Raw genomic sequence first — 72,089 nt, 5'->3', positions numbered from 1 at the left:
TTGCAAACAAAATATACATATGAATGTATGTATGTAAAAATTTTTAGACTTTAGATTTTAGACAAAATCTTTACAGTCTTAAAATATATTAAATAAGGTTTTGTGCAATGAAATGGTTTTAAACTATTTATGGTCAATTTTAATTAGCATAATAAAAATTTAACATGTTGTACTCCAGAACTGGTAATTAGCAAACAAACCTGAAATATTATCTGAAGCATTGCTCACGGTTTGAACCTAAAAATTGAGTTACATTGAGTCCTAAGTGCATTGCATCTCTGATCTGTAATTTCAAAGAAATTACTACAAAACTAAAGAACCATATACATATTACGTATATCTATCAGGCCACGAACTATCAAACTGAAATTATTTTTCGAAGAATTCAGAAATCCAAAATAAAAGATTATGGAAAGTAAACTTACTACTTTATATTCGCAAATCTGAAATATTCCGATTAAATTAAATATTTGTTTCTTTAATTTAGTACCCTCCTTAATTTAGTACCCTTGAAAGATAGGAATGGTCTGATGCATGCAAATTTGTAAAATTTTTTCTAAATGCATTTTTTTAATTTGAACGTTCAACAATCAAATAATATGTAGAACCAGTAGAGTTAAAATACTAGGCAATTTTCTTCACACAAATAATACCCCTTGTGATTTTCATGGAAATTTGAAAACTATTTTTGATTTACTCTCTGAGCTTGGTAATCTAATAGATATATTTGGCATTATAAAAAACCATATGAATTTAATTTGAATATTATTTTGGTTCCTTTTTTAGTTCTTTTCCAATATCATAGTTAAATAATTTATTAATATCCTTATTTAGCAAAATCATATTACTTTCAGCATATACACAAACATAAAAAATTAACACTTCCAAATTAATATAAATTGCATTCGTAAATTATATTTGTAAATAATCAATTCAAACAAATAAAATTGAATATTTTTTTAGAAGTATTTTCAAGTACAGAACATTTTATGATTATCTCTTATAATTTTTAATCGTTTATTTGAACCATCAAGAATAACAATACATGGATCAGATTCAACATTAGAAAATTCGAAATTCCAAAGCAAAAAAAATGAAAATTATTGAAGGGGCTCTGAAAGCTGAAAATTATTGAAATTATGAATTTGGGGGCCTCTGCTTAAAATTGCCCTGAAAAATACTTAATGTAACTTACTCGCATTAAGTGCCGTTTGAAAGATGTAAAAGAAATCTTAATCTTTTTTTAAAAAATTTATATTTATCGTATTATTATATATTTAAAATCACATCTATTAGTCGGACAAATAAAATATTTAATAAAGTCCATTTTCTCAAAATATTAACAAAGTTCTATTGAGTGAACAAGAAATCATCATCATCATGTACTTTCTTTTAGTATAGCGACAGTTTTATAATAAAATTCTGTAAATTCAGGATAATATTTTCCAGATTATTATATAGAAAGTATAAAAAGTATAGAAAGTATATAAAAAGTATAAATCATATAACTATGTATTTACTATAAGTTTTTTTAAATTTGTACATAAAAATATTGATAAATTTAGAATTAAATTTGATTGAACCTTAATACAACCTTTAAAATATAAAGTTATAATATGATTATACAACAAGAAGAGGACGAGGTTTTTCATTCTCATTATTTAAGATGTTATAAAGTTATTTATATTAACATATACGAATATGTCAATCTATATATTCTAATAGTTCACAAGTTCAATTGTTACTAAATTTCAGTCAATTTCTTTATCTTCTGCTTTTTTTCATAACATTAACAAAAAAAAAAATCACATTTGAATTCAATGTCCTTATGAAGAAGAATTGATTTTAACCTATAATATATAAAAGTAAATTCCTATATATCCTTAAATATATTTATAACTTATATATAATACACAATGTATAGTGTAGAATTAGTATGATACAAATAACTGCAAAGAAAAGAAAAAAAAAGAGAAAGTATACAATATTTTTCAAATAAAAAACAGTGGCGAGCAATAAAAGTATACGATATTTTATTTCTATGAATATATGAGTTAATGCATACCTAATGTAGAACAATACATAAACATGCACCTATAAAATATACGAGTATAAAGCAAAATTGAACCAAAACTACCATTGATATATTTTAGCTATTAACTTTTTCTTTATATCCATTTTATATCGAAAATATGAGAATAGAAGAAAATCTCCAATATAATTTTTTTTATATAAAATATATTATGAAAAATTTATATTCAAATTTAATTTTTTTATTTAAAGTATTCTTTTATACATACATAATTATACAATATATATATTGCCCTTAACATATAAAATGGTATATTGCGTTATATACTCTTATATACCTTCTCTGTATAATACATGATTATAGGTCCTACTTTATACTTACAATACTCACTCACTATTACCAACTATGTTATTGAATATGCATAATTGTATATACAAAATCTCTTATGTCTACATACCCATATACAAAATACTTTTTTTTATTAGTAAACACTCATATACATGTATGTTTGTATGTATATTTTTATTTATAAATATATTGTAGTATATATACAATTTTATATTGTATGCGCAGCAAGACAAAGTAATGTTCTGCATGCATAATTCATTGTCCTGTCAGTTTGGAAAACCAACCAATTTGCCTGAACCACAATAACCAAGCCAAATGCTGGAACACAGTTTTTTGTTTCGTTCATACCATGTTTTTTTTTTATTATTTTTTTTTTTCATACACAACTTATATTTGTTTCTTATATATGTATGTATAGAACACAATATGCAGCATTGGATTGGCTAAAAACAAAAAAAAAAGAACTAAAATTAGTCAAAAAAAAACTGTTATAATAACAAATCCATAAATATAATTCCTTAACCAGAGTTATCAGCATATTCAAAATGTTTAGAAATTGAAAGTTTTCACAGTAAAATTGGTTAACAAAATGTGGATGATAAAAAAATTAAATGGCGCTGAAAAATTCAATTTGCAGGTATTTTTAAATTTAATATGAAATACGAGTACCATTTTTAAAGTTTTACAAAATGAAAGATTTTTGTAAACTTAACCTTGTAGATCAGACAAAATTTTAGTTTAAGCCAGAATCAAATAATTTTGAAGTTCAACTTCTTGTCTAGTTTATTTCGTAACCCGCAAACAAAATTTTTAAGGTTTTGAAATTATCGTTACGTTTTACTAATTAAGTTTTTTAATAATCTAAGGGTTGTTCAAAATAATTATTGGATATACAACATTATTACAATTCATCGCATATTAAGTATTTTTGGCGAAATATAAAAAATTTCTTTAACGTGGTTTGTCCAAATTTTAACCAACATTATATTGATTTTTTTCGCAAATTTCACCAAAGTAAACGATAGCATTGTTTTTGTTTTTAAGGGAATGTTCTCTACTTTCCTGGATCATGGAAGCATGTTTAACGATGCAAGCAATTAATATTATATACATTAAAAATTTTAAGCACCATTAACATCAAATTTAACAACTCATTTCAAATGATTTTTAGTCGTTAAATTAAAAACTTGATCAAGCTAGAAAAAATAGCTATAATAAGCTATACAGATCATATTAAGACGGCAAGCCATTAAACTCAAATATAATTATGTACGTACTCTCTAAACCAAAATCGACTAGAAAACGGGTTGTCATAACTAGATTGAGTCACTAGATTGGAGTCACTAGGACTCTAGTTGTCAATCTAGTTAGAAAAAAGTAACTAGATTCTAGTAAAATTTTTTTACTAGATTTTCTAGTCATATCCTAGTTAGCTTTACTAGGTAGTCTAGGTATTATTACTAGGAGAATTTTTTACTAGAATAACCATTGCCGTAGATGTTTATTCTAGTCAAAACAACTTGAAAAAACCAGTTCGTCAAACTAGAAAAAACTAGACTTGAGTACTAGAAATTTATCGCTACAACTAGTTGAAATATTGTGGCATAACTAGAATCTAGCGCGGTATTTAACTAGAATTTACAGCTCTTGCAACTGGGATTCGAGTGCAAGAGTGCTAGATGTAGTTAGCTAGTACAACTGGATTTTATTTAGGCATGCTTAGTATTTTTACTTTGAAATGTGGTCATTACAGCTGGAAAGTAGTTCCTGAAAAAAAAACTGATTTTTAGAAAAAATTTCTACTATTTTAAAATATTTTTTAATACTCAAAAATTTTATTTTTATATTATTTATTTATTTATAAAGATGCAAAATGAGGATATAAATCTGACGTTGTTTTCGAGACCATAAACTGCATTCTTTGATCCCGAGTTCTGTCCGTAACTTCAAAAATCTTTTTTTTATTTATTCATTTAGGTTCAAGTTTTCAAATCTGTATCAAAATATAAAATGGAAAAAACTTATTAAAATTTTATCATGAAAATTTGGTGTGAACTTACATTAATTTTTTTTCTTTAAAATTCGGTCTCATTGTCTGCTACTAGATTAGCGGTTGTAAAAAATGTTTTTCTCGTTGCGTAAACTAGGTAAACAGCTAAACTAACTGGAAAAATATTTGCAACAGATGAAAATCTAGTAACCAATACTTGAAACCTAGCTGCTACGTGTTGATTGTTGTTGTGTATTCATGTTGTTGTTTTAATATTCAGTTTATTTCACAACTTCCAATAAAACTATAAAAAGTGGCAATAAAATGTTGCTTACCTTTAAATAAAGTTGCAGATTCTTCATCTACTCCATTTCTTACGAAAAATTGAAATTTCAATAATTTTTTACAACAAAAAAATTTTTTTCACAAAAATGGCACAACTTAAATCAAATGATAATATTATTACGACTGATCAATTATGAAAAATTTTATTCGAAAAAGAAAACGCAAAATGTTTTCTGTAACTCTAACAATAATTCTCTCTTTCTGAGAACTTGGAGAGAAGAAAAAGAGAAGACAACTAGAATACAACAATTTGTATATTTTTATATTAAAAGTTCTACTGGAATTCTAGTTGAATTCTAGTAAAACTAAATTCTAGTTGAATTCTGGTGAAACTAAATTACTTGTATTTCCAGCTTTTTAACTAGAATCTCAGGTATTATGAATGGATTAAAAAAATTTAACTAGATTTTCAGTTATTTCGTACTCTTTTTTTTCGCAATCTAGGTACAACAAATGAAATACTAGCTATCGTAAATAAAATTCCTAGTAAAAAAAGCTTAACTAGGATTTAACTCCGCATTCTAGTCGAATTTGGTTTAGAGAGTAAATTTTAGAAGAATTCGCTATGCGATATATGTTTAAAAAAAATTTGGTAAAGGGAAGAAATTTGATACAATTTTGTTGTTTTATATTTGCTTTCATTTGTCCAGCTAAAATTTCTTTAATATATTATCTACAGATACATGTATATACGATCTACATACATACAAATATTTCTACATTCTAGCTGTTTATTCTATTTAGTTTTTTCTCTATTTGCATATGTATGCATATAAATTATTAAAAAAACTAGCATTTTTTTCTTTTTAGGAAACCGGAACAAAAGGGATCCTAACGAGACTGTATTATGGCACAAAAATTTAAGAAAATAAAACAAATATCGTATATGTGTATATATACATTTATTCCTTTTATTAGAATTTTATGAGCGCCCATACTCATTGGTTGTTATTCAATTATAATATTTATGTGAATGTGTATGTTATATGATATGCAATATAAATTTTTTGTATAGTAATTTTACAGTAAATGTGGAATTCAACAATGATTTTTTACACAAAATTTAAAGTTCATTCATTCAAATTTTAAAACAAATACGTACAAAATGTGAAAAAAAAAACAAAAATATTTATAAGCACATAAGTTTGTAGCTAGTTTTAATAATCTTTGACTATTTTATTTTAAGTAATTTTTATACTTTATTTACCGCCAAATTATTTTGTCACAATCAAAAGAGGTAGTGGTTTCATATTGTGAATGATTATAGTATTGGTTGGATACGCTCATTTTCCGTAGGTTAGAATAGGTTAGGTTAGGATAACGCGGACCTTCAAAAGGTACACATAGGCCATTCAGGTTAGTTGTGTTGCCGCTGGGTCTATCCATTTCCGTCTCACATTCGAACCTGCTCGAGCTCCTCACAAATCGGCTTAAATCCCTAACATCCACTATGTCCGTAGCGTGACGAAAGAAGTAAGACCCAAGAAATCTCTGCCTGAACTTTACCAGTGCCGGTCTTGTGTATAGGAGGTGGGTCACCGTTTTCTTCTCCTCTCCGTCCCAGCAACTTCTACAGATACCGTTACGTTGGCGGGGTGGCCACTCTTCTTTGCATGTTCGCCGATCGCACAATAGCTCAACAAAATCCCTATTACGGCACCGTCGAAAATATCACCATGACCACACCTTCCTCATCGCGCTACATGATGCACAATTAAATTTAGAAAATATAACTGCAAGAAGATTTGTAAAACCAAGAAAGTAAATGCATAAACATTTTCTGATAAAAAATTTATTTTTTATCGAAAAGTGCAAATAGCATTCCACTATTGGAGATTACAAAAGAGAAGAAACGGAAATAAAATCAATGCATTAAATAAAACTAATTTAACGTTCAACTTAAATTAGTTTTATTATAATTTAACTTTAAATTATAAATAAATTAATAAACAAATTATGAATAACAATGAATATGTGTAAGTTTGGCTTACTTTATAAACATAAATTTTCAAAAGAAAAACTATAAAAAATAAATTGTAATTGTAAATACTAATTAAAATTATTTCAGGAAACACCTTTCCAGTTTAATACCTGAAATAATTAAGCATGTGTAATATGAATACAAAAATAACTAAGCGAAATTAAAAACAAATAAAGAAAAAAATTCCCTTAAGGCCATATTCATTATTTTATGCTTCATACAATTATTTCACAGATGTTTCAGATAGAAATTAAATTTGTTTTTTCAAATTCATAACAATCCACGAGTTGATAAACTAATTTCAAATGTATATATCTATCAGACCACCAAGCTCAGAGAGTAAATTAAAATAAATTTTTCAAATTAATTGCAAATTTGAACGCATCCAATTCTTAAAAATTTAAAAAACAAATTCAAAGCTTGGGGGTTTAATGGATATATTCGGCATTAAGATAAATAATTAAAATTCTCGAAAAATAAATTTTAAAAAGTAAAAAAAATTGCATATATTCAGGCGTATCATTGTCATTCACAATAATTATAATCAGATTCGCTTATAAAAGTTATTTCATTAACAATTACAAAATTTTATTTATACACAAAAGAAAGTATTTTTACATATAACAAATAATTCAACCTGTGTAATAAAAATATAATAAATTTCAAAAACCTGTCAAAATTTCATATACAAACATAATATGTATGTATACACGTAAAATTAATTTTTTGGGCAACAAAACGAAAACGAAATTTTTGATAAGGAAGCTTAGAAAAATTTTAAAATTTTGTTACGTTTTTATAGAACCTCATCGACATTTTAAATCGAAAATTGAATTTTAAGTTTAATTCTAAAAGTGTCGACACTTAATAATTTATAAATATGTATACTTAATTATATTAAAACCATAACTTCTATATATTTCAATTCAATTTCTTTCAAATTTCTAAATTCATAATGCTTAATTCCAGTAAATGAACATATAATATGTATATAAATTCTTTCTTGTGTTTTACAAGCAATCTTAAATTTTGCAGCTCTAGTCAACGCACTAGTTCCTATCCACTAATAAGTACATCAAAATAATCTTCCAAAGAATAGCGTATTATCCATTAATATAACTTCAACCTACCTCGTAATGGAATGTAATATATAATTAACATATACATATGTATGTATTTAAAATGTAAATTATGGAATGAGAAATTTAAATAGGTACAAATAGAGTCAAAATATATATATACATTTACATTATATTAATTACATTATTTAAAATCGCAAAAAGCTGTAAGATAATGGAGAAATTAACAATACTTAATTGGAAATCAAAAATTAACTACATTTATGAATTAAACAATGTTAAAAAATTAATATTCAATTTATTCGATTTTCATTAGTTGAATTAAAATTTTCTTAATCTTTCAAAAACAATGCATGAAAGATTAAATCAAATCAATAAAATATTATAATGTGTTTATATGAAGGTTTGTATATACTCGTATATAACATATACTCGTATTTAATATCAAATATACAAAAATATATATATAACATGAACTTACCTATATATATTATATAGAAAAATTATTTATATACAAGTAATCCCTAATTAAGATCAGCAATTTTAACAATTATGTCCATTAAATTTTCAAAATATGTTAATTAAAAATAAATACATATACATATGTATACAAATATTCGAGTATTCTCAGAAGAATCCTTTTGAACAATTTAATAATTTTCGTTTTTGTTTTTTTTACTAAACAGAATAATAGATTTGTAATTGGTTTAGAGAATCTTTTCATATTCGTATATTGCAAAGGTATTTTGCAATTTACAATAAAAAATTCTTATATTTCTTACTTTGATATCTAAAAATTTTAAATTGATATTAAAGTCAAAAAAAAAGGAAACCAAAAAATAAAATAAAAAGGACATCCGAATTTTAAGATGACCTATATTTGGTTTTAAATGTTCATTTTAATTTCAACCACCTGTAGACACATTTCTTCCTCATTTTACTTTATTACATTAGACTGAATTAAAATTCTTAAAAGAATACATTTTAAACAAAGAAAAACTCTATATTTGTGTTATTTAAAGAAAACAAATGAAAAATTTTTTAGAAAATGGAAAATCTCGTATGTTATATTTTTCTGGAAATGAAACAAAAGTTTTATACAACAATCACAGTTTATACAGCTTACATGTAATAGGTTTACCTCTTTTGTATTCCTATAACTTACACTATGCAACTTTATACTTTATGTAAGTTTTTCATTTACTTACACATTGTATTGTATACACGTATAGGCTATATTCTGTCTGTCTATTTATTTTTATAAAGGCGATATTCTAAATTAAAATTCCTCTAAAGCAAAATTGTTTTTACAATTCAATTACGTAATTCGTGAATTTAAGAAACACAGTAATTTGATTTGATTCTTATGTCTTAAAATATCATAGGCAATTAATATCGGAATAATGAATAGATCCTTAAAAACTAACCTTTAATTTAAATCGTCATTTTTATTTTACATTGTTAAGAAATGCCAAGAAATAATCACATTTGTCCCAAATGGATTATTATTTCTTTCAAAACAATTAAATTTAGAAAAACAGGATTAATGTAATATAAATCAATTATATAACAACTTAATCAAATCTTTTTAATACTGCTACTTTCTTAAATTTTCACTTTCAATTTTCTCTTAAGCAATTTGATATTTCAACAGACCGGCGGTTATTCAAGCCGCATTTTTAAAATTCTTTTAACTTTACTTTTGATTTAATTAATTTGTCAAAGAAAAATGTGCTTTTTCAAAAACCGTGCAATCGAATGATACTTTTGATTAACTGCATTTTTAAACACATTTTTATCTCGATCCTTTTAAGAAAAAGTGTGTAATACATAATTAAAACATACACATCCATATGAACAGATTAATTATATAGAAAATAATAATAATTCTCAAGTTGTAGTATTATAACAATTGCGTACTGCAATACTACAATTTACAAAAGCAATTTTTACCATTGTACCAAATAATATATTTTTCTTTTTAAATTAATGTTGACTTTCTGACTTCTATTCAAAATATAAAAATGTATAAAAACTAGACTCTATTGTGAATTTATTTTCCATTGTGAAAAATACCCTTTAAGAAATAAAGAAAAACGACAAGTACCTAACAAAAAAAAATTTGTTTTTAACTAGGTAAAATAGACCATGTGTATACACTTACATTGAATAAAATTTAATACTTTTCTAAAGTTTTTCTATATTGGTTTTTTCTTTAAATTTTCATCATGTAATATTGTTAAGCATAAAATTTATAAAAAGCTTATTTGTTTTGCAACAAACACTGCGTATACTATCACCCAGTATTGAAAATTGTATGTACACACACACACAGTTTCTTAAAATTATTTGAAAAGAAAGCAATAACTGTAAAGGATATTTGAAAAATAGATTTTTTTTATTTTCAATTCAATCATTAGATAAAATGTGTTACAAATTTTAACAAAAGAAACCAAAAATATATATAAAGCATTAATAGGATTTTATTCAATACCATGTATCTGGTTTTACCTTTAGACACAATGAGTTCTTTCAAACTATTAAATGGACTTTGTTCCTTTAGTGTATTGCAAAATTTAAAAATGACACATATTTGAAAGCTTGAAACAAAATTAATTTAAAGTTTTTTTATAAAAATAATTAGTTTTTTAAAAGGGTTTAAAGGAATGCTTCCTTCGTTCCTTCGAAAGTCAAGATTAAAAGCTTTTGATTAAAAGTGAAACGTTTCTATATCATCTTTGATTGAATGAGAAATATAAAAAAGTATCGTGCATATTTTTAGGGATTTTAAGTTATTCCCTTCAATTAATACTCAACTTGTAATAAAAGAAAAAATTAATATTGAAAATTAAAATTGGAATATTCAATGGTCAAAATATTAAACAGTTGTAATGCTATAAGAAGTCAGTTCAAAAATTTTAAATTATGTACATATATCCAATTTCAATTACTGAAATTTTTTTCATGGAAAAGCTTATTCTATAATTAATTCACCGAAAATTAAAGAGAAATCATTATATTCTAAATATTTTAAATTAAAAGTTAGTTCTTAAAATTAATAATATTAGTTCATATTCGTTGAATCATATTACTTTGTTATTTCATTCATTCACATTGATTCCAAAATGTCAACCAAATAATTTCTCACTTTCACAATATAGACAAAACAAAAGAATCGCAGAATAACCGGATTCTATAGAAATCTAGAATTTCATTCAAAGTGGCTCTATCTGTTCTAGTTTAAACACAAATTGCTGCTTCCCTAAATGTTTCAAAACATTGATCGTTCACATTTAAGTAGACTCTATATGCGCTTTTTTTGATAGATGGCAGTAAGTATTTATAGCCGCTAATTATTATGGAAGAGGCGAATAGTCGAGAAAGAAGAGCACCATTCGTTTGTATTTAAAAAATCACATTTTTAATTGAAAAAGATAAAAAATAGAGTTGACCGTGTCAACTCTATTGAAGTTGTATGTATGGCAGCCACCAGAAAGATCCAAGCAATTTCAACAACTTTTATCAAACAGATTTGCCTACTAATATTTACACAGCTTTTATAGTTTCTATGATATAGCCAAATAAATTTGGAAGTTGTATGGCAGCTACCCGAACCAGTACCCTGATCATATCCACTTTAAATAGGGTTCTGGAATTTATTTTCATTATTTCATTTGTGAAAATTTGGTGGACTTAGCTCAATTAGTTTTTGAGTTATCGTTGGTACGGACGGTACAACGGACGGACAGGCGGACGGAAAGCTACGTCAACTCAAAATTCGACGCTGATCAAAAACCTACACTTAACCTAAACCTACACATAGGCTAATTTAGTATACCCTTCGAATATAAGTTTGTGCGGGTGAAATCCCAATTTGAAGGTGAAAAATTTCATTAAGTTCCCCGAAAAATTTAAATTCATATTAGGACTAAAATTATTCAAAGTTATTTGAAGTGTAAATGTTTTGCAATATTTAAAGTATTAAAAATTGTTGAAATATATGTGCACACAGTCAAGCAAATATATGATTTTTACATTTCGATAAAAATGTAGTAATTTAAACAGTTTGAATTCATAATTTCAAAAATCAAGCATACAATATAAAACCATCAAATCAAACAAAACTCTAAATTTATATTATTTAATATAAAAGATTTCAAATAAGAACATTTAAATTAAGCATTATTCTTATGTATATTAAATCATATATATAAGTATATGTACATAACCTGTCGTACATCATATTATCTATAAAGTAGAACTCAAAACATAGTACGATAAAATCTGCGAAATTATTTATTCACTACCCTTTATTTCAATACAACAATTAAATTGTAAAAAGTTAAATACATGCACACTAAAAATATTAACGGAATCTATTTAGCTATATATAAATAAGTCGTGGTATTTTTAAATATACATATATACATATATTTTATACATCCCACAGGAATAATGAACCAACGAAAAATATAAAATTTTACTTAGAATAAATAAATATTAAAAAAACTTCTCTTCTTAACGCACTTTTGTTTTCCGAATTACTTTGAATTTCTTTTACTTTTTCTTATCCTTTTTTAATTCAACAAAAGTATTTTCATTATATGCAAAACTTTTCTTTTAAAAAGAATATTACTAAAAGAGTAAAAAAATATCGAGAGAAAAAAATAGTTACACGGGTGTAAATATCATTCTGTATAAAATTCATTTAATATTAAACACAATAGCGTTTAATAATTGTACCAGTCAGGACAATTAAGAAGAATCTTCTTTCCTTTAAATTTTTTTATAATTTTTTTTAATACATGTACTGTTGTATAGTACAAATTGTAAAGTATATAAAGCTAATGACATCGGAACTCTATTCAAAGTAACAAAAAGGAAAGAATAAAAGTTCAACATGGATTAGACAGGAAATATAAAATTTTTTCTATTTTAATTTTAAAAATTACACATAAAAGAAAAAAGGATATAATTAAAGTGGAAAGTTTTAATATAGAAATGGCATTTTGCGGTTAAATTTTAATGAAAATTAAATTAAAAAAAAACAGAAAAAAATTTAAATGAAAATAAAAAGCTCAAAATCTTGATTATAATTGCATATGGTTCTAATCTTATTATTAATTATTTTAATAAGCGCATGAACATACTACTCAAATATTTGAAAAATGATGTTTAAAAGGAAAAGATTAATGGAAATATGTTCACACATTTTTAAAATTTTTGTAACCATGTTGAACGTGTGTACATCCAAAAAAAAATGTTTAGTTTAACAAAAAATAAACACTACCTAAAGTAACGGTTTTGCAAAAATACGTAAGCTTTTACTTTATATAAAATGTATAAGTATTAGGCTGTTACTTCATCTAATTTTTCAATCTCATATTTTGAGTCATTTAAAATTAATTCCAGAAAATGAAAACGTATAATGCACAATGCATTCTATTTGCTTTCTGTACGTTTAATCAGATTCAAATAACTTAATTAATTGTTATACTTTATACACATTTTATATCCAAGATGACTTCGCAAAGTTGGATGTTATCAGTGAATGTGAACAAGATTTCTAAATGCTTGACCAGCTTAGAAATCTTGTTCACACTCACAGATAACATCCAACTGATAGTACCACATACTAAAAATTTTTGCAAAACGCAATTTAAGTCATTAATAAATTAATGAATTCTTATTTATAATTTAAATAAAAACAATAAAATTTAATTATTACATTTCAATGGTATTAAAAAAAATTTTGTACTATTCTTTTTTTCATTAATAATTTATAATGTCCCAACAATTTTTTTTTAAAACATCTTTGGCCAATAAAACGTTAAAGAACTAAAAAATTATACATAAGAATATTGTGACTGCTGTTTTTGTTGTGCATGACGGGATTACCGCAAATATGAAAAACAAGTGCGATATTAAGCGGCATGTTACTTTTACATAAATCTGCCTTGCTTGTTATAAATGATAATAATTTTTTAAATAAAACATTAGGTTTAATATGTGAGTTTTTTATTATTTAAAATATTTTTTTATATTTTTAAAAATGACAAGAATTTAAAATTTAAACTAAAAAAATATTAAATCTATATTAAATATTCTTTATTTTCTTTTTATTTATTTTTTGTTTCTTTGTTCTTTTTTAATTTATCAATAATTTTGAGAATTAAAAATAGAAAACAATCCAAACATCCTCTTTTTAAAGAGATCACAATAGAGGGGTGATTATTTATTTTATTATTTTTTTTTAATTCTAAATGTAATTTTAAATATAAATGAATCTACATTATGCTACCATATGTGATAAATTAGCAAATGGATAAAACTATCGTAGCCTATATTCAGAACTGATCATATCAATGTGAAAAAGAAAACAGAAATATTTTTTTTTAAATAAATTGCATTTGTACAATTTTATTTAAACTTAATACAATACTTGCTATGTCGTATTTAATACATATACATATGAATTTCAATAGTAATTTTTATTTTCATCTTTAATTCATTTAAAAATTCTGAAGTTTTTAAAATTGTAAATTGAAAAAAATCAAAAACATTTTATCTTCTGTTCGAAATGACTAATTCAAAAAAAAAATTTGATGAAAATGTTATAATATCATCACGATCCAATTTTTGGAAGTGTTACCAAAAATATATTTTATTTACAAAGCAAAAAATCAAAAATTACATAGCGGATTCAAATTTACATCTGTATCACAATTAATTATGATTTTCAAAACTACCATAACGTCGTACCGTACGAATTACAGAGATTCAATTTGCTTCATCAATATCACACACAATATTAAATAATATTTAACATATAGTGGCACTTTGTAAATCCAACTACTTTATGGATTATAATTTTTACAATTTACAATAGTCAAATTAAATATGTATTACAATTTTAAAGTACAACACCTTTATTTTATTTTTTATTTTTTGCTTAGTTCAAAATTAATTATTTAATGTTTTCAAAGTTTTGTTCGCTTTTTAAGTTTTAAGTTTCAATGATTTTTTTTAGCTTTGTAATGGTTTTTTTTCTTTTGTGTATAACATTAATCAACAAATTATAGATAATTTATTTTATATTAAATAGAAAATAAATCTAACATAAATTATATTTATATTATTATGCATATATTATGTATATATTTATATATATGTAAGGTAACGTCTATTCATTCTTTTACATTCATTTCAATTCATATAGTTTGCTTTTTAATTTTAATAATTTATAAGTATGTATGTATATAATTTCACCTATTTGGTCCTAATTTTTTGTTCATTTATTTTTAAAATATGAATAACTTGGTGTATTCAGTGGGACCTTTTTTATATAAGTATGTATTTATATTACAATCAATATATTTTATTTACAATTATCATAACTTTGAAAATTTTTGCTTTTTTTCTTTCGATTTTTAACACTCCTAAATATATTTCTGAAACTATTCCGCACTGATTCAAAATTAACACAGTAAAGATAATTATAATAATAGTATTTTTGTATTTGATAATTATTATTATTTTTATTATGATTGGCCTTATGCTACAATTCGAAGAATTCATCTTGTTCCTTTTCAAGGCGTTGCAATGAATTTTGTACACGTTTACCTTGATTTAAGTTAAGCAAATGTGCAGTATCAGATGTACTTCCAGATGAACTATGTCTAGTATGATGATTTGATGAAGAACAACTTGTTGATGCTGATGATGATTGTTGGTAATGATAACGTTTGGTTCCATTATTAGAATTACCTCCAATATTTCCACCTTGATAATTTGAGGAAAATAAATCATCATCACTCTGACTGGTTATCATGCTAAAAGAAAAATTAAAAGAATATTTCATTAACTTATAACTCCGATATATTTATAATTCATTTTTGATTTATGAACCCTAAAATTTTATATGGAATTTTATTAATAAAGAGACAGTTTTCGTTCAGAATAAGACATTTTTTTCTCTTAAAATGAAATTTTATGAAAGACAAGTATCCCACAAATTATAAGGAAACAACAAAAACTAAAGGAAAATGAGTTAAAATTTTAATGATATCCAATCGTTTCTCTTTTTTAAATATATATATTTTTTACTTACTCATTACTACCATGTTGAGATTTTGCGACATATTTCTTTGATTCAGCTATAGTAGTATCGATTTTACCCAAAAATTCATCTATGGAACGTTTATTTTCTTCTTCTGGACTCATTATTGACTCAATTGACCTACAACTGCTATTCGTACTATTATTGTTGCAATTTATATTTTGATTATTATTATAATTTTGCACTGAGTTTACTGATGATGTGGAGTTTTGTAACTGCACTAAGAGATTTTGATTTGTTGATTCAAATTCAGTTCCAGCCACCGAGAAAGCTCTGACCGGCAGAGATTGTGGCCTATCGTCCTTTGGATAATATGGTGATGACTTTTCAACTGGTATAAGAAGATACTGTCTCAAAAACAAGCTATCAGATGCAAAAAGACGGTTAGCTCGACGGATTTGTTCCATCTAAAAGTAAAACAAAATAAATTTGTCAGAAAAAACGAGAACAATACTTTAAATAAGAATTTAATAGAATGCAATGAATTTTGCTTAGTATAATTTGTTGAATTTCAAACACTGGCAATCTAAAATTGATAAATTATTAATGTGGTTTTAATAATATGTAGTAAGAAAAAGCAATTTTGGAGTCCTAAGTATTAAAGAAATCCAAAACAAAAGTTGAAGAACAATTGAATGGTTTTTTTAAAAGATATCCAACAATTTCAAAGGAAGAGTCTAGAGAAAGGAATACATCTAAATATTTTTAAATAATTTAGATGTCTAGAGCAATTCATCTAAATATTTTTAAATAATTTTCTAATAATTTTTTTATTGAAAAAGGTAATGTTCTAAAAAAATTCAAATATTATAGAAACATACAGAAGCAATATATGTAAAACGTACAAATTTATTTGAAAACATATAGGAAAATTGCTTCATGCAAGCAATCGCACACAACTTTAGTCCTTGAAAATACAAAAGGAAATTAAAATAAGCGAATGAAGCAAAATGAAAATTCATTTTTGTAGACTTGCACTTGAATATGAGTCATAAAATTTTACAAAATTTTATTGATTTAATAAAAGTCTAAAATAAGTAATATTTGATGTGTATTTAAAAAAAAAAATCAATCTAACCCTATGTAAAATAAGTAGCTCTTGCTTGTTTTTAGAATTTCCTTAATCGTTTTGCATCTTTTTGCATTTTTTATTTCCATTTAATTTCATCTGATTCTTGCACATACACCGATACATTAAGTATTACACTAAAACAATAATGAAAATTCTCGAACTTGAATTATTCAACCTCACTTAAGTATAATAACTTAAATAATTATAGAAAATTTTATATTATAATAGATATATTCATATACATATTTACATATGCAGTTAACCTAAAAAAATGGTAAAAGAAAATACGTAAACAGACGTTATTATGTTATTTAAAACCTTTTTTGTATTTCGTGAAATGCAATGGGCACGTTTTCTTTTTTAAATATATATACAGGGTGATCCAGAAAGGTATACAACAACATATATCATTGGTTAGAGGATTGGTTAGCGAAACTTTTGTTCCGGACTCGATGCCAAATCTCAAGTGTTTCCGAGTTCTATGTCATCCTGTTTGATTTTTTAAGATCCCTTCGGAATACCAAGCATTGGAACTTTAGGAAATGTCAAATTTTTCACTTCTTTTATTTTTCAGTTTTTTCTAATTAGTTAATTTTTTGAAACCGTGAAATTTTTTTTTAAAGATTTTTGTCCATCTGTTTGAGTTTTTAATTCAAGTCTTCAAACATTAAAAAAATTTTTATGGTACAGAAGATATAGCACGAAAACCAATTCTATGTCTATTTTTATTGATTTTAAGCGCTGTAATTATCAACAAACTTTACAGCGCTTTACTCGAAAAGACAGTTGACATTTTTAAGAGCCGTTATTTTGATAAAAAATCTAAATTTTAAGGTTTTTACTGAAATGTAACAAATAATAACAAAATTGAAACGAAATTTTATACAAACTTTTTAATTGAAAAACAAAAATTGAATTAAAAAAATTTTAAATTTTTGAAAAGAAAAACTAGAATTTTGTATTACGAAAAACAAAAAAAAATCTAGTAATCAAAAAATTTTTTTCGAAACTTTTCTTGGTAAAGAAAATTGATATGTTTTTTATTTTTGCCAGTTTTTATAAGAAATGGTGCCTATATGGTTTGAAATTTTTAAAGGCATTTTTCTCAGATTGGGTGCAATTTAAAAATTTGAAAAAAATATTTCCGAAACCTAGACACCATTTAGCATCTGAACTTATTAAAATTATCCAGCTGGAGCGAATTTTTAAAGACATGCCATATAAATTTTGACATTTATTTTATTAGAAAAATTTTTTTTAATAGGAAAATTTAATTTTTTCACACAAAATGGAATTTGTAAATGATATCGTATTAACATTATTAAGCTAATAAATATATAATAAATAATTTAAGGGAATTAATAAATTTTCAACAAATTTTTCAAAAACTACAGGTGTTCCAGTAAAGCAATTGATTTAAAATATGCGATTGAATAGACTTGAAATAAGAAAAGCATAAATTTTTGCCGAATGAGGTGAATTTTATGGGAGAATTTGGGTTTCGTTTCGAGAAATTTGTAAATTTTGTGCATAAGGAATTCTTATTTTTCCAAATTTTTTAATAAAGGAATATTAAATTGAATTTAATTTTAGTTTTATCAACATTTGGTTTGATTTTCAATTCAAATTCAATATTTGTGGCTCACAATATTTGTGGTTTTTGTACTATATCTTCTGTAACATATCCTTGAGATTTGGCACCCAGTCCAGAATAAAAGTAATACCCATTTTTGATCCTTTAACCAATGATATGTGTTATTGTATACCTTTCTGTGAATCACTCTGTATACTTATGAAGATATTATTCTGTTAAATTAATTACTATAATTTTTTAATATAGTCATTATGTACTTATTTAAATTAATTCTGTAAACGGAATTTATTATAAACAAGTTTTATTATATCAAAAATTAAAAAGTTTAAATGTTAATTATGGTTTACTTATTGTTTATAACGATAAAAAATCCTGGACGCGATACTTTAAACAATATTTTTTAATTATCTTAATTTGTATAAATTAATGATCCAATTTTGAGCCACTTTTTAGAAAAATTGAAGGCTCATAATCTTTATTACGTATATCTTTAAAATTATTTTATTGAATATGCAGTAATAATTGATACTGCAGCGACTCAACTAGTTGAGGTCTAATTTTCCCTTCTTTCAAATAGACAACGTTAACAAATCATGAAATAATTAACATAATTTGACTATAATATTAACTAAAAAATAAGCGAATTTGTTATGAAATGTAAGAAAATCTGAATAGCTTCAAGAATTTAATGAAAGAAAGCTAAAAAACTTAATATACTTAAAAAAAATTTGGACCAAACTACGGTTTTAAAAATGTATTATTAAAAAACAATCTGCTTTTTAAATGGTTCTTATATTACTTAAATATATCAATATTATTTTGATGGTGAGTTAGGTGAGTTGAAATGAATATAATTATGTTCTTTGTGGCCAAAACATTTACAACTAGCGTTTGTTTTGCTTTTATAGAAATTTTGAAATGCATGAGATGCAAAAATTGAAATTTTACTGATTTCTAGAGGTTACAACAGGAGCGAGGTGAAAAAAAAACTTTTTATAATCAAATAAATCATTTATCAATACCTAAAATCTCCAAAATTTCAAACTTTTACAACTTATCGTCTAAGAAGAGAACGATATCAAATATTTTAAAAGCATTAAACGATAATGTACTCGTATTAAACATTACCTTAAAAAAGACAATTTAATTTTGATAAAAAATTTGCTATGATTAAGAAAATTTTCATATAAGTACATACATATATATTTTCTTAATATAATAAACGCATTTACTAGATAATGTTTTAAAATTAAACATTATTATCTCAAAAGTAATATATGTATATAAGAAAACATATTCAAAAATAATTTCATTAATCATTTCATAAAACTTTGCCTTACTTTTATGTAAGCGAAACATATTAAATAAAATCATATCAACGTTATTAATTCAGTAAATAAGTAAATAATAAAAAATTGATAAACTTTATAAATTTTTAAATCATTAAGGTGAAGAATAATCATCAAATATTTTTGTAAGATTAGAAAAGCAACCGCAAATAGAATTTAATAGTATGTATAATATGGAAATTCGATGAAAATTTATGAACGAGAAAGACTAGTAGCCACTTTATATTGAAAAATTAATTTACGTTATGACAATAAACATACATATGTATTTATTTCATTGAATATTATTCAAAACGACATTACTTAATAATAACAAAAAAATTAATAAAATGAATCGCAATTAAAATTTTATTTCAAATAAAAAAATTAATTATTAACAATTGAATATTGCTAACGTGAACAATAATCTTGGCATAGATATCTATTAAATTTTCTTATTTATAAAATGAGAATGATTTTTAATTTTATTACTTAACAGCTTGGTATATATGTATGTATATATATAAAAGAAAAGATTTTTCTTTAAATGAAGCCATATCATATGCATTTATTCTTCTCGATTTTGATTATCATTATATAAACACGTTAATATATATTTTTCATTGAGCTTTTATCTTTTGAAAAGAGGAACAATACTAACAAGTAATGTATGAATATTAGATATTGTGTTTCAATGATTCATTCATTTACTTAAATGTTAAATTAATATTAATAACTTGGTAATTATACATTTCTATTTAAACAATGGATGTATAAGATATTACTTTGACTATTGCAGCAATAAAACCCTCTGTAGATGTTGCATTATTAAATTATTCTAGCTTTGATTTAGCACTTTTATAAATAAAAGGTTATTACCTACATTACAATTAAACTTATAACTTTCTGAATTAAATCGATATTCCTTATTTTCATACATATGTGTATATATACTTATGCATATATTTAAACTACGTAATCATATTTTCTCGTATTTTCATATTTCGATTTTCTTTATTACAAAAGCAAAATCAGTAAAAACTAAAGAAAAAAATATTTCGGAATAACACCATATTGGTATTATACACATAAAACATGTAAATAAAATTTATTTCCTTTCATTTCAAAAATGTTATGTGTAAAAGAAAAATGCAAATCGACAAAAACTAAAAATTGTTGCTTCCTTATTATAAAATATTTTTTTAATTAATAAATAGTTCTCTGTAATTTTTAATATTATTTTCAACCTAATCAATAGATAACGGAAAAGCAAAATTTATATAAATAATATGTGAGGTCATTAAGAAAAAAAAAATTGTATCTACTTAAGTTTTATAATAGCACGCCCTCATTAAATAAAACAAAAATAATTCATAAGTATTATGTAGCTAGAAAAAATACATTTTTAAGAAATATCTATTTGTCACGGTATATTAAAAGCGTCACAATGGAAAATTATTAAATTTACATTTTATACATATGTGTGTACGGTATTATATTTGGGTAGGTAGGCACCTATATCCTTAAGTATACTAAAATTGCTTATTTATTATAAGTATATACTGAAGTATAGAAACCTATACATGAAGGATTTGAAAATATATAAAAAAATGTATTGTATGATTAAATATATTAAAAACAACTTACAGTGCACCCGTACTTTAATGATATTCCTTGGAGAGTATCTGTTTTTTCAATTTCATGTCTAATTAATACTTCACTACTGCTATTTCTGATATGATTACAGGTACTTCCATACTTTTTTAATGATCTAGCTGAATCACGTATTGATTGTTTTTCATTGAACATATCCATGTCATCCATATCTGGTATAATTTCTGTAAACTGATGAAGAAAATTTGAGTTGATTTACTTAAATTTTGTTTTAATTTCTTAAAAACAGAAGACAATAAAATTCGAAGTTTTGGTTAAAGAGTTGAAGTCGCAGACAATTTTATTTAAAAAATTATATAAGTTAATCTTCTTTGGAACTGTTATAATATTATATGGAATACAAGAGTTGAAATTTTATAGTGTACTCCGAAAAATTTTCTTATTTTTATATTGTTAGCTTATATTAAATTTTTATTAATTTCTTTTACTTTAAATGTATTTAAATCTCAGATATTTGTTAACATTGTTGTAAACAATATTTATGGTGATTTGAAACTTCTTTTAAACTTTAAAATTAAATATGAAAGGATAGTAAGTGAAATTCGCTAAAGGAACTTAATACTTCTTTTAGAAAAATAATAACTTTCTTTTCATTATATTTAATCTGACAATTTCGCGTGACTAAAATAACTTTTTTTTTTTAATTTCCAATTAAAAAGAAAATGACATTACCAAATGTCATAATAATGTCATATGAAAGTATTGCCATTTATTGCAAATAAATTACATTTTAAAAATTGTTATCAATAATGTTTTTGTTGCCATAACACTTAATGCCATAGACTGAGAAAATTCAAAAAGCTCCTTGGTGTATTTTTCTTTCTCTATTTAATTGAATTTAATAGTGCGTAGTTCACATTTGCATACCTATTTAAAAAAAAGCTTTAACCTTTTAGAACTCACATGGTTTTGACAATTCATTATTTTAGCAAAATAAGTGTAAGAGATTATAATTTTTTAATTCACTTGATTTTATTAGTAACTTAAAAAATGTCAACGATATGTGAAACTGAAAACCTCCAAAACTAGTCCTTTTTCATGAAAATTTGAAGAGAAATATTTTATTTTCAGAAACAAATTATTTATCTGATTACTAAAATATAGAATTTTCACATTTTCTATTCATCATAACAACAAAAAAAATGTTTTAGTGAGAAAATTTTCTCTTAGAGATGAAGTAATCCAAGATAATCTTAAAATAGAAAATCATCTGTCTTTTAGTTTTAGGTCTTCTATTTATTTGTTTATATTTCATATTATATTTTTGCTTTTCTGTATAACTAAAAAATATTTTGTTTAAGTTTGATACGTATTTTAAAATTTGACATTTTACAAAGTTCTCAAAAGGTTTATTTTTTTTTAAAGCGACAATTTTTTTTCTTTCTAAAATAAGTGGCGCCACAATTTTCTCATTTTAAAGTTTTTTGAAGTTTTATACCAGACAAACACAATATTTGCTTATAATGTCGTATATATATCTATCAGGCCATCAATCTCAGACAGCAAAACAATAATAAATTGCAAGTTTATATGGAGTTTAAATGGAAGGAGTATGGGAATTTTTTTTGTGAAGGAAATTGATTAATATTTTTGGCTCTACAGATTCGACATATTTTTTTAAATTTAAAATTTAAATTTTAGAAAAAATCGATTGGCGAATTCCATCTGAAAAATGCTTTAAAAAAAAATGCTATTAAAAATAGCGCAGACAACCTTTCTTGTCTTCCAAATGGAAAGGTACAAAATTACATAGTAAATTTTTGAATAAAAAATATAATTTAAATATAAATTGAAAAAAAAAGCAAAAAAATAAAAATTATAATCTAGATTGCTTTTAAAACTATACCAAATAAAATGAATATCACAAAGAAAATAATAAAGAATACTGAAAAATTTCACAAAAGAAAATAAAAAAAATATTTCAATCGGCATACTTCGACAACATAAAACATTAAAATTTGTTATTGTATTTTTTTTTGTATTATCTATAATTTTCCAATTCAAAATTTCAGAAAATAATTTTAGCTTGGAGGCCAGATAGATATTAGCATTATTTGCTTATATGTGCGTACAAGTTCACAAATAATATGTAGTTGTTGATATCCATCTACAGGAAATTTTTTAAATAAATTTATAAAAAATAAAACTTACATTTTGTACCGTAATGGTTGATGTCTAAGATATATTAATTTCGAGATGGCGCTCAAAACGATAACTATAATAAATTGCTTTGAATAGTGGAAAGAAAAATCTTTTTGTATATTTACCGACCACATTGCACACAATAAGGGAGGCGCTGTGATGGCAACAAATTTGCATATCGAGTTTTCGGTGTGAACATATTAGGGAAGCGCAAATAAACTATTTCTAGGAAGATGTCGGTGTGTCGGTCTGTCTGTCTCTGTGTCTGCACGCGTGTATCCTATGTTTGGCTGAATTAATTGCAATGAAATTTTATATGTATGTTTTGGCTATGTCACGGATAAATTAACTTTTGGGATATATCAGGCCTTGAGAACCGCACTTTTTTGCGGGTCAATTTTAGGTTTTTGTCTATATAAAGAGAAATAATCAACCACTTTTCTTAAAATTTAATATTTAAATTTGGAGTGTTAAAACAATGAACACATAATTTTTTTGGAACGATCGGGGCTCGGAAACCAAACTAGGGACCGATTTTACATTTTTCACCACATCTACGGAACGGATTGATAGAATTATTTGAAATTTGATATTTGAGCTCTGGTGGTTTCCGAAACTAACTGGCGAACTTTTCAAGGAATTGGGATGGCACAAAGCGAAACTCTACTAAGAGCCAAATATATTTATATTTCTAGGTATATGTTAACAAAAAGCTTACTAACGCCTTAGAAATTGAAAAGAAGTGGCATTTTTATAATTTTCTGTAACACTTTCATTTAACTAGACAATACACATTGCGCTCGGTTATGTGCTGACCACATCAGATGTTTTTTAGTTGTGTTTTATTTTTTAAACTAATGTTAAATATATGAAAAATTAAAAAAGAAACTGTTTGCAGCTTTCGAAGGAGATTTAAATGTGAATGTTGTATAATTGCTTGACTTACAAGCTTGCCAATGTATGAATGTTATTTTTACAGTATCTTGCACCATTAAAAAAGAAAAATAATAAGCTACGTATCAGTTAATAAACAGTAGAATTTACTATGGTGTGAATGGTGAGTTCCCGTAGGTATCTAGTGACGCCTTTACATGTGGATAGTATAGCAATCTGAAAATATATACATACATACATAGGTTCATGAGTTAACATCAAATGCTGAGTTTTCAGAAAGTATTTGTTATTTCCAAAGATACTATTTTGCTCTTATGATCAAAATTATACTATAATATGAGGAATTCTTATTGGAACACTTTATATTATTGATATCTAATTTAAATCGAATTACGAGTATAACACCTGCTATACCTCTTTTTTATAACACCTGCTCATGTGTACTGGTGTACTTTCCAGATCATGTGATTAAAATAAAAAAGGAAAAATACCTAAAGTTTTGTATCTTATAATAATGTCAACTATTATTTAAACAAAAGCGCAAATAATTTATTATTCATTTTAACCCTCAAGTATGAGTAAGTTTGAAAATGTTTAAAAAGACATGAATGAGAAGTTTTAAGCATTAAATTACTCAATTGTTTTGGGTAATGCTTTTTGAAATGTTTAGCTCAACACAAAAAGTGTTAGCGCTTTTTGGAAGATCTAAATGCGGGACTTCGTATATTTTAGTAAATTCAAATTTTCTCTAATATTTAAGGTTAAATAAGGTTAATTAACGTAATTAAGACTAAAATAATAAATGGAATCACATTTCAAAGTTATTTCGCTTCTGATCAATATGTGAATCTGGATATGAATATATATATACATACACATGTATATAAGAGGTAGAACATGTACATATATAACATTCATATGTCAATAAATCAACTTCCAACAATTAATTTTATAATTACCTAACTATCAATTAATTATTTTAGTTGAAGGATTTAAAATTTATTTTAAACAATTAATTATATTTTTTAGAATTTTTTATTGTACTAAAAATTAGTAATGAACATTCATAATTATGTAACAATTCAAAGCCGGAACTGTTAGTTTAAAAGAAAAGAAGTAACATTTTTTTTTGTTTTTATTTAAATTTAACAGCTTTCAACATTTTTAACCACAGCTCTGTGAAATAATAAACAAATTTAAAACCTCAATTTGGATTATTAAAGAATAAATAAATAATTTTTTTGGAATCTAGGGGCTCGAATGTTAAACATTCAATAAGATCAATTTCACATTACGAGTATTAAGAATATCTATGAAACTATTTATAAATGCAGTTAATAAGATTATATGAAATTTAATATTTGAACTTTTATCTGTACATGAAATCAACTGCCAGAATTTCCAGGGAATACGGGTCCTAGAAAGCGAACGTTATGAGTACTATTAACGAAAATACATCGGCTCATATATGGTATAAGACCGATGGTTATATTAAAGCTCAAAATAACAGCTGGGTATCGAAAAAATATAAGCTTTTGTTAAAATATTAAATACTTGCGTATGTATAAATACTTGCGTAAGCGCATTTCTTAAGTTTTGTAAACTTCTTTTAATTAAATATCAATAAGCATATATGCATTTACGTTAATAAAAATATGAATGTTTAGAGTCAGAATAATTACAGCGCCTCTTTAAGTAATACCCTAGCTATAATAGTGAGATATTAAAGATTTATGAAAAATTAACAATAAGTAATTATGAGCATGACTTTTTGAAAATTTTTCATGAGATTAATTGAAAATTAAGTTTTCGAATTTTTTTATAATACTTCATTATAAATTAAGTTTTAAACTCAAAACTAATATGCGAAATTAACATGTGAAGAAATGTAAGTATAAGAAATTAATTTTTTGTCTAACATTTCAAGTACACACAATTTGAAATATCATATTATTTCAAGTTAATGAAGATTTGCTGGAACTTATGTGCATAGGTATATAAGCATAAAAAAAAATTTCAGGTAAAGTTTACTGCACCCAAAAAAATCTGCTCTAATGCAATTTTATTTTACTGAATTCCTACATGAAATTTTACCTGGAAAAACTAGTGTTAGCAAACTTTTGGTTAGAATTACTCTCTCAATATTATTCTCTAATAATTTTGTATTTTTTCATAAAAAATTTCCTTATTAGTCGGATAGTTTATATGTATATTCTTGTTTAATATTTAACACAATTCATATTATATTTTTTTTTATGTAAGTGTTAAATATTAAAGTTATAACTTATTATATACATATACATTAAATAAGTACATACATATATCGGTAAATACTACATAAATATGTATGAATGTCTAAATCTTACACGCAGTCAAAAAAATTTAATTTAACTTTCTAAATCTTTTAAGCATGATCTTGTACTTAATTTTTCAAAATAAAATAATTAAAAAATATATTTTTAAAATAACTTGGTCTAATTTTGATTTTTCAGTTGTCTATATTAAATTTTGATAAGTTTTTCAAAATATTTCTAAATTGACAATTTAATTTAATACGAATGAAGAATTTGATGAAAAAAATTTTCAAGGAACTCATTGCAATTATATTGTCAACTATTAACATTTTAAAAATATTTGAAAAATTGTTTTAAAATTATTTATAATAAAAATTTGTAAATACAGTAAAATAATTTAAATTTATTACTTTATTATACTAAATAATAAATACTAAATTTTTGTTATGGTATTTGAGTAAATTGTTAGGATTGAAAATGATTTGCTATGAATCAAAATTATATTATTGTCTGGGAAATTTAAATTGTCTATCAATTTATTTCTCAAATTTTATTTACATCGCAAGATTATACTCGGAAATCAGAATAAAATTCCATATACTTCCGTTGAAAACTCGACATATGAAATATATGTCCCTAACTGCATGCAATACAATGCATATTAAAGTTAGTCTAAATGGGCTCAAATTTCTCATTTTATTAGAAGGTTTATTAAATTTTATTTATAAAATTATCCAAAACAGAAGGTTTTTCAACTGTTGTATATTTTAAATATGTGATGTGTTGACAAATTTTATAATTTTATATTGTCTAACTTAATTAAAAGAAAAGAATTATTGTAGTAGGTTTTTCTAATATTTTTTCAATTAATTTTTTAAAAGAGCTTTTTGTCGTACATAAACTCTTGAATGAAAACTGCAGTCTTCAAAATTACAGTATTAATAGTTCCTATTAATACATAATACTTATACTGTCTATTAGTTGTAATTACTAACTTCTGTACTAATACAGTTGTTATACTGCAAGTTTGATTTAGTATACCTGGAATTACTTTGTGCCTTATTTATACTTATTTATAGTACAGTTCTAGTCTTGATTTTTCAGTATTTTAAATTTTATATAAAATATCTACATCTGGTGATTTCTTTAAAATTTTTGAAAATTACTTAAATTTTTAACTATGTATGTATGTACATATATTATATGAATTGCTAATTTTGAAAAAATTTTTCACATTTATTAATAATTCATTAGATTTCATAATCAATTAAAAAACACGGGCAATGAAAGTACAACCATTAATAGCTGTATTAAAATGATATACTGTCATTCTAAAAAATGATTTATAATGCTATTAAAAGACATGCAGTTTCTGTTTGAAACTACTTTTATGGATTTATTCAAACTATATTTATTTATTTATCTTAATTGAGAAAATAAATTTCTATGTATGTCTTTAGTGAACTTGTTATTAATATTACAGTAAAAAAAGGTTTATTATTTTTAATTTTAAAAATTTCTCGAAAATGTGATGTCATGGCCTTTATCTCTCTTAGGTCAAAGAAGGAAGAATATACTGTACATATACATGAGTACATCATATATTATTAACAAGAAAATTCAAATAATTTTAAGAACTTTTGCAGATTACGTGAAAAACTTAAAAAACAAGTACAAGTTCAATATCAACTTCTTGTTTTCATAATTACAAAGTTATAAATAATTAATAATGATACCCTATCGAGTTTCATATAAGATGTTAAAGCATATAGGGTCAGTCGTTTCGATTATTTTTTCAAAATTTTATCTTAATATCCCTAAAACTAGTACATTCCTAATTTAACTTTTGAATTATTTCACATATTACTTGTTCTTATTTAGTCCAAACTAAATATAATAGTACTACTTGCATAGCGTAAAATAGTAATATGCGTACAATCAACTATAACTTAATTTATTATAAGGAAATTAGTAACCATAATAATTAGCACAAAGTCAAATATTTCAATATTCTTACATAAAAAACTCATAATACCCAGTTAGTTACTAAAATAATTTGCTATGTATATACCTAGTTTATCCCAGCAATTATCGTAGCTCTTGAATTTCATGTACCTAGTTATATATATAACTAAAATAGTAGATATAGAGAAATTATGTAAATAAACAAAGTTTATAAATTATACAAATATAGTACTGAATTTACTAAGTATATGTATACACATAAATCTACATCAGGTAACATTTAAATGAGTGATTGGAATGAATGGTTACTCTTTTGTTATATATGCTTATATTTTTTTTTTGTAATTGAACGTTAATTCACTAATATATTATGTATTCCAACTGATTATATAGCCATTTCTTACATCATTACAAATATGGTGAGAAAAAAAAATCTGATATGGTTGACACATAACCGACCGCAATGGTTGTTACCTAGTTTACTGAAAGTGTTAAGAAGATTATAAAAATGTGTTTTAAATACTTCTTTACGATTTTAAGGACACTAGTAAGTTATCAGTTAACAGAGAAATGTAAATGTGGCTCATAGTAGAGTTTCGCTTTGTGCAATTCGAATTCCCTGAACAGTGTTCAGTAACTCAAAAATTAAATTTTAAGAAATTCCATGAATTCGTTTCGTAGATATGGTGAAAATGTTAAATCGGTCACTAGTTCGGTTTCCGAGCTCTGATCTTTCCAAAAAATATATTAGTTCATTGTTTTAGCACTCCGAATTTGAATATTAAATTTCGAGGAAATTGGTTGATTTTTTCTCTTTATAAGTAGTAAAGATCCAGTTCCCGAGACCTGACATATCCCAAAAGTCAACCGTTTCACCTTCAATGTAAATTCATATACCAAAATTTCATCCAAATCGGTGCAATCGAATTTGAGAGACTAATCTGCACCGGCAGAACGGCAGATATTTCTCTAAAAATAGTTTATTTGGGCTTCCCTGCGATGGAGAATTGCATTCCCACTGAAAACTCAACATCCGAAATTTGGTGCTATCACATAACCTCCCTTATTATATGCAATGCGGTCGGTAAATATTTAAAATATTGAAAAATTTGACACCTAGTAAGGAAATTAAAGTATAGAAAAAGTCAATGGCCTTTATGTGATGTACTTACAGAAAAAATTTTAGTAGGAGCGTAAGGTAATTATAATTATCTCCATAATAAGAATAGACTGACATAAATTTATCATATACTCGTATTATTATAAAATTATAATATATATAAATTGTAAATTCTTCAGGCATTCCATTAACATTAGATTTTTTTATATTTTCTGCACTCCCAAAAGCTCAGTCAACCTATAAATTTGCATGTGACATATTTTTCAACGCAATAAACAAAGTTTCTTCTCGACAACTAAATTTGTTTCTTCCTCTGAGGTTTCTAAATCATATTTCTTAATGCGCCTGTCTTACATCGTCGTGGGTTATACTCGTACATAAAATTTTAAAATGTAAAAAAATCAGTCGAAATGGAAAATCGTCTCCTTACAAAAATTTTGTCTACTCATGAGGGTCTATACAATGGCATATAACAGTGGACTTTGTTACGAGACACCCTGTATACATACACGTGCATATATTAATGAACATTATTAATAAGTACATCGCAGTTTTGAATATAAACCGTGATAAATTATGCTTAAGAAAGCTCCTAATAGGTATAATAATATTTAATTCTTACAAATATTTAATTTAACAAGTAACAATGTTTACAACTGTTACAGCTGTTATTTGCGCCCTATTTATTTCTTTTTTCACTTTTTAAGCTTTAGTTTTGTACTTATTATGTACGCACAGTCGAATCTGGTTGATATTAACTATAGCACAAGTCTACATACTTTTACATTAATATATATCCGTATTCGCAAAAACAAAAAGTCCGTTCTATCGAACAACTTTCTTAAAATCATGAAACTCTTGACATAAAAATATTTAATTTTATTCAATATCACTCGCTTACAATGACAACTTTAAAATTTAAAAAAATTACATTGTAAGAATAATTCTTAAACAGGTAGATACTTTATTGAATGAAAAGAGGTAAACCTTTTTGTTTGCGACATCATTTAGCAATACGATTTATTGTTCATTTTTATTGTTTTATATGTTTTAATATTTGGTTAAATTTTCGTCGTTACATCGCTTACTTTCGCAACCCCCTTTAAATCAACTTAATTTTCCATGAGATAGTAAATATGTGAGAGTACCTACATATTTTCATTTATTAGCCTTAACAATCACATAAACGTATAAGAAGCAAGATGTCTTTTATTTAAAACTTTCTCTCAACAGTGTGAATTACAAAAATTTTTACTGACCTATATTCGAAGACAAATTGAATCGAATGGTTATCTAAATACCTAGTAAATGCGAAGGTGCATTATATATGAAAGTTACTGCTACACAAGTGGCGGTAAAGATCATTAATAAGAAAATATTTAACCTAATTTTATAACTGGGTTATAAAAAGAAAGTTTTTTTTTTAACAATAACATGATGATGTTATTTACTATTCCAAACATTATATACGTAAATTAATAAACTCAATTCAGAATAGCTACTTGACTAAATTTACATACACTTGAAGCTATTCTTATGTTTATAATAATTTTATCTTTCATCTAGTGATTTCAATTTTTTCAAGTGCTATTATTTATTCAGTATCAATTCAAAATTAATTTTGCGGTGTTATGTATTGTGTAGTCAAAATTTGAAATGCGATATTAATGTAAAAAATCGCTTGACATGATAATAGTATGTACTTGTTTTCCGGTCACCTTTTCACACAGAAATCAAGTCCGGTCAAATTAGAGAAAAATATCGACCGAAATTTTGTAATAGTAAAGTGACTAGAATATTAGTCATGAGATATTCTACGCAATGCGAAAAAATTCTCACAAAACATTTCCACTATAGCAAAATATGTATGTATATATGTATATAAAGAATCTTAAAATGTAAAAAAAAGTTCATAATCAATTTTAAATTTCATTAAGATTCGTTAAAGTTTGTCTAATAAATATGATCTTTTCATCATAGTACAGCAACTACAATAGAGAAAAGTTTATTATATGCCATGAAATCTATTTCAACTGTACTTATACATGTACATACATATGTATATACACACTTTGATTTATAGATATACTTAACGAAACAACATACTATAAACTATTTTAAAATTTTAAAAACTGAGGCAAGCGGTGATTATTAATTGTTTTACTCCAAATTTGTATTTCATAAGATAAATGCCATATGATGGTGCTACAAAACATGTTACTTACAAATTTAAAAAATATTTGAAATTTCCACAAAAAAAAACTTAAAAACGCCTGTTAATCATTTCTTAACATAAATTCATCTAAAGTTTGTTTTAAAATTCAGGTTTCAAACTAAGGATTTGTAAAGTAGCACATTTCCTATCAATTTTTCTTAAACAATTTATTGCTTAAATAATTTCATTTTTATTGTACATATTATAAGGAATAAAGGCGCTTGCAAAAAAAAATATTTTTTCTGAAGAAATTAATTTCTAAGTTCTTCCAATAAGTATGCAAAATGATTAATCTTTTAATTTTGAAGTATATAGGAGCTTTGCAAATAAACTCATAACCAGCAAAACAGGCAATCATAATGAATAAGTACATTTTGACTTAAAATTTTTTTAGAAATCTGCAAAAAAGCAAAGATTGATTGAATTTTTTTTTCATCATATTTCAATTGTTTTTTTTGCAATTTTATGTTTTATTGACCTCTTTTACAAATGATTTTACATATAGCTACAAATAATAACAAAAAAACTTGATTAATTACTGAATAAGAGATGAAATCTTTTTCTAAAATTGAATGTTAGATTTTCTTTAAAAATTTCATTTGTTGTACAAAAAGTTGAAACGTTTACATTTAAGTACAATTAAAGCTGAAAAATTTTTAGACTTATGACTTTGAGATAAATAAGATTTTCTTAATTGTTTTTTGCTCATATTTGATTAAGTATTAAATCTTGATGTAGGTTCATCGTTCTTTATAGAAAGCTTCTTTCTGTATTACTTAAAACTAATCGTAATTGTTCATTTATTATTTTTTTTATTTTTCAATTTAAGAATTGTAGTGCTCGTACATATGATTGTATACTTTCCAAGGTTACCATTATTATAACAATGTTTTTATGGCTATATATAAATCCGCATACGACTGAACGAAATTGTACGATAGTAAAAAAAAATATTTTTCAATAGTAGATAAAAAAAGAAATGAAATTTTGAAATATTTTTGTACTTTTTTAACTTTTTATCTAAATACATATTTTTATTTTGTTTTATGAATAATTATTTTAGGTCACATTAGTTTTGTTCTCATTTAATATAAATTATTAATATTTAATTGTAATACTTAATATAAACCCACATATACATAATCATACATTACAGACAGTATGTATATAACTCGTTTTAACACTATTCCAAATAAATCGGTTCATTTCACTTAAAACATAATTAATTTAAAAGGGCTTCTGACTTCTAAAATTACATTGTGATTTTATGGCTTGTAATATAATTAAAGATACCATCACATTTCAAATCTTAATATTCCTTTTGAACTGCGTTCATACATATATACATATAGTGATCGTGTCATTTTAAATAAAACAGTTTATTATTATAATTGGAAAACAGTTAAAACGGGTGCACAAACGGACATTTCTCTTATAATTTAATATAATTAATATTTAACTTAATCGGCATGTTTCAATAGTAACATACATATATTCCAGTACGTAATCGAAAACGTCATTTCAAAACGTAGTCAACTAACAATACGCATAAATTAAAAGTTTAAAAATGATTCGCCTATTGATTCTAATCTATTCGATTACATTTAAAATTAGGTCGAAAATGTCCATTTCGGCAAAGGCGATATACTTAATATTCATCGGGTATGTACTTAACTTCTGAAAATATTATATTCAACATAGACTGATCAACGTAATATGAAAATTAGAAGAAATTGATCAAATAATTTAAGACAACCTGTTTCAAATTATGTACAATTGAAATTGAGAAAATAAAGATGAGAAAATAAAATAAATAAAATAGATAAAACAATTAAAAATAAATATTTAAATAGTTAAGTTTCTGTTAATTAGAGAAATATGATTGCCAAACAAGAATATTGATATTTTCACAATTTAAAAGTTTATAAAATAAAAGAAACACCTAAATAATTAAATTATATTGATTTATAAATTTTTTTATTTTTAAGTTAACATAATATTGTATATTATTAATAATTTAATAAAATAAAAAGTTATAATTTAATAAAACGAAATATAATCAAATATTTAAGCAGTTTGATGGTAATTTTAGCTTTTTACTAAACAAAATTTTATCGTATTTCGATTGTTCTTTAATCATTTTATTTAATGTCAATATTATATAATTATTATTTTTTTATCATTGTAAAACTAGTTTGTGCTAGAAATTACAAATTTAAGACAGAATGAAAGCCAAAACAATGAAAGCCAAAGCAAGTAAATGTAGATGTTTATGTGTTACAATGTTTATGTGTTGCCATGCGGTATTGATATGTAAGATAAATTAGTAATACTAATTTACTTAATCTCTTCCAAAGATAAATATCTCTCTTAAAACTTCCAAAGATAAATCAAATTGGGTTAAAGCATTTGATTTTTTAAAAGTCAATTTATGGACAATTTTCAATCAGTATGATGTTAGGTAATTACTTTTTTCGGAAATGGCATTAACAATAAGAATGCAAATACATACGTAAGTATGGCAATTTGACGCAACTATAAAAGAAATTATAAAGCAATGTTGAATTGAATCAACCTCAGTTTAATATTACTTTAATATAACTGATTGGTTCACTTCATCTTATTAGTAATGCTATTTATTTTACTTGATAACTTTTTAATATATATAAAACATATTCAATAAAATTTAAAATATGGGTGTTATACTTTATTAATGTCATACAATTGAACCGCCCATTTTGATTAAATCTCAATAGAAATATAATCGCACAATATACTTATATGTATTTATAGTTAAATATTAATATGACATCTAATTTTTATTAATTATGCAGATAATTTTAATGTTTGAGGAATGTTGTTTTATAGTGTTTAACCATTTCAGCTCGTAACACGTGTAGTCGTGTAATATTAATTAAAACATATACAACTTCAATGAATATTAATACTTAGTCAGTTTACTTATATTAATCTAAAATTTAAATTTGCTTAGACTCTGAAACTGAATCGATTTAATGTAAATGCAACCTTTGTTTTCAACCTGTCTGCAAAATTTATACAAGTTTTTAACTCCACATTCTAATTAGATTTAATTAGAATTTATTGTTTTAATTGTAATTTAAATATACTCGTACATATGCATAGAAAGAATGTGCATTGTGCACTTACATTACTCATCGTTTTTCAAATACCAATTTCACCCTCTCTATTTCAAATTTAAATATTATGATTATTATAATCACATGTTAAAGTGACGTCTAATATTTGTTTTTTTCAATTTTGTTAAAAAAAAAAAAAAACAAATAATTTCTTTATTTAATCACCTGCCTTGCACATAGTCTAAAAAAAATTTATAAACTAAGCTGTTATCAAACCGAAACTAAATTGTAACCAAAAATTCCATGCATATTTGTCGCTTTCCAAAATTTCTAATTGAATATAAAAATTGGCAATGTGGCCCATAATTTATTTTTAAATTTTCATTATAAACCAGCAGCACTTCAAATTTTCATTGACTTTTACAAATACAAAAGTCACTAGTAACAAAAACATCATTCTCATAAATTAAGAAATTTTTTAAACGACTATGAACTGTTGGGAAAACCATATTTACATCATACTCAGGCTTTCCCAAACTATCATATAAAGAAATTTATCTAGTTCATTAGCATTTTCCCAATTTTTTTAATATATGTATATACACATATATATACTTTCATAAATATTTATATAATAACGCGCTATAATGCTGCAGATTACGTACATAGATACTTTATGTACTTAATAATCTGGTTTTAACAAACTTAGTTATTAGTCTATGCATTGTTCAACTAAATTTTTCGAGGAAAAAACATAAATAAAGAGAAGCTTTACTGACGTTTACATAATGTTGTTCATGCTTTTTATTGTCATCTTGTCATCGGGGAATTTTAAACAAGAATTTATAGTCATAACGTTATATGAAATAGCAAATAAACTTTCTACTACAGGTTTAGTTAATAATAATAATTGGTTAATTAGTGAAAACCGTGTAATATTGGTGGTTATTTTTATTTAATTTTATATTTTTATAATATGTAGATGAAAGATTATTTTATTAAGAAATGATATTTTTGAATAGATTGTCGTAAACAAATTTCCCTGTACTTAAATGTTAAGATTCCAATTTTTACAATTCTAAATTATACAATTAGTCAATAATATAGCAATTTTTTTATATCTATTTATTTTATAAGCTGTAGAACAATGAAAGAAAATATATTAAAAGGCTATAGAAAATATTATCGTGCTCCCAACACAAAAAACATTTCAAATGCAATGTTGAAGAAAGTTGTAAAACTAAAATTCGATTTTCCTATCTTTCAAATTTAATTTCATTTGATATTTCGATTATTCTAAGAAATTGGTGTTATACAAGACTACTTCAAAAGGGCAATAATTTAGTTATGAATTCATTTAACTAAAATAAATATTTTGATTTCTGATACTTCAACCACAATTTTCGCTTTTATTATTATTTTCGTCTCAAGAAAGGCGACAGTGAGAAGTATGATGTACGATGTCTCGTATATGAAGTCAAATACTTATACTACAAATATATTAATACATTTGCGAATAATTCAAAATTGTATTCACTTAAAATTACTTAAATAAAAAATTTTGGAATTATAAATATTAAATAATAAATTAATACTTTGCATGTATACTTAATTATAATATTCAGCAGAATATAAACATGAACAATAAATTAGTTCTTAAATTAACAACAGTCACAGTAATTAATCACTCTGTTTAATTACAATATACTTATTGGAATAAAATCATTATCAATTTAAATTAAAAATTTTACTAAACAATAAAAATAATAATAAAATTAAGATTTGCATTAAGATGATTAAAAAAATTTACATATTTATAATTATTAAAAACACTTTATTATTAAAAGTTATATTATAACAATTAAAAATTTACTTTACATTCTTGTATGTCTAAATGTGAATACCTTAACACGACGTGATTTGATCCCAAGGAATGTAACTTGATTAATTAAAAATTTTCACAAGAAATTTGTTTAAAAACAATATTTACAATAATTAAAGGTCACATTAAAAATTTTAATGAATAAAGCGATGCTTTGTAATTTTTGCAAAAGAATCCAACTGGTTTCCATAAGCCCTGACCTGTTTATAGAGGACAACTTAATTAGTTATTGCAATTCAATAATAGCGAAGTTCAATTGAAATAGTTCCCCAATATACAAATATTTAAAATCACACAACGAGCTGAAATTGTTATTCAAGCAAGTAACTACAAATATCAACTAACAATTTCTGAGGTGGTTGAAATTTTTTTTGTTGCTTTTACTTGGAATTAAAACGTTTACCATAATAAATTGTATTAACTAAATTCTTAACTTGAAATATAAGAATATATTTTATTGTCTATAATTGCTACTGTGAAAATTATCTTTAACCGTATTTTTAAAACAGAACGCTAGTAATAAAACCTAATTTATAAGAACGGTATTGATAAGGATGGAGTAATAAAAACTATAATAAATTAAATCTACAATTTTACACCCGTATTTATTGTAATTTTAAATTGTAATGAATAATTTAATGTATAAATAAGTATCTTCAATACCAAATATAAAAACAATTTGTAGGAAAAAATTTACCAAATATTACGCTATCATTAAAATTTTTGAACTTTTTTTGAGCACAATTTTTTAATGATATTCTAAGGTTAATCATGGCTTCCTCATATTGATAGATGTATATATGTATGTCGGTTTAAAAGATCAAAATTAATAACTAGACATCTAAAGTAATCATAATTTATAAATTGTAAAATTTTTCTTAAAAAAATAATTAATTTATTCGTGACAAGTATTTAAATTTATTACTGCACATGGTATATATAGTCAATTTAAAATGGAGCCTAATGGTTATTAAACTAAGTATATCTATGCATACATATTGTTTAGAAAAATACGTTCAATACTTTTCGACAAACTTTTTATTAGCAATCAAGCAATTTCTTAGCATAAGATTTAATATAAAATTAATTTTAATGCACACAATCTGTAATGAAATTCCACACTTACTTATATAAAAATTAAATTTATTAAATGATTATTAGAATTTATTTATTTTAATTAAGTCTAGAAAAAGTAGGTATGTAAATATAAAAAATTACTTTAGAATGTTTATAATAATTATTAAACCAGACTAAAATAAAGAACGAATTCTCAAGGTGATCGTGATACAAAACTTCTTAATATTGCAAAACAACATCGATCTAATTTTGTAGTTATGCAAAGAAAATTTTATTTTCCTCCATTAGAATCGTTTTTTTCTTCAAAAAATAATATGTTTTATTGTAAAAATTAAGAAATAAAAAATTATATTTAAAAATAAGAAAAATTTCATTTTAATGGAAAGTGAAATTATTTATAGTTTTAATGTTTACATATAGTAAAATTATGCTTATAGAGCAAAACATGTAAAAAACTTGTTAATCAAGGTGGCAAACAAATAAAACAAAACAAGGAAACACAATATTTAATTGAAATTGTTCAATTTATCTTGTGAAATTACGAATAATCTGCATAAATTTATTTTTAGTTGTGGTTATTAGATTTTCTTTATTTAAAATAACAAGTCGAAGAATACAAATGGATCTATTCGTGCAATGACTATAGAAAAACAGTTTTCACACATAATTCTTGTAATGTGGGACAGCTTAGGAAAAACAATATAACAGTTATTTTAATTTAATAACTTTTGTTTACTTGTTACTTTAATCAACAGCTATATATTTAACCTTAATATATTTTATATATACTTGTACTATACTTTAAATTAAAAAATTCTTTATATTTCCCCGATTTTCTGAAAAAAGTTTTTCTATTCCCCCTCCTTTTCAAAGTTGTTTCCTCTTAAAATTGATAAAATAAATTTAATTTAAAATAAAATTTCCCTAAATTTTTATAAATGTATGCTAAAGAAGGATTAGCTAAAGACTACCTGGCTCTGAGGACATAAGCCACTAAAACCCGTTATAAACTGGAAATAATGGTTAACTGTTAAGTAATTTTAATAGTTGGTCTTGGGTCTTTTAACTTTGTATAATTTTAATACGAAAACTCTCTTTTATATAAAGTATTTCTACTAACCTTAATTTGATTTGAATTCATTGTTTTAATAACAACAAAGGGCTTTATGACTGCTTAGAACAAAGTTTCAAATACATTGGGAAAATTCAATCGAAATTTTAGTCCCAAAATTTGTTTATTTACAACTATTAAATCTTGACCAAAGGATTGAATTTTACCAAACTGTACAATTACAAAAAAGTTCTACTTATGTATATTTTTAATCTCACTGTTACGTTGGGAAGAACAACAATTAAGTATATTGTATGTACAATTATATGCATTTATATCTATATATGTATTGTATATTTGTATATACATTTTTGAAATTATCAATATAATATAAATATTAAATTGCTTGAACTAGAATAATACCAATAAAGATAAGTGATGTAATTAAAATGACGGAAAACAATAATAAAAAAAATTAAAACAGCTGTAAAACGATGAATGTAATTATAAAATATCAATTAAGGTGACTTACTTATTTTAATTGTTCTGTTAAATTAAGACTAAATCGTTTGCTATTCTAATGAAAGTTCTGTTTTCTAGAGAAAATCATTTGTAATTTGCAATATTATAATAACTAAAATAAAAGATGTTGACAGTGAGTAAAACAAAATTCTTGAAGACGGTACATAAGGGTATCTACCCACATTGTACTACATGCATACATATTTATACATATGACAACAAGCTTTAAGATAGCAATTGCGTTTTAGAAAAAAATAATATATAGTGATAAGAAAAGCTGCGGTAACTTAGTCACGCAATTTCAAAGTCATAAACATTCTACAAATTCATGTACACGTGTATGTTCATATAATACACTTAATAATATTTTCTTACACTTTTATGTTTGAGATTCATTGTAGTAATTTGCGACTAAGAAACACTTTATTTTTTATATTGAGAGAATATACATATGCAAGTATATAAATGTACATTTGTATAAGTAAATAAATTGTGTGCTTTTGAATGATAAGCTTTATATTTTAGAATTCACTTTAATGCTAGCAAAAACAAACACTGCAGGTAAGAAGAAAAAATTTATGATATAAAAATTTGTTTTAATTAAGAGTTTTAATTGATAATTAAGCAATTTTTTGAGCCTGTAAGCCTACGCCTCAATTATTTTTTTTTATAATTTCAAAATGAAGAAAAAAAATTGTTTTGACCGATTTTATTTATCAAAAAAATGTTTCATTTTGTCACTGAACTAGACAAAATCTAAATACCAAACTGGCAAATCTGAATAATATATTCAAAATCCTAAGCCGACTTACAGAAAAATATATACGCTAATCAATTTGCAACATCACATCCAAACAAATTTTTAGAGCTAGTATTGCAATTTGATGTTAGAAATTTTATCAACCTATTTTTGTATAATATACAAACTTGTATTTATGTACATATTAATCTAGTTTTAATTTTTCCGCGTTTACACATAAACTCCTAAAATGTACTTATAAAAGATGTCTGTGCTGCCATCGCCATCAGTTATATTCATACTCATTATGGTGCTTTATTTGCGCATACTATACGCAATTTACGTAAAAAAAATAAAATATTTAAACAAATACATATTTTCCATTTTCCCTACTTTATATAATGCGTCAAATTGAAAGAATGTAAACTGGGGGATAAACGCTTTATAACTATTTTATATACATTCACGTATGTTGTTGTACCTTTAACTATAAGAATTCATAATTTATATAAGTATTTATTTATTTACAAGATGTATTGATAATGACACAAATATGTTTAAAAAGTACCAAATTTTATGAACTAAGGGTTATGAGAGTAAATTTTAAAATTATGTGATAACTAAATTTTATTACCACAGCCGAAATACTTAATTTGAAACAGAGTTATGCTCAGAGCTCAAACATTTTTTTCTAATACGTAATGTATACATGTTGATATGTATGTATATTGTATAAGTATATAGTCGTGGTAATATGAGCATAAGTACTTAAATGAAATATAATTTAATTTTTTATTAAACTAACAATTTGTATGTGTAATTAACGTTAAACCGGTTACAACACATATGTATATAATGAATACGTACTATATACATAAATATATCAACAGTACATACATTTGCCGACATACGTCATACAAAAGTTTAATTGTTTTCTCTCACATTCGGTAATTTCTCACATAATCATAAAGATACTAGCATTGTATATATACATAAGATATATACAATTACGTTATACATATACGATCAATTTAATGAAAACTAGTGAATATACATGCATGCATATCAACAAATTTGATATTTGTTGCAGACAAATTATTAGATTTATACGAAATTTGATTTAATATATTTAAGTACTTATATTTGTACATAGGTCATTAAATTTAAATTAAGGCAATATATATATATATATATGTACATATATATATTATTATTTGAAAATTCATAATTACTCAGAATTACTTAATTGCACTTCTATAGGATAATCATTAATTTTGCGCCAAAATCTGTATTGACTCAATTATTTTGTAAATATCTTGTTTTGAAATTTTAATTATACAACCAGTGTCGTACAAACTTATAAAGCTTTTGCTTAAATTCATACTTTTCCTTTCTATGAATTTCAAAATTTATTCCCAAGCAAGCAAGCACTTAAGTAATTTTTTAATATGTCAAAAATTTACTCGTATATCACCTTCTACATCTAAGGAATCATCATATTAACCCAATTTAATCCTTACTGATAATAATAAGTATATACTTAGATTAGTTTTTGTTTAGTTAAACGCCAATTATAAATGGAAGGAGAAATTTGTTATACTGCGATAAACAAACTATTTGATTCGTACTTTCATATAACAATAATAATAATATTTACTGATTACATGAAAAATATTATTTTTTAGTTAGATTTAATTAAGTAAAAAAATGAAATTTAATGAAGCATATTGTGTTATATTTAAATAACAACGTAATTTTAAATCTATAGGTCAATAAAGTATCTCAGATAATTTTATTGTCATATGCTTTATATTAAGCTAAGTATTTTCCTTTTCATGCGCATCTTTTTTATTTGTTTATTTTTTAAAATAAGTAGGTATAAGTTTAAATTAAATAATTTGTAACAAAGTTTATTCGAATTGTATAAGAATTTTTAATACTTATTAAAGCTTTATTATTATAGGAAAACACAATGTGTAATAATGTTAACTGATCTCATTTTAACGCTAATTTAGAAGAGAAATATATGTGGGTACTTATTTTTATTATTTCCTATATAAAAATATTATTTGAATAATTTGAAAAATGCCCACAATTAATTAATCTCAATCTACAAAACAAGGTATACACTTGCAATTAAGAGTTTTGTATACGAACAAATCGAAGAGGTTATATGCATATGCATGTTCATAAAAGGTTGCTTCAAGGTAAGACAGAGTGTATTTCTAATTAAGTTGATAATATTCAAGTGCAAACCAGTCACTCTCATTTATTCTCTAATAGCACTCTTATCTACTTCGGAGTATTTAGAACTAAGTACATAGTTTGTTATTCGAACGTAATTTTATATATAAGTATGAAAAGCAATTACTAAATTGTATTTAAGAGCGAACGCATAAAAAATTCATACATATACAGTTAGGGTACTCAGAATTTGTTAGTTAGATATTAAGCAATTTATGAGAAGAAATTCGTGTAATTATTTTACCTAAATTATATGTCTCTTAACCATTGTTTTATATAAACTGGTGTAGTTGGAAATCAGAAGCACCTACTCCTTTAAACTATTTCTCGTGTGTATTCTACATGAGGTATATCAGATGAGTGTTATACACCTGGGGCGTCATGCAAATACATATATACAAAATACATTAATTCCCAACTTTCAACGGTTCAAAACAAATTATTGTTTCTTTAGATATAAATATGTATAAATTAACAATATATGTATGTATATTATAAACTCTTGCTATATTATATTAACGGTCATTTAACTATGCTTTTGTTTATACCTATATAAATAAAATTTTAAAGCAAATCACTGTAGCTATACATAGATTATAGAAAATCTTATTGAATAACTTGTGGAACATGGTATTAAATAAAAATTCAACGCTATTGAAACAATCACGTACATTTTACAGGCGAGAATAATATTTAAATGTTATTAATTCTTATATTAAACAAATTATTAATTTTTATGTTCGACACATATACATATACACAATATGTATATGTATGTATGGATTGTTTATAATATGTATGTCAAATATAATGTATACGTATTCATATACGCATATAGTTTACTACTTACTTGAGAATGAAATTTCCAATCTTTGTAAACTTTTATAACATAATCCATTTTGTGTTTTTCTGTTTTTCTTCTTTTTCTTCTTCTAATGTTATACTTTATAATTACAATCAATTAAATGCAAAAATTTCAATTAAAAAATTAAAAAAATTTGTTTTGTGTTTTTTTCTTTTATAAGATTTTACTCAAGGTTAAATTGTAATAAAGTTGAACTTATGCAATTATTAAAAAAATTTAATGTTAAATTTAATATTTTATAAATTTATGTATGTTTATGTATATTTATAAATTATAAGTTTGGTGATGTGTTCTTTATGTGTTAATAGAACAGTTAAATTATCTTAATTATTTTTCTTGTTAAAAACATTAAAAAATATTTAAAATAATTCCTTTTTTATTATTGTATTGTTTAATATTTACAAAAACAAAAATTTTATAAAAATTCATTAAAAAACTTTTATTTATTGTACGCGGACGATAACTATTTCTTATTGTTTCTAGATCTGAATAATATAAAAATTATTTATAAAAATAATAAGTAATTAAAATTTAAATAAGATTATTTTTTTTAAATATGAATGTATATATATACATATAGCTATATAAATCTGCAAAAAGGTCACAACTACATAAATTTTAGATTATAATGTAAATTTAGGTTTATAAATGTACAAAATTACTATATTGTGAATATTCATAGTTATTTTATCAGTGCAATAACTTCCGAGAACATTCTGAGAATGTTACTGAATATTTCTATGTATATCAATATCACGATTTAAATTTATTAATGCATATATTACAAAATGTGTATATTCAAGTAAAAATATATAGAGTACTCGTATCGTATAAACGGATAATAAGTACCAGAAATTAACTCTATTTTATAATCACGTAAATTGAAAATAAATTTTGGGTTATTATAATTGAAATAAATTTTTGGGTTATTGTAAATAACTTTTACAATAAGTCCATGGATATGTTGAAGGTTAATGTAAAAACCAATGTCCCGCAAAATGTTTAAATGGAATACTCGTCTGTTATGAAATCAATTTGAAATTTATATTAACAAGTTCTTTTAATTTTAAGTTCAATTGCTATGCGAAACCTATTTATATATACTGCTTTATTTTGATACCGTTGTCATTTTATGCAAAATTGTATTTTCCGACTCACATTTTTAGTAATAACATATTTACATTTAATATTGAGATTAAGAATAGCAACACCTTGTCAAAACAAAAAAATATTAATAAAATGTATATCATAATGTTCTGGTTTTCGGGGACTATTTCGAATTTCATGAAGATTCACTTCATTCGTTTTTTTTAATAAGATGTGTGGAAGAGAATACTACTAAATGATTATTTAATCACATGTTGTTCGTATCTCACATTTTTAATTAATTTGATTGATTTCTTTTACATAAGATACGTATATGATTTGATATTTGTCCTGATTCGTTGTAGTGAAAATCTGGCAAGTTTATATAAGTGAGCATACTAATTATATACATATTATAATATAAGAGAGCTGTAATAAGACTATTAACTAAAAATTTAAAAAAAATAAATAATATTTTTGTAATATTATCATAATATAATAATATCTTATACAATTTTTAGTATGATAAACAGGTGGTACGTACCACATCTCATATACACACCGTAAAATATATGTGTATGAAATATTGAAGATCCTTATATGAATTGAAATTCAAAAACCTTGTTTGGAGAGTTCAGGAAGGTATTTGGAGTTTGGAGGGAAAGGTATTTCTTCTGCATATGGCACTAGGTATGGTTTGTGCTAATAAAAAATACCCATAAAATATTTACTAAATATTAATCAGCATTTTGAAACCATTGAAATTATTAATATTAACAATATTTTAGGGGGCGTTTGAAATATACAGTGACAATAAATCCAATTTACATATCCAGTTTTTACAATATTTTTTATATTTTAATTGCAATTTAAAGCTTTAATTATTTGTTAATTTCTTATTAAATTTGCTAATGTAAATGTAAATAAAGAAACAAATGTTTTAATATAACAATAAGAGTGCAGTTGTTAATTACAAAATTATATATTGTGAATAAAGTGAATAATTTATTTTTTATAAGATTTTTATAATCATTATATAAAAACCGAAGTATGTAGATACGATAGAAAGTATCTCAAATGTAAATTAAAATTTAACTAGCCCGTTACAGTTTAATTATAACAAAGACCACGTCATATATACGACTCAACTATACGATATGGTAAAGATTTACATCAATTTTAGTTTGTAAAAAATGATTCATCTCAAAAAATATATATTTTTCTGGAATGTTTGTAATATTATTTGAAATATTATTTAATTTATAAATTTTACTTAAAATTTCCTAAAAGTATGTGTACATGAGTATGTGTACGACTTTCATTTATATACTCATTAATTAAACACGAAAAATTCGACATAATATCTCAAGAGAATCTATAAAGAACGTCCTGCTACATGATAAAATTTAATAATAAATTAATAATTGACCTCCTACTAGTTTCTTTTTAAAAAATTAAATAATTTAGAAGGTTGAATACTGGACACAACATAATTTGGTACTTAGAATTCAGTTAATGTTATAGGACCTTATCAGTAGCAATATTTAATCAAAAATAAATTTCTTCACATTCGTTTCGTCTATATACTTTTACATATATTATTTTAATATCAAAGTTATTTACATTTTATCATTTTTTTCAATATATGTACGTATAGTTTGTATACATTTTGTCAGATTTCATTTATTCAAATTATAAAAAAATCATTATAGAAATACTTATTTGTTTTTTATAATTTGTAACCTTGTTTTTCTTATTTTATATTCCATAAAAGCACAAAAATATTTGGCAATTAAAATTAAATTTTCAAGGTTAGAAAAATTTTTGTGCAATTTTCAATTGAAACAATAATTTTACATTATTATAAGTCAATTCTCATTATAGATTTTGTATTGTCTATAAGTATATAATGCGTATTCTACTATGGTATGAGTATGCGTATATTAAAAATATTTGCTCTAATTAATCTTACATATATAAAATTTTTGTTTTTTGAATTTATGCGCGCCTATAATTGTACATATGTATATATTTTTTCAAATCTATTGACAGACTGATTGATTAAGCGAACTTTGTATAAATTTTGATATCAAATTATGTTAATCACATTTTTGTACATTTCAGAATTACATTACGCATAAACCAGCGTCAACTACGCATAAACGCATAAACTCTTGCGTAATGTTTAATATTATATACCTATACTGCAATATTTATGATACACAAGATCTTCATATTATTTGTACGTATCGTATGCTTTGTGTAATAATAGTTGAGACCTTTTTGCAATTCATATTGTCAAAATAATTGTGAAGAGTTTTAGTTCACATTAATCACTTCATTTAATTAGTGCACTTTGAATTAAGAGGCGCTGTGACCCGTCAAACATGAATGTTTGACCTAAAAATTACAACTTTCTTATTTCTTGTTTTTGACTTAAAACAGGAAATAAGGAAGTGCTAAATATATTTTTCAGTAAATTAATTTCTTAAATTCAGTAAATTCATTTCTCGAAATAATTTAAGTTTAACTTAAATTAATTCGAGCTACAAAATAAACAATTAATATCTATATTTAGATGAAATCATAAGCGCTATCATAACATTCAAGAATCAAATATTGATAAGTATCTGTTTTCCGAACTTATGCTGAATTGTTAGTATGTAGTAATAAAAAGTTAAATCGATATTTTGAAATATAGAAACTATGTGTCGCTATTAATAATTTTTGGTATAACCTAAAACTTTTAAATTGTAATCAAAATTGTAAGTGTTAATAATTGTATAATTAAAAAAATTTTGTATTAAAATATTTTGAAGAACTGCGGTAATACTCTACATTATGTCATTGTATAGTTAGTAATATTCTAAATATTTCGAACCACTAGTCTTCACAATTCCACAATGGCAACAAATAATTTTACCAACTGCTTTATTTATCAAAAAATTTAATCCACATTAAAATGAAATATTAAATTCAATATTGTAAATATTTCCAAAATTATTTCAAAAAATTATTTTAATTTCTTCCTTTTTTTGACATTTACAAAAATACATAAATTAAAATTCCAAAAATTCAAAAATATTTCACAAAAATTTCACTAGTATTTTATTTCATTTAACCGAATTATCGAACAAAACCGATCTATTCTTTAAAAATATTTTCGTTTATTTTAACTTTTATACTAGTGACTAGTTTGCCGGATTGATCATGACTGATTAATTTTCAGATAAAATTTCAAAAAAAAAAAATAAATAAAAACACAATGATATTTTTTTTCCAAAGCTCAAATTAAAAAGAAAACTAATAAACTGACAGAGAGAAGAATAATCGGGGGATTTTTGTTTTCCTTTCATATTTTATTAAATAAAGTTGGGTCAAACCAATGGTTTGTATTGTAGCACTTTTCCCTTCAACAAGTGAAAATTCTGCTTTTAAATACAGTCTATGTATAGCTATCACACTATTAAAATTATTTTCATTCATATACAAAACTATTTCTAGGATTGCATATATTTAGGATGACGCATATATGCAGTCATTGAAATAAAGCAAAAATTAATATAAAAAGGGGTTAACATAATGCTCGATTTTAAGGGTTAATTGTGTGAGTTAAGAAAAATAATTATATTTTTTAATTTCACGGAATTTACCGTTAGCTTTTTGCGTTTATAAAAATTTGGAAAAGCTTGCGGTTTCGGAAATATAAGGTGTCAAAAATTCAAATTTTACGAATTTCAAGAGGTGATAACTTGAGAGGGGGTGGAGATGGAAAAAAATTTTCTTCTAACAAAATGAACTATTTATTAATATCTAAAAGCTCCTAAAATTTCAAGGGTCTGGAAGAAAAACGACATCAAAAATTTGGAAAAAAAGGACTTTTAATAACGATAAATTTGAGCGGCCATTTTGTTTTTCTTAAGTTGAACTATAGTATACCGCGCAAGAGGAAGTAAGCCACTGCCTTTCTGCGTTTGCAAAATTTCAAAAGTGCTTATGGTTTCATTGCAACAAATATTTAAAAAAGGCCATTTTTAGAGTTTTGGGGGGGTATAACTTCTAGAGGGGGGGAGGTAGGTAAAAATTTTGTTCTACGGAAATAAGTTTCTAGTGAAGATCTATGTACGTATTAAATTTCAGCTTTCTATCTTCAAAGGTGTAGAAGTTTTGTAAACAGACACACGGACAGACGGACGGACGGACGGACGGACAGAGTGAAACTAATAAGCACTTTTTTCAAAAAATTTTTTGGAAAAGTGCTAAAAACTTAAATTAAGAAATACTAGTAAGTGTTTTGTGCATAAAACATTTTCATTCCGTTCCGATTCGAAAAGAAATATGCATGTACGTAAGTATTCAGTTGAAAACAAAATTTAAATTATTTAAAGTAAATTTTGTTTACGAAATCATATTTCTACGTAATAAACATTCGGATTCGGATATTGAATTCATCACCTGAAAAATACAATATTAAGCTGAACATTTAATACCAAAATACATTAAACAAGTAGTTGTTCATGCAATAATTTAAGTTGTTCAAATGTAATAGAAAGCAAAAAAAAATTTTCTGAGGGAAATAAAAAGTTGGTATTGTTGAGAGAACTAAAAAGTTAAGTATTGTCATTATTAAAAGGAAACCTATCCATTTAAAAAATTTAGATCTATATTACAATTTTTAATTTTTATAAGGAAAATATCACTAAATAATTTCGTTTTTCAAATAAATTATACTAACAAATAAAACTCAATCTCTGCAGAAATTTAGGGCATATATAAAATAAAAAGAAATGCAATTAAGAACGAAAACAATATTAGCAATTCTAGCCATTTTCGTCACTGTTTGACATAAGTACAAATTAAATGTCTTTCTTCCCTTATGTGTATGATGAAACTAATCTAGACTAAATTTGAACGTCTTATAGATATTTATTTACATATGTATATATGTATTTATGCAAAGTATCTAACTGTGCTATATATAAGTCTTTGAAACAAACGTATTTTTACGTTTTCATTATTCCACATTCGTAACGTTTATTCTGTTTTCTACTTAACTTAATAAGTCAAATATATTCATACATACACACAAATGTACTTTTCTAAGCACATTTATTTAATAATCATATAATTATGTATTTCTCACATACAATTTTTATTACAGATTACATTGCATACAATATGGAAGGACATCTGATAGCACCAAATTTTACATGTGGAGTTTTCGGCGGAAATGCGTTTCTTCATTCTAGGGAAGCTTATATAAACCTGAGCCGATTTGAATGAAATTTTATATGTACATATGTATATGAATTTACTTTGAAGATAAGACGATTTGATCAATGGATTGACTTTTGGAATATGTCAGGTCTACATATAAAGAGAAAAAATCAACCAATTTCCTTGAAATTTCATATTGGAATTTAAAGTGTGAAAACAAAAAATTTATAAATTTTTTAGGAATATGAGGACTGAAATTTTATTAGAAGACGATTTTGCATTTTTTACCATATCTATAAGGAACAAATTTCATGAAATTTATTAATTGGGTTTTGTTTGGTACCTGAAGTAACTGATGAACTTTTCAAAAAAATTCGGAAACCAAATTTAAATTTTTCTAGTTATGTTAAAAGCTTATTAATTTCCTTCAAATTTGAAAGATGTGCTTAAAAGGCCTTTTGTGCAACATTTTTGCTAAACTAGACAATACACCTTGTGGTCGATTACGTGCTGACCATATCAGATTTTTTAATTATTTTATGTTATGCTTTCAAAGTGTTATGTTTTTATATTCATAACAGATACTGTAACTAGTTTGTTGTAGTAAATACAAAATATTTTAAATAAAGTGCCGTATGTCTTTCAATTTTTATTATCTGCATTAGTGAATGTTAACTTAAGCTCTGAGTAGAAAAAAAAAATATAAAAAATAAAAGAAAAAAAATTTTCGGTAATTCATTCGAAACCGATTTGATTATCACACTCTTAAAAATTTTATTACCATTTCCTATGGTCGTTTTTGTTATAGAAAAACAAAAATTGTCACTATTCTGGTAGCAAGCCAGTCTTGTAAATCGAGCTATAAATTTGATAAGATTAAAGATAATTTTATTTTTTTTAAATTAAAGTTTTTCGTTTTGCCGTGCCTTATTTTTTCGGTTAGTTGCGTTCATTCTATAAACGTAAATTATGTGTAAGCCATTAATCTAGTTTTAAAATTAAAAATAAGAATAAATTAATGATAATTCTTTGCATAAATATAATTTCCAATATATTCCAAGAAATTTTTAGAATTCTTATACATATGCATGTATTAAATAAATATATTATAATTTAACTTATCACTGAATGTAGATCTGACTATTTAAAAAAAATAATCGCAACTGGCGTAAACGTTTCAAAACTTTACAATGCTTGCCTGTCAAAGTATTAAGGGAAGAAAGGTTACCGCATTTTCTTATACTACGTCCTCAAACATTTTTTTTTGGTTTTTTTCAGAAAGACATGGGATCTGTTTACGTATGTACATACGTCAATAGAAATACATAGATGCTTTCTTTCGATTAAATATATGTAATTACAAATTTTAATTTAAGGCTATATAGGAACGAATGAAAATAAGAAAATAAAAAAGACTTTGAAATCTTATTCAGTAAAATTTAATTTTTCATATTACACGATATCGCCTACACGATATTTTGTCAAATTTCCAATGGGGATCTTATTGGTATTTATTAATGTTGAAAATAATATCTAGACAAATTACAAAATGTCTGTGAAAATTTGTGTCTCTCATACGTTATGGCCAGTAAATCAATTTTAAATAATAATTAATCGAGAGATATTGTTATAATAAAAAAAAAATAGAATATTTTACAATTTCATCATAATATTGCGTTAACATAACAACTTAATTAACATGATAACGACAAGACATGATAATATTATTTAGCATATTTACAACAATGACAACAATAATATATTTATGCCCACTTGCTGTACGCATCTTTAGTAAACGTAATGATTTTTCATTATTTTGGTTTGTTTTATGCACAATTAATGTAATTATAAACAGCTACCTACAAAAAGAGTTATAAATTTTACCCAAATTTATCACTTATCTTTAATTGAAATCAATGAAGGAAAAACCCCGAAGTATTTAAAGGGTACGGTTGATGATTACTCATAATAATATAACAGCAACAGAGATTTGAAAAATAAAATATTACAGTCTTAACATATTGTGGAGCGCCCATATTGATAACCTATATCACGATCTCTTCGCCTATATTTTTCATAAACAGATAAAAAAATATGCAATAAAAGTATGACCTAATTTATTGTATGTAGAATTAAAATATTAATTTATGGCATATATTAGTAATAGAAATAATAAAATTATATGAACATTTTTTATTGAATTATATCTTCAAATAATACACAAAATTTAATACAATTATCATAGGTTTAACTTCTGATCATTAAAATTAGAAAATAGGAAATTACAAAATCATACTATTAGACAGTTGCTCATAAATAATTTGTGTTATAAATTTTCAAAGTAGAGTGTGATACTGTCTTTTAGGATTAAAAATTCAAAAATTTCTTCAAAATATGTAAGACTTTATGAACTGTAAATTTATGACGTGTATGACACTTCTTCAATAAATTTTGAAAGGCACGAGTTAAAATCTGCCCATACACATTTTTAATTTTTTACAATTAAAAGCAATTCCTTTAGCATGTTGACTCCATCACAACAATATTCTAGTATGTTAATTGAATATTAAGTGTGTTTTTTTTTTACATATATTGAAAACGCACAAGGTTCATAAAGGTTCTGGCCATGAGTTCAGTTTTTCTTTCCTCTTTCCTCATTTAAATAAAATTGTTAATTAAATAATTTTTTTTTTGTATAAAAAAATAAATTGAAAAATATTTTTCCAATAATTAATTTATTTCTTCATAAATTTTAAATATAAAAGGCCTGTACACAAGTATCGAAATTTCTAGATTATGAATTTTAACAACTATGTGAGTAAGTTTTTACATAGCGACTTTAGAGTCTTGATAGAATTATCTTTAGTTTAGTTTTGAATACTCTTAAGGTTGCATGTATTAACAAAAAATGCTTTAAGATTAATATAAATGTAATTTTTCTTTTTTTAATGTTTGAAGAAAATTTTTAAATTTATATGACACGTAACAGTCGGCCATATTCTCTTAGATGTATTATTTGATTTTAAAAAGTATTAAGGCTTACAATGTAAAATTTCAAATTTTAAAGTCGATATTAGTCTGAAAATTTTAAAGTTTTTAATGAGTATTCCATTAAAAGTTATAATTTCAGTTCAAATCTATAAGAATAGCACTTGAAATGCTTCAGTAAAATGTAGTTTCGGCTTCTTTTATATTTTCATTTTTTATCTTAATCTTATCAAATAACTGCCGCAGAGGGAGGGAGTCTTCAGTTATATTATAGAGGAGTGTTAAGTATTTGTAATTTGAGTGATTGTAAAAAATAATTAACAGACTAAATTAAAAAAATTTGGTATTTGAATATCTGCAGAACTTTTTTAATTATGATTTACCTAAACATTCATAAAAAAATTTTATTCACTTAGAATTTTGCGAAAAAATTATTTTACAAAATCTTATGTATTTTTAATTTTTCTATATTTGAAAATTTTCCAGATTTTTTTGAAACGAAATTTAAGATAAGTCAAAAAAATTTATAATTTATTTAAAACAAGGATTAATTAATTAAGAATGTACGTAAACAGTAATTTAATTAGAATATCGAAATTTTATGTCAGGCATCACGTATAGTAAAATAAATGTATGTATTTGGTACAAACAAAAATTGAAAATTCGAGAAAATTTTTTGAGTAACAAAATTAATTAATTAATTTGTGTGAATACAAGTATCACCTCATGACACCACATTATCATATTGTTATATTATTACTATATTGTGTTATAAGAATATAAGAGTATAATATGAGAAAGAGAGACCATTCCTACAAGCTAAATTTTTGTAGTTTTGTTATTATCAAATTTCTGTCTTTTTTTTCGAATTTTTAAGACTATAATCTTGTTTTCTACTTGATATCACAATATTTTTTTTTCTAATTTATTTATTGAATTTCAATTCAAGCTTCCGACTTCATAGTATAGTGCATACGTATTGCAGTTCAAGTCTGCCAATGGAAAATATTGTTTTTTTTATGTAGTCCAATAGAAAATCGTAGATTTTTAAATTTTTTTATTTTGCAATATTTTTTTCTTCTATTTAGCTTTATTTGAAAATAATTAGAATAGTATCAATCTCTCAATTTATTTCACTCCAGTCTCTACATTTCATCTTCCCCTAATTCCGTCTCTCCATCGTTTTCGCCCTCTATACCGCACTTCCAGTCGCTCTCGCTTTCACCAATTACATCCATATATACATATATTCTAAAAATTAATTTCAGCGCTCTTATAGTATCGGATCTTATTAATAAGGGATAATTGAAATACAATAGTGTGTACAATATTTGGGAAAGATTGGACATTTAAAAGTGATGTATAATTGAGTAACAGTATTTGAAACAAATAGACAAACTAGGGACTAGGGAAAGTTAAGAAAAACTTGGTATCAAAATAAAGAAAGAAAAGAATTATGGTATTGTTACAAATATTAGAGTGCCAGCATGCACTCTAATATTATATTAACAGTTTATTAAAATTCATGTTTTACAAAAATATTTTAAAACGCAAAGCTAAAATTAATTTTAATTAAATTAACACAAGGTAAGTATTATATTCTTATATAAACTACATACATATACTTCTTCTTATATTACAAACAGACATATAATTATATATTCCAGCTGCAATATACTAATTTTTTAATTTTGAAGAAAATAAACTCGTCCATTTTATCATGACATCACATAATATTTTCGGAAGAAATAGTCAATTTTGGAAGTTTTTATAAATGATAGTAGATTGTAATTTTTTATCATATACTTACTAATTTTTTTATACAAAGACTTTTTTTTAAAATTAGATAAAAAAAAAAACAAAAGTATGGTAAAAAAGTAATACACTGGAACGAAAATAAATTAAAATTAAATATTTTATTTTAAAATTTGTATTAATTTATACGGCAGAATTTTCTCCTAATAAAGGAGTGACATTTTTTTTGTATGAACCCTCAAAAGTGTTAAAATAAAGAATTTGTTTGTTTTTATAGTGAAACAGGGTCCAATCATGTCATTTTATTATTTAAAGTAATTTTATAAAAAAAAAAACGATAATAGTATATTGCAATCACAATTTTTAGGAAAATATGAATTTCTCATTAAAATTTAAATTTATACATACATATTTTAGTGAAAAATAAGGCGTAAAGCTATTTTAATTTTTCAAAATTATATCTTATATTTAATGTTCAAAACATAATCCTGCACAATCTTATAATCTCCAAAAATTTCCCGGGAAAAACAAAAATATAATGAATCTAAAGTTCTTTAGAACTGATTGCAGTTTGAAATTATAAAATAAATAGGAAAAAGTTCATATAGACCAAAAATTTGAAGAAAAACTTCACTGAAATCAAAACTTAAAAAATTCATAAAACCCATAATTTGTGCAGGAAGACAAAAAAGAATTTTATAAAAGTCTGACCCTGGACTTTACATTTCAATATTAACCGATCTGTTATTTGTGACAAATTTGCGTAATATTTTATTTGTTTTTCAAATTGAGAGATCCAAATCGATGAATGCTAATTAACTATGTAAAAATTTTTGGTTTATTATAATTTTTTCTTAAAAGTTGTTATTTAAAAAGAAATATTTTACGAAAATAATTTTTAGTTTTTATGTTGAATACACTGAAATATTGATCGAACATATTAGTTTTACAACTTGAACTCAAATATGCAATATTGATTGCTTAAAATAAAATAAATTTCGAACCAATTAGATTCAAATTATGTAGCTTATTTTTATTACGATGCAATGCCAACTCATGTGGATTACGCATTGCAAAAATTAATAACAAATTCGACGCTACTGCTTTCCGCTTAATGGAAAAAAATATTTTAAACATAAAAAAATTCAACGTAATATAAATAAATAACAAATTACAATATCAACTCTTAACTCTCCCAAAATGTTCGAAAAATATAAAATTACTGATAACAATTGTATTCCTTGTAGTTTATGTACATAGTTCTTTCAAAAATGTTTTCAAATAGTTACATACATATGTATGTATGTACATAACTTGTATGTACATATGCATACGTATACATTATAGTCGAGAGTGATTTGGATTTGTTATGTATAATATTCTGATACATAATGTAATCAATTCATTGTCCTCGGTGTTCTTGGTCAGAGTAAGATAGAATAAGAGTTTAGGAGATATTCTTATTAGATTCTATTATCTATAGATCTTATGGGTACTGTATAGATCCCATAAGAATACATACGTCAACGTGTCAATTCGTCAGCTGTGAACTGTCACTCTCTCTTAGGGTCCAGGCCTGTATTTCTGTCAGCCGTGATACATATGAATATGTACGTAATATGTACATATGTATACCGACAACATGACTTTTGTAAAAATTAATTAACAATTTGTATAGAAAAAACGTAATTTCAGTGTCCTTCCGTATTTTACTAAATTAAAGCAGTTTTCCAATTAATTAAAAGTAGATTTTTGTTGTTTTTTTTCAATAAAACTATATACATACATATGTATGTATATACATATTAAAATGCTGATATTTACATAAAATATTTTTAAGCTCCTATCATCTTAAATATAAACTTCGCGAGTTTTTATGATAATAATAACGAATTTGATATTAAACGGTCAGACGTTTATATGCTAGTATGATCTTTTTCAGTGCTAATTTAATGTTAATTTAAATGTTTTTAACTAAAGCACGGCCTTAAGAAACACTTCGTTAACGAGTGGCTTTTGACAGCAGCTATTAAAAATCTTTAAATTTTGATGAATGTGAAATATATTTGTACGTAGAAATTAAAACAGGAACTACTAATTAATTCCCGCAAAATATGGTGACTTTCATATTGTAAAAAAAATAATCTTGAAGCCGCCTTTAAACTTGAGCTTGTTATTTTTATTTATTCATAAACAGCTGTTCTTATTTTATTAAACCTGACGTTTAATACCAATTTTACTCCCAATATTCTGTTTCAATCAGTATTGTCAGCTTTACTTCACATTTAACCTAAAAATTCAGTTTGAGGCGGTACAGAAATAACATTTACCACATTTGTTAAATATTTAACAAATAGAAAAATTTTAATAAATTTTACATTCAGTGGCAGTACTGCTTAAATAAAATTTATAAAAAGCATCGAGAAATTTTTCGAGACGCTCTCTGCTTTTTTCTGCGTATTCAAAATATGGAAGCCAGGGATATTGATATTACCACATGATTTAATAGTAATTCCTAAATACATACTTATGTAAGTTTTTTTTTTAAACTTGTGAATAAGACTCTGTTGTGGCAGTGTTGTAATTTAAATATAATATAGTGAAAAAAGCTCGATAATAAAATTAATTTTTATATTACCAGACTTAGGACAACAAAAATTTTGTAATAATAACTTAACAGATGGCGGTAAAAACTGTAAAATGAAAATACATCATTAAAAAATTCGTTACTAGATGGAAAAGAATAGTAATGCTGAATATTATGTACATACATCAAGAATAAGAATTGAATAACACGCAGATTATGCCAAAAATATTGTGGAAAAACTTTTTTAAGTTCTGAAAAGTAAGCTTTATAGAAATAGATTTATTATAGAATATATAAATGATTAAAGTATAACATGCCATACTCTAAAATAAATACAACTTTAACATTCGCTATTATCGCTTTAAACAGACGTGACGTATTTTTGATTCACATTTTCTTATTTTAGCAGTTTTAAAAAGAGCAAACTTTCAAAAAGAAAATTCATGAACTTATGAAAGTTAGTTCTTAGGGAACAGATAGACATCAATTTTTAGTTTTGCAATTACTGCTTGATTGTCTAAGCAACTAATCAAGTTTATAAAAAATTGAAAAAACTATATAAACTTTTAGAATGCAAAGCGTTTAGTACAAGGGTGCAACCGTTTTGCAACTGTTTTATTACTTATTTGAATTGTATTCCACAGATTTAAGCACGCACACATGCAACTGTATGATCGCATGCAATTAAGCAATCAAACAGTTTGTAATTTTTTACTAATTAAAGCATTCGATTTCAATTGACGCAATAATTTAGCTTCTTAATTTTAAAAATTGCATGTCTACCTGGCCTGACTTTTTCTGAATGTTTAAAATTTTTACAAGGCTTGTAAAGTAAAATTAATAGTTTTTAAAAAATTTTAACCACAAAGCTGTCAAAATATATGCATTTCTTGGTTATGTCAAAAGGTTGTGTTATTCAAAAAACTTGTTTATATTTTTTTTTAAATGGAGTTTTTTTTTCGTTTGCAACAAGAGCGACGTCACATTTTTTTCTTTTTAAAGTTTTTTAAATTTTATAACCGACGTGATATATTATTTTCGATGCCAATAAAACAGAAAATATGCAATTATATGTGCTTGCTTAATTTTTTTTTTTAATTTCTATACCTGCTGTCTTATGTGAGTAACCTTTATTTTGTTATTGTTTTTTTTTGTTGAAATAATTGAAAATTAATCATCTATAGTAATTATTTGTAAATTCCAAAACTTATCTGTAAATTACAAAGTGAAAACTTATATCAAATTGATTTATTAATCAAATTTCTTTTACCTTTCAATTTTTGACGTTTCACAAACTCTCACAGCAAACGCGTGTTTACCCGACTTTTTTTCACGATTTTATGTGATAAAAACTTTTCTGTTTCTGGATCTCTAACATTATAATACTTGTATTTTCTTAGGAACTTAAAGTATTTAAAAATATTTTCCGTTTGTGTTTGTCAAGTTTTATTAAGAAATTGAAATTGTGCAGAATAACACAAATTTTGAAGAAATCAATGGTTTTGTCAGATTAATTTAGCCATTTATTTCTATAGCTTGGCAATGCTAATTTTGAAAAAATTTAACTGTCAAAACAAATATATTTTTTTTTGAGTTTTATGTTGTCTGCATTTTGCGCTGATAAAAGAAAAAAGTTTAAAAAAAATAATTGTCGTAAATATTTAATTTAAAAACTGAATTTATCTTATTTGGATAATTTTTTTTAAAAATGTCTTATCAATTATATAGAAATACAACTCTGGGGAATACTTTGCAAGAAAGTTTAGATGAATTAATTCAGGTGAGTAAATTTAGATCCGGTTAGGAATAGGAATTGGCTCAACTTGTTGCATTACAAACTTTAATTTGTAAAAGATTTATTCAAAAATTAACAAAGAAGAAATTATTGGTTTAATTTCTGTTTTAGTATGGACAAATTACCCCAGCTCTTGCAATTAGAGTTTTGTTGCAGTTTGATAAGTGTATTAATACAGCCCTATCACAGCGCGTTAAAGCAAGAGTTACTTTCAAGGCTAGCAAATTGAATACATACAGATTTTGTGATAATGTTTGGACTCTGATGCTAAATGATGTTGAATTTCGTGAAGTACATGAATTTGCGAAGGTTGATAAAGTTAAAATTGTAGCCTGCGATGGAAAAAGTAGTAAGTTATCTATTACATTTCTTTTCTTTTGATAGGTAAATAAGCAAGAAATTAATAAAAGGGATGGTTGATGTAATAATATAAAAGATATAAAGACACATAAATATGCATATATTTTGCATATATATGCATATGCATATATATTTACAGAATCAACAAGGATTTATATATATATATGTACATAATTCTATAATTTCTAATTTTCACTAAAAGTCAGAATATCTTTACATATGTAGAAAGTATAATTTTAATGCACATGTACTATATGTATTTATTATTTCAAATTTATGTTTTAAATTTCGAAGAAAATTTCAAAATTTGAATACAGAAGTAGGAGGTATTAATGCTAATTCAAAATCAACTAATTTATGGTTTCATATATGTATGGAACCTTAACTGTGTAGCTGTTACCACTTATCAAATAATTTTCAAAAATTTGAAAATTATTTACACTTAATTACATATGTAGATTCAAATGTAAATAAAAAACGCTATGTAATATTTTCCTTTTCAAAATGACCCTGACTTTTACATGGATTTTCATTTTTTAACTATAAATCTTTGAATAATAACTTATCTTTTGGTAATTTATCAAAATAGCTGTGCCAATATAATTGGAAAAAAGTGTAACTTAATTAAGGTGTATTAGAAATGTTACAGTATTAGAAAATCTGAATGTATGTATTTAGTATCTATATATGCTATTTCTGTTTGTTGTTTAATATTTTATTTAATAGTTTAAAATAACCAACTTATCAAAGCTTATTTTTTAGATGCATTTAATGTGGATGATATTGAAAAGCGGTAAACCATGCTGAGAAATTCTACAAGAATTAAAATGAGCTTAACTGAGACTTTCTTAAAACTTTAATCAGCAAATAAAATTTTTCCCTTATTTCTCCAACTTTAATTTTAATTCGAATTCTACCTTATTTCTTTTAACACAAATACAAGACACTAAGAACTTTCTATTTAAAACGTTTAAATTTAGGAAATTAAATATTAAACAGAACTAAAGGTTTCCATTTCAATGAAAATGTTTTGTTTCGCTATTATAATATTTTTATTTGTTTAATTTGTTTAGAATTAGTCTTCACTAAAATATCTAAAAGAAATAAAATTTTATAGTCATTAAGAATCGTGTACCATTATATTTAAACTGTAATTATGTAAAACAAAATACAAATACAAAATATTCTAAATAGTAAATACCGTTAGTTGGAAGGTGTTATTTATTATAAAATTGTATATTAATATTTGAAAAAAAGAAGAAAACAAAAACTAATGTAAAAATAAAGCCAAAAAAAAATGAAAGGAAAGTAAATAAAATACATTCAATTTGGTAGCTGAACTCAAATTTTGTTTTACTATACATGTTTATAAATAGTAACTATATATCTAAAGGACTTGATTTATTGATAACCTCTATAGTACTTTTGTAACTATGAAAAAGAGTGTTAAAGTGATATGATGTTATAAGTCTCATTGTTGGTAACTCTGAACCGTTTTTATTTAATAATGGAATCAAAATTTTATATTACAAATTTATTGGAGGCAAAAAACAGCATTACATAATGGTAAAATAAAACAAATTAATAGTTTATGGCTTTATGCTATCGGAAGTGTAATAAAATCGAAGGAAAACATGTTTAAAATAATTTTTAAATTTTGTTCTGATATGTCTAACATCAAGTAGAGAAGTATGTATTTTGTATTTAAGAAATGTACGATAAATTGAAATAAATTGACTAATGAGCTAATTTGTGTTTTGGAACCTCTTGAGATTTTCGTCACGTTCAATTAAGGGTAGGATGTCAAGAGTTCTACGACCCGTAGGTTGATTATAAGTGTTAAGATTTTATATGTTTATTCCAAGACCCTTCAAAATATTACTATTGTATATGAATTGATTAAGTTATAAAAAAGAGGTAAAATGGATTTTGAAATAACCTGGTTAAAAAGAGCGAAGAAGCACACAACTGACTTAAAATTAAATAAATTTTGAGACATATTTTCGATTTCTTTGTCAGGTACACACTTTTGAGTGCACATAATATTTTCGGTAAATTTGGAAAAGCTATGTAAATATATTGGCATAACTAAACATCCATTCTATATATTTATACTAATTTTGCACAAAAGTGTTTTGATTTGTAATTGAAATGATTAATTTATCAATGAATTATTTATTAATAAAAAAAGTATTAGAATTTTATTTTTATTCTTATGTTTTTTAACGCATAGCTTTTATGTTTTGGGACCACATATAAAATAATATTCATTGCATTTTTGTAACTATAATTTTCAATTAAATTTTTGGAAAAGTCCGTTTTGAATTGATTATAATGTATGTATAAAATATATAAAGAACATTTACGTAATAAAAACATAATATGTATAACAAGTTAAATTTAGTAATACTTTATTATTAAAAGTTGGATACCAGGAATACGTATTTTATTTTATTGGTAAGTATGTCAAATTTTAAAACAGATATGGGTTTTTTCTTATGGATACAATATTGAATATCGTAATAGAACGGTCTATGTATATACATGCATACTATGTGGAAGCACAAAGCAATACATATCTCATTTAGTATATACTTATATTTGTAAGTCTGTAGTGGGATATAAAAAATTACTTTTAATTTAAATTATAATTTAAACAATTTCAATCGTTATAAATGTTAGATATTTCGAATGAAAATAAAATTTCGAAATTACATGTATACAGTATATTTGTAATATCTTCATATAAGTAATTAATTATTATTATTTTTGAATTGAAATGTAAATTATCTATGTCCTATCACGTTCTAAACAAAAAAATTATAATATTTGCTATTATATTCTAACAAATAGAGCTTTTTTTTCCAGTGTTAGATCGTGAAAATCTTTCATTAATTTCAAAATTAGTAGATTTTTATTTTATATACGTTATAAATAAAAAAATAACTCAAATTGGTATCTATACAAACCTTCAAAAAATAACTCGATTTTGTTATTCATAAATACATGTGTATGTATAGGTAAGTGCTTTCTTATATGTAGTACATTTTAGAGAAATTCAAAATTGTCGCTAAATGGTAATTAACATTTCTCTGTAGCAAGTAAACTATGTGTATACATATGTATGTATGTCCATACATATGCATGTACTCAAACGATGAAAGTGTTAATTATTCTTTTCGATGTGATTCGAATTTTTTTTTAATCTATTATGTATACACATATGTATATATAAAAAAAAATGAACGTATAATGTCAGCAGGGGATATTCGGAATTAATCGATCCCTTTGTAACGTAAAGACGAGAAGAAAGTATGAAATGGGAAAATTTATTGGAAACTTGGTTTGGTTTTGATATGGGTGTAATGCTACTAACACCTAAACTATATATAGTTATTTTTGTTTATAATCAAAAATTACACAAAAAGTATGATAAGAGGATATGAAGATTTTACAAACAATGCACAAATTTGGATAAATTTTTTTTTATATTTAAAACGTTTCAATGTTTACCAAAATTGGTTATAAAAATTAGGAATTTTGTGGTAGGAACTGAATTGTATATATATGTACATCATGGAAATTTTAAACAACTGTTCAATTATTAATTAATAAATTTATTATTTTGATCAGTTTAAATTAAAAACAAAATTAGTTCAGCTCTATGAAGTAATTAGTTCTGTTTTTTGTCAAAAAATTTGCATTATTAAAAATAATTTAAAATACAATTTATACTTAAAAAATTTTATCATTTTGACCTATAGGAGATCTATTAATTAATAAAACAATTAATAAAATTTTTGAAGACAGAATTGTATTTTTAATTAATATATTTCGTGGGAGCATCCTAAAGTTTGTTATAATAAGTGTTTTCATTTTTGTTAGCCTCTCTTTAATTTTACTCAATTATAATTTTTGTGGCTAAATTTATAAACACGTATGTATGCACATATGTGCTTCTAATGTATATTTAAACTTGTACAAAAGTATGTATAACTGAAATATTGCTATATATTTATAGATATTTCATATAATGTACATATATATGCATGTATCTATTATTTTAGAATGTTGTTTTGGTTGGTAAACATATAAAAATTTCTTATTCAAAATATAAAATTGTTCAGTTGTTTTTTAGAATTTGTCAAGAGTGTGTTTAGAAAACTTATTTTAAAATTTATATTAAATCTAAATTGCTATAAACTTTTTGGATCAAAAGAAAATTTACAAATAAATAAAATGTCTGAAAAACCAAAATTTACAATTGAAGTGGTTAAAGAAGAGGATGCTGATGAATTTTATGAAAATATTAAAGAATATTTTTTAAAGGTAAAAAAAAAAAAATAATTTTTTAATTTTTGTGTGTTTAATCCTTTTTTAAATATTTTTTTAAAAACTGTCCCATTATACCTTTTTAAGAATATTAAATAGTTTTTTAAGAATTTTGAACAATTGATGTTAAAATATATTTTTTAAATAAGTTTACACGTGGATATGTTAGAGTGTTTTATCATAGAGTTTCATTGTATGATAAGAAGAGAAGTCAAGGTATGGTTCAAAAATTTTAAACTTTAAACTATATTTAACTATGTCAAAAAATTATTTATATGTTATATTTTTCGTCCACGCACTGAAATTAAATTTTTGAGTAAAATTCATTTTGAAATTTGAAATTCTATAATGAAAATGTGCCTTCTAAAAAATTCTAAATAATTTTTTAGAAGGCACATTTTCATTATACTTGCTAATATAGCGATTCCAAATAAACGCCAAGCTGATAAATTTCAAATTAATTTTTTTTATTAAATATTTTATAGGATGAACCAACTTGTAAATATTTAGGTATTACACATTTGGATGAAGTAAAAAAATATTTTGAAAAAAGTTTACCACAAAAGTGTTCTTTTAAAGCTGTCGATGAAAACGGAAAAATAATTGGTGTTGTAGCAAATGAAGTTCAAAAAAGACCGGTAAGTGAAATTTATAATTGAAATTTTTCTTCTAATTGAATTTTAATAAATATTTGATTTATGATACAGTCTGAAAATGATCCAATAAAAACAGCAACTGAAATGGCAATTGATGAAAGATGGAAAAAAATTTGTATGCTTTTTGATCGTATTTCTGAAAATTACAATATCTTTAAGGAATATCCTGAAGCAAAATTTTATTTAGCTGGTAAAGCGGTTGCAGTAAATCCAAAATATCGTGGTTTAGGAATTGCTGGTGAATTAATTAAAAAAACAATAGAATTTATGAAAGAAAATAATATTGAACCAATGTTAAGAATATGTTCTAGTGCATATTCAGCGAGAGTAATGGAAAAACTTAATATGACTGAAGTTTATAAAATTAATTATAAAGATTTTATTGTAAATGGTGAACAATTGTTAAAACCTGAAAGTCCTCATGTATGTTGTAGAGTATTCGTTTTGGAAGTTAAAAATTAAAGTTGTTTTTATTTGTTTTTCTATTTGTTTTTAATTATTTTATATAATGTCAATAAATTCAAATATGCATCGATATTTTTTTTTTCAATTACTTATCAGTTTATTTTAGGCTCTTAAAATTTTTAACTCTTATCTAACATTGTCAATGTCATTGACAAAATTTTGTATTTCGTACTTAATAATTGGTTTATTATTAAACGAAAAGAAAGTTTATTTATAGTAAAATTAATTGAATTTAATATAGAAAAATCGGTTGTGAATAAATACATTTGCTTTTAAGATTAATTTTAATAGTTATTAGTAGCGTTTCTTTTCGCTTGATTGTAGTTCTGATTTATTACCAAAACGTTTTGGTATTGAAGTAGTGCATGATTATAAGCAGCTTTTAAGTTTTAAAATTCAATTTATTAAATGTAAAAAGCTAATTTTCTATTAATTGAAGTCGTTTTGTATTTAATGGTATAACAATATAATTTCACTTATCAGAAATAGTTTTATATTTTAGAGAGCATAAGTGGAGAAATTTAGGAAGTTTTATAGTTATGAATGATTTATTTTACATTCTCTTATCTTTAAAATTTATTAATATATGATATATGAATTATTGACAAATAGGCTTTTGTATATTTATAATGAAAATATTTTTTGTAGAACAAAATAATAAATTATAAAACATATGACAAGAGCTAGATATAAGATAAAAAGTTAACAAATAATTTTTTGCAGTGTGTTTCTGAGAACAATTAAAATTTTAGACTATTGAGCTATTTTGTTAATTTATTTTTATTTGTTTACTCTCAAAAATCAATAAAATAAAAATAATATCGGAAATTTTTCTGAATTCTTAATAACATATGTTTATTGTATTTTAATTACTATTATTTTGCCCATAACATAATTTCCATAAAACGAAAATTTCCGGAATTTCAGTAAAAAAACTTACATGTACAATATATAGTAAGCTTTATTAATAGTACATTATAACATCTAATACGTCTATTTGAATACAAATCTCTAACGTTAATATCGTTTATTCAAAAATAAAATTTAGATTTCTGAATTAAATGTATTGCATACTTACTAGCATTTCACTTAGAAATATCCCACACTATATATAAATAGTTTTTATCTAAATCTCTTAAAGACGACCCACTCTATAGATAAAAATGCTGTCTTTAAAATTTTTCAATATAAAATTTATAATTCTGTTAGATAAGACATTAATATATAACTTTGATAAAGCGCCCGGAATTTATTTTTAGTATTATAAATGATTTTATCGAAATAAGAAGTCGTATTATAGTTCGACCAAGAATAAATAGATTTTTAATTTAATACTGTATATCCGTCATATTATAATTAAAAATGTCCCAAAAGCCAAAATTTACGATCGAAGTAGTCAAACCGGAAGATAAGAAAGAGTTTTATGAAGTTATGAGAGAATTTTTTATTAAGGTTAAGATTTAAAGCTTAAAAATTCTAATAATAAAAATTACAATAAATTATTCTTATGTTTTCTTCTTTATTATAACATTATATTATGAATAGGATGAACCAGTTACAAAAAGTTTAGGAATTATGGATATAAATGAGTTAAAATTTTATTTAACAAAAAATATATCTGAAAACTGTTGCTTTAAAGCAATTGATGAAAATGGAAAAATAATTGGTGCGGTAGCTAATGGAATAGAAAGAAGACAAGTAAAATTATTTTCAAAACAAAAAAAAAAAAAGAAAATTATAATGATTAATTGTTATAATTTAATATTAATAAAATTATCATTATAGGATTTAAATGATATAAAAAATAATAATGAGGAAGAGGAAGAAATAATCGATGAAAGATGGAAAAAATTATGCATGCTTTTTGATAATGTCGACAAAAATTATAATATTTTTAAAATATATCCTAATATTAATATTTATTTAGCTGGTAAAGCTATTGCTGTTAATCCAAAATATCGTGGTCTTGGAATCGCTGGAGAATTAATTAATAAAACTGTAGAATTTATGAAACAGAATAATATTAATTTAATGATAAGAACATGTACAAGTGCTTTTTCAGCTAGAGTTATGGAAAAATCAAATATGAAAGAAGTTTATAAAATTAATTATAAAGATTTTATTGTAAATGGTGAACAATTGTTGAAACCTGAAAGTCCACATACAGCTTGTAAAGTATTTATTTTAGATATTGAAAATTGATATTATATATACATATACATGTACATATTTTATATTATAATGTAGTTAAAAGTGTGCTTAAATATACTTCATTAGTCGTAATAGAAATATAAAATTTTTTTTTTTTTTGATTAGAAAATTTTATTATCAAAATTATCAACATAATTACTTTGTGTTTTTTTCCGTATTCTTGAGCACATTCATGTGTTTGTTAAAAAGTATATGCACTTATATATTATATCGAAGTGATAGCGTTGTAGATACAGATTTGACTTGTTTTTTTGCAGTAATCAAAAAATGAATATGCAATTCTATTAGCATTTCTACATTTCATATTTTTGTAATTAGAATTTCTATACGGATTTTATTCATAGTATTTCTGAATATTCTCGTACAATCAGGCACAAATACCTATATTTATTATTTAATCAGGTACTTATACCTAAATATATAATGTTATTTTAAAGGAATTAAATTTAAATGTTTTTATACAAACAAATATTCAAAATATTTTTAATAGTAATAGGTTTATTAAAAGTATCATTTACATGCAAATAAATTAATCTTGATAATTTGATTTGAATGGATTTAAATTTATTACGTCATATTGAATTTTATTGTATAATTGAATTAAAATTATTATTGGTAATTGATCTTAAATAATATAAATACATATTTACATATGTACATTATGTTTATTATAGTTTAAATTTAAATGAAATTCAAATAAATTACAATTACAGAATTAATTTAATCGTGTATAAAATAATAGATGCAAAGAAATATTTTATAAATAAACCATATAAAATATTTTAATGTACAATCAATTGTACATTAAAATATTTTATATGGTATGTTCTAAAGGCACGATTTTAAAAGATGTTAAAGTTTTTAATTTCGATTTCGACTTTCTAAAATGTCTTAAAATAGACTGTTAAATTTAAATCGCTGTTATCGTAATGTAAAATATGAAGGGAAATAGAAAACAAACATTTTTTTAATACAATTTTTGATCTCATATCTGATAGTTCACCTCATTAACGTGCTTTGTAGTAGGCAAAAAAATAAGCGACGTACATACATATATTTTTGTTATTTATAAACAGTCTAAAATTGCATATATTTAGGATTGTTGAATTAACCATTGTGTATATGTTTATAAAGTATGTAAAATAAAAACTGAAAGGCAAATTAAAAATACAAAAAACACGACGTTTGTTATTCTCTTTAGGCATTGTTGTCAAAATGGTCAAATTAATCTAATTCTAAAAAAATAATATTCTACTCAATACTTCAACATTAAAAAAATACCTGTAAAAAAATATTCTACTTTATATTCTGCTGTTCTCTTTCGATTTATAAGATAAATTCTATATTGCGAAAGTATAAGCCCCTGGTATACTTTACCAGGGGTTTTTTTTACTTTATACTAAAACAATAACTGAAATTGAAATTAAATCATAGGTTACATAAGATGTTCTTGATATATATAATTCTTTTTTGGGGAAGTCAGGGCTCGGAAACTGATCTAGAGGCCGATTTTACAATTTTTACCATATCTACGGCTGGGAGCCGACTACAGAACTAATTGATGGAATTTCTTGAAATTTAATATTTGTATTCTGGTTATCAGTACGCGAACTTTTTCTGGTTATCAGCAGCAGGCGTACAATTCGGACGGCACAAAATGAAACTCTACTAAGAGTCAAATTCACATTTTTCTAGGTATGTTAACTATAAGCTTATTAGAGTCCTTAAAATTGTAAAGTAGTGTTTAAAACGTATTTTCATAATATTCTAGAATACTTTTACTAGTATAGGCAAATATATTGCGGTCAGTTATGTGCTGTTAAATGATAGTTATTATTAATTATGTAATATATCAGTAATAATTTGTTAAATATTTGTTAAATTAGTTATGTTTGGTTTTATTTTTTGAATACAAATACATAATTTAAAAATTTAAAAGCAAAAGTGTTAACTGAAAAATATTTCTATGTATAATTTTATACAGTTAAAATGTAAAAACGCAAATCATCAACCACAATTATTGTAATGGATATTTTTCCTTTTTTTTTTATTTTTATTTATTTTTATATAACAAAAAATCTGTGAACTAATTAACTCCTACTCTTTCTACTGAAATACAAGATGTAAAAATAAAAAAATAAACTAAAAATAAAATTAACTAATAGTCGAAAAAAAAATTGTGAACTTTAGAAAAGGACGCGCACAAATAAAAAGAGGGACAAAAAAAAAAGGACAAATCAAATTAATGCAAACAATATTCTGCATGATTTTTTAAATTAACTTTTGGGCGTCAAAACTTTTCGTAAATTTGTTTATTTCCTACTTAAGAAAAGAGAAATAGAAATAAAAGGAAAAAATAAATTATAAAAATATCCAAAACACAATGTGAAAAAACAAAGTTAATATAAGTTTAAAAACCACTTTCAAAACAAAATGGTTCCAAAGAAATTATGAAGAAGCAGCAAGGGCTACGAATATGAAAATTGTAAATGTATAAGTATATACCGAAATATAATATATAAGAGATTTCGAAATTTCATAAAACTTTTATATGTAAGCCACTTAATTAGCTTTTCCTATTTTAAAACCAAAAACAAGAAAAGAGAAGAATAAAAGAGACAAAATAACCAAAAATCATGTTTTTCATATTTAAACCCTTTTTTTTCCTCATGTATTGAAAACTAAGATGAAAAGTTTTCTAACTTTTATTTACGTATTTGAAAATGAAAATGATAAAGTAATTTAAAATTTTCACGTTGAGAGAATTGCCTTATAAAATTGTTGAATTTTTTTTTCTTTTATGGCTCGGCCCTTTCAAGTGGTAGCGAGGAAGAATGTGTCCATGATGGAAACAAGATCATACAATATTCGAATAGATTTTTAATTTGCATAAATTTTATTTATGGTTAATATTGAAAATTTTAAAAGTTAATGTAATATTGTAAAACATAATTTTGTGTGGTATTAGATATTTTGTATAAATTTCAGCAACATTTAACTGGAAATTCAATAATTTAATGGACCACTTGTATGCACTTATATAATTAATTTAATTAGCTAGTTCAAATATACGAATAACAATTCGATCATCATCTATTCAGTGTTTAAGAATTTAAAAAAAAAGACAGTATTGTTGACAAATATTTAACACAATTTTCATTCTAACCGGAAAATGTTTCGGAAAATGTTTAATGAAAATTTGTGTCTAAAGTACGTATCCAAAAATTGCATTACAAATCGAATATAAAAAATTTAATGACAAAACTTTTTCTGTTGAACAGACAAGAATCCAAACAAGATATAAGACAATTTTTTCCTTAAATAACAAAAAAAAAGCATTGGCGTTATAAGGTTTATTTTTTAGTAAACACGGTACATGTTACACAAAATACTAAAATAACTTTGTAATTCTTGCAGCACTCTTTGAATTTTTTTTTATTTTAATACTAGTGGAATTTAAAATTTTTTTTTATTGTTACTATTTGTTGAGTTTATCCGCACGTTGGGTGTTTAACTCTTTAGTTATTAAAAATTTGATTATTTTCAGTTGTTTTTTAATAATTATTTTTGTTTTCAAAATAATCAAAGTGATTTTCTGGTTGAACAATTATATGTGATTTTATTAGTTTGACACAAAAAAAAACATGGACAATGATGAACCTGTAAATTTATATATGTCCTGAAATATTAATTTGGAAAATACTGCATTAACTGTACAACTCAACAATCAACTAAATTTGAGTGTTATAAATACTACAGTGATTTGACTCGATAAGAAATCGCTATGAAATTATGAAAGAAAGGAGATAATTTTCTTGTAAATATTCGTCAGAAAAATAAGCGGAAAATAAGTACTCGTACAGCTTTTTGCAATAATGTTAAAAATTTAAATAAATTTGTAATTCTCTGGAATAATGTAGTGATCTAAATTGCTAAGCGTTATAGAAAATAATTGTTTTCATTCTAAGAATATAAAATTCAGCCAATTATGGATCGAATTCTTCTTTGGAAATTTTGAAAAATAAATTTCGACAAAATTTTTGTAATCGTTATTTTTGTGAAAAATTTTTCTCTTTAGTACTCGTATTAAACAATTTTCATGCATTTAAAGTAATTAGGTGTATATATGAAGTAGCTTAAAATTTGTTCCTGGTAAATAAATTTATACTGTAAATTATTTTATACATTAATTCTTTATTGAATTTTAGTATTTTTAATTAAAATCACAAACAACTTTAAGTGTTACGTTATACATACCCGTATATGATCTACATTTACATTTATGAATTGATTTTCATATATGCTCCACAGTGCTGTTGTTTTAAATAACAGTATATGGGTAGAAAAATGCAAAAGCACTTATATAGATAATTATGTATAAACTAAATATTTTTTCCGAAAAATTCAAAAATAGTTCATTATCCTTTTGGTAAAATCAACTTGAATAAATTTCAATTTAATAAGTTTTGCTATAATATGTACGATTTTGGTTTTTGTTATATACTATTCCAATATGTGTATACACAACTATACATATATAGGTCCATAATCAGCACATAACCGACCGCATTTTGTGAATAATAAAAATTTGTGAATAATAATGAAATTGTTTTATAATAGTTTAGTTAAAGTATTGCACAAGATTGTGATTAAGCACCTATTTCAAATTTTAAGACAACTAAATATCTTAAAATTTTAAATAAATCTAGTATAGCTTTGTTTAAATATGCCTGCGAAAATTTAGTTCTTTAGAGTCCGATTTTTCCGAAGAATCTAATTTTGATCAGAAATTCGGGTATTAAATTTTAAAAAGTTAATTACTTAAGAAAATATTTTAATTATTTTTTCAGAAATATTTAGAAATGTAAAGTAGTTTATGTAGTTACTGAGTTTTGATGTATAATAAATGTTGGTCAATTCACCTCATCTTCAAAATAAAATCACATTTCAAATTTCATATTGAAAAC

General features: G+C 24.0%; 4 protein-coding genes across 5 annotated transcripts; 3 read left to right on the top strand and 1 right to left on the bottom strand.

The window, feature by feature from the left end:
- Window positions 1–15,069: 15,069 nt before the first annotated feature.
- Window positions 15,070–43,857, bottom strand: LOC129610690 (lysM and putative peptidoglycan-binding domain-containing protein 1). Of its 2 annotated transcripts, none has more exons than XM_055523342.1 (4): window positions 43,656–43,857; window positions 21,536–21,733; window positions 15,886–16,301; window positions 15,070–15,607 (listed from the first exon to the last, which is right to left on the bottom strand). In XM_055523342.1, exons 1-4 carry the CDS (start codon window positions 43,701–43,703, stop codon window positions 15,334–15,336), a joined length of 936 nt encoding a protein of 311 aa, XP_055379317.1. In that variant the 5' UTR covers window positions 43,704–43,857; the 3' UTR covers window positions 15,070–15,333. The 2 variants fall into 2 exon arrangements, with proteins under 2 accessions (XP_055379317.1, XP_055379324.1); XM_055523349.1 differs by lacking the exon at window positions 43,656–43,857 and adding an exon at window positions 21,991–22,169.
- Window positions 43,858–58,902: 15,045 nt separating this feature from the next.
- LOC129611504 (transcription initiation factor IIA subunit 2) lies at window positions 58,903–61,038 on the top strand. The gene is made up of 3 exons (XM_055524684.1): window positions 58,903–59,083; window positions 59,210–59,447; window positions 60,221–61,038. Exons 1-3 carry the CDS (start codon window positions 59,012–59,014, stop codon window positions 60,253–60,255), a joined length of 345 nt encoding a protein of 114 aa, XP_055380659.1. The 5' UTR covers window positions 58,903–59,011; the 3' UTR covers window positions 60,256–61,038.
- A 2,567-nt stretch (window positions 61,039–63,605) lies between these two features.
- On the top strand, window positions 63,606–64,981 carry LOC129612611 (arylalkylamine N-acetyltransferase 1-like). The gene is made up of 3 exons (XM_055526305.1): window positions 63,606–63,787; window positions 64,276–64,428; window positions 64,498–64,981. The coding sequence occupies exons 1-3, from the start codon at window positions 63,698–63,700 to the stop codon at window positions 64,906–64,908; spliced, it is 654 nt and encodes a 217-aa protein (XP_055382280.1). The 5' UTR covers window positions 63,606–63,697; the 3' UTR covers window positions 64,909–64,981.
- A 1,149-nt stretch (window positions 64,982–66,130) lies between these two features.
- LOC129612400 (arylalkylamine N-acetyltransferase 1-like) lies at window positions 66,131–67,194 on the top strand. The gene is made up of 3 exons (XM_055525967.1): window positions 66,131–66,363; window positions 66,457–66,609; window positions 66,697–67,194. Exons 1-3 carry the CDS (start codon window positions 66,274–66,276, stop codon window positions 67,111–67,113), a joined length of 660 nt encoding a protein of 219 aa, XP_055381942.1. The 5' UTR covers window positions 66,131–66,273; the 3' UTR covers window positions 67,114–67,194.
- Window positions 67,195–72,089: the final 4,895 nt, after the last annotated feature.

The sequence above is a fragment of the Condylostylus longicornis genome, unplaced genomic scaffold (assembly GCF_029603195.1).
Source record: "Condylostylus longicornis isolate FDR11 unplaced genomic scaffold, ASM2960319v2 ptg000004l, whole genome shotgun sequence".
NCBI lineage: Eukaryota > Metazoa > Arthropoda > Insecta > Diptera > Dolichopodidae > Condylostylus > Condylostylus longicornis.
The sequence above is the reverse complement of the archived record's forward strand: the minus strand, read 5'-3'. Positions and strand labels throughout refer to the sequence as shown.

Excerpts from the sequence above, each read along its gene's own strand:
- LOC129610690 (XM_055523342.1), bottom strand. The coding sequence starts at position 43,703 with ATGGATTATGTTATAAAAGTTTACAAAGATTGGAAATTTCATTCTCAA. Across the intron at positions 16,302-21,535 it reads CATTAAAGTACGGGTGCACT|ATGGAACAAATCCGTCGAGC; the intron begins GTAAGTTGTTTT and ends TTTTACTTTTAG. Across the intron at positions 15,608-15,885 it reads TCTCAACATGGTAGTAATGA|CATGATAACCAGTCAGAGTG; the intron begins GTAAGTAAAAAA and ends TTTTTCTTTTAG.
- LOC129611504 (XM_055524684.1), top strand. The coding sequence starts at position 59,012 with ATGTCTTATCAATTATATAGAAATACAACTCTGGGGAATACTTTGCAA. Across the intron at positions 59,084-59,209 it reads GTTTAGATGAATTAATTCAG|TATGGACAAATTACCCCAGC; the intron begins GTGAGTAAATTT and ends TTTCTGTTTTAG. Across the intron at positions 59,448-60,220 it reads AGCCTGCGATGGAAAAAGTA|ATGCATTTAATGTGGATGAT; the intron begins GTAAGTTATCTA and ends CTTATTTTTTAG.
- LOC129612611 (XM_055526305.1), top strand. The coding sequence starts at position 63,698 with ATGTCTGAAAAACCAAAATTTACAATTGAAGTGGTTAAAGAAGAGGAT. Across the intron at positions 63,788-64,275 it reads TTAAAGAATATTTTTTAAAG|GATGAACCAACTTGTAAATA; the intron begins GTAAAAAAAAAA and ends AATATTTTATAG. Across the intron at positions 64,429-64,497 it reads ATGAAGTTCAAAAAAGACCG|TCTGAAAATGATCCAATAAA; the intron begins GTAAGTGAAATT and ends TTTATGATACAG.
- LOC129612400 (XM_055525967.1), top strand. The coding sequence starts at position 66,274 with ATGTCCCAAAAGCCAAAATTTACGATCGAAGTAGTCAAACCGGAAGAT. Across the intron at positions 66,364-66,456 it reads TGAGAGAATTTTTTATTAAG|GATGAACCAGTTACAAAAAG; the intron begins GTTAAGATTTAA and ends TATTATGAATAG. Across the intron at positions 66,610-66,696 it reads ATGGAATAGAAAGAAGACAA|GATTTAAATGATATAAAAAA; the intron begins GTAAAATTATTT and ends TTATCATTATAG.